At 42.5% G+C, this 72,089-nt stretch overlaps 3 protein-coding genes across 3 annotated transcripts in view; 2 read left to right on the top strand and 1 right to left on the bottom strand.

The window, feature by feature from the left end:
• The window catches only part of nuf2 (UF2 component of NDC80 kinetochore complex), a gene marked incomplete at its 3' end in the record, with an annotated part of 23,163 nt that extends 521 nt beyond the window's left edge, over positions 1 to 22,642 (bottom strand). Inside the window, exons 1-8 of the mRNA XM_038985650.1 lie at positions 22,535 to 22,642; positions 22,114 to 22,241; positions 21,882 to 21,956; positions 17,768 to 17,844; positions 14,066 to 14,127; positions 8,932 to 9,029; positions 706 to 779; positions 16 to 109 (exon numbers count right to left, since the gene is read on the bottom strand). Of these exons, the coding sequence (XP_038841578.1) occupies positions 16 to 109; positions 706 to 779; positions 8,932 to 9,029; positions 14,066 to 14,127; positions 17,768 to 17,844; positions 21,882 to 21,956; positions 22,114 to 22,236 (603 nt within the window). The remainder of the gene's footprint in view (positions 1 to 15; positions 110 to 705; positions 780 to 8,931; positions 9,030 to 14,065; positions 14,128 to 17,767; positions 17,845 to 21,881; positions 21,957 to 22,113; positions 22,242 to 22,534) is intronic.
• A 4,369-nt stretch (positions 22,643 to 27,011) lies between these two features.
• On the top strand, positions 27,012 to 52,664 carry cnbpb (CCHC-type zinc finger, nucleic acid binding protein b). Its single transcript, XM_038985652.1, has 6 exons — positions 27,012 to 27,101; positions 35,802 to 35,923; positions 38,846 to 38,911; positions 44,822 to 44,892; positions 51,435 to 51,562; positions 51,930 to 52,664. Exons 2-6 carry the CDS (start codon positions 35,821 to 35,823, stop codon positions 52,045 to 52,047), a joined length of 486 nt encoding a protein of 161 aa, XP_038841580.1. The 5' UTR covers positions 27,012 to 27,101; positions 35,802 to 35,820; the 3' UTR covers positions 52,048 to 52,664.
• Positions 52,665 to 57,025: 4,361 nt separating this feature from the next.
• isy1 (ISY1 splicing factor homolog) lies at positions 57,026 to 69,204 on the top strand. Its single transcript, XM_038985649.1, has 6 exons — positions 57,026 to 57,164; positions 61,487 to 61,509; positions 64,063 to 64,114; positions 64,264 to 64,372; positions 64,470 to 64,582; positions 69,019 to 69,204. Exons 1-6 carry the CDS (start codon positions 57,162 to 57,164, stop codon positions 69,202 to 69,204), a joined length of 486 nt encoding a protein of 161 aa, XP_038841577.1. The 5' UTR covers positions 57,026 to 57,161.
• Positions 69,205 to 72,089: the final 2,885 nt, after the last annotated feature.

Below are 72,089 nucleotides of genomic sequence, written 5' to 3' on the forward strand. Positions count from 1 at the left end.
CTGCACAGTACCTACCACTTCCTGGTATTGGTGCATGGTGTTGGTCTGCAGGTCAGAGAGAGCAGAGTCCAATTCCCTCGCTTCAGCCTGCTGCTCTGGGGGGATGGTACTGGAGAGAGGAGGGGAGAGGGGTCAGAGGTCAGAGGTACTACAGATCGTTTCATCTTCCAGGGCTGCATCTCAATAGTGTAATGCACTACAGACCGTTTCATCTTCCAGGGCTGCATCTCAATAGTCTAATGCACTACAGACCGTTTCATCTTCCAGGGCTGCATCTCAATAGTCTAATGCACTACAGACTGTTTCATCTTCCAGGGCTGCATCTCAATAGTCTAATGCACTACAGACCGTTTCATCTTCCAGGGCTGCATCTCAATAGTCTAATGCACTACAGACCGTTTCATCTTCCAGGGCTGCATCTCAATAGTCTAATGCACTACAGACCGTTTCATCTTCCAGGGCTGCATCTCAATAGTCTAATGCACTACAGACCGTTTCATCTTCCAGGGCTGCATCTCAATAGTCTAATGCACTACAGACCGTTTCATCTTCCAGGGCTGCATCTCAATAGTCTAATGCACTACAGACCGTTTCATCTTCCAGGGCTGCATCTCAATAGTCTAATGCACTACAGACCGTTTCATCTTCCAGGGCTGCATCTCAATAGTCTTGTGGCATCATCTCCTTCACTCGTTCAACACTTACGTCAGCTTGTCCATTTTCTTCTGAGCGTCTTTAGTTCCTCGTGAGTAAGCCTGAAGCTTGTCCATGTCTTCTCTCTGAAACAACGAGAACAGACTACTGTTACCGTACCCTACACACTACCGTACAATTCACACTACCGTACCCTACACACTACCGTACAATTCACACTACCGTACCCTACACACTACCGTACAATTCACACTACCGTACCCTACACTACCGTACAATTCACACTACCGTACCCTACACACTACCGTACAATTCACACTACCGTACCCTACACACTACCGTACAATTCACACTACCGTACCCTACACTACCGCACCCTACCGTACCCTTCACACTACCGTACCATACCCTACCGTACCCTTCACACTACCGTACCCTACACTACCCTACCCTTCACACTACCGTACCCTACACTACCGTACCCTTCACACTACCGTACCCTACCGTACCCTACACACTACCGTACCCTTCACACTACCGTACCCTACACACTACCGTACCCTACACACTACCGTACCCTACACACTACCCTACCGTACCCTACACACTACCGTACCCTACACACTACCCTACCGTACCCTTCACACTACCGTACCCTACACACTACCGTACCCTACACACTACCGTACCCTACACACTACCGTACCCTACACACTACCGTACCCTACACACTACCGTACCCTACACACTACCGTACCCTTCACACTACCGTACCCTACACACTACCGTACCCTACCGTACCCTTCACACTACCGTACCCTTCACACTACCGTACCCTTCACACTACCGTACCCTTCACACTACACTACCCTTCACACTACACTACCCTTCACACTACCGTACCCTTCACACTACCGTACCCTTCACACTACCGTACCCTTCACACTACCGTACCCTACCGTACCCTTCACACTACCGTACCCTTCACACTACCGTACCCTTCACACTACTGTACCCTTCACACTACCGTACCCTTCACACTACCGTACCCTACTGTACCCTTCACACTACCGCACCCTTCACACTACCGCACCCTTCACACTACCCGACCGTACCCTTCACACTACCGTACCCTACACACTACCGTACCCTTCACACTACCGTACCCTTCACACTACTGTACCCTTCACACTACCGTACCCTTCACACTACCGTACCCTTCACACTACCGTACCCTTCACACTACCGTACCCTACTGTACCCTTCACACTACACTACCGTACCCTTCACACTACTGTACCCTACACTACCGTACCCTACACACTACCGTACCATACACCGTCACACTACCGTACCCTACACACTACCGTACCCTACACACTACCGTACCCTACACACTACCGTACCCTACACACTACCGTACCCTACACACTACCGTACCCTACACACTACCGTACCCTACACACTACCGTACCCTTCACACTACCGTACCCTACACACTACCGTACCCTACACACTACCGTACCCTACACTACCGTACCCTTCACACTACCGTACCCTTCACACTACCGCACCCTTCACACTACCGCACCCTTCACACTACCGCACCCTTCACACTACCGTACCCTACACACTACCGTACCCTACCCTTCACACTACCGTACCCTACACTACCCTACCCTTCACACTACCGTACCCTACACACTACCGTACCCTACACTATCCTACCCTTCACACTACCGTACCATACACCTTCACACTACCGTACCCTACACACTACCGTACCCTTCACACTACCGTACCCTTCACACTACCGTACCCTTCACACTACCGTACCCTTCACACTACCGTACCCTTCACACTACCGTACCCTTCACACTACCGTACCATACACCTTCACACTACCGTACACTTCAGACTACCACACCCTACCATACAGTACCCTACCGTACCCTTCAAACTACCGTAGCATACACTACCGTAGCATACACTACCGTACTAGAGGTCAGCCGATTAATTAGGGCTGATTTCAAGTTTTCATAACAATTGGTAATCAGACTTTTTGGACGCTGATTATGGTCGATTACATTGCAATCCACGAGGAAACTGCATGGCAGGCTGACCACCTGTTACGCGAGTGCAGCGTCAAAAGGACCTTGTGGCTGCAAGGAGCCAAGGTAAGTTGCTAGCTAGCATTAAACTTATCTTATAAAAAACAATCAATCTTCACATATTCACTAGTTAACTACACATGGTTGATGATATTACTAGTTAACTACACATGGTTGATGATATCACTAGTTAACTACACATGGTTGATGATATTACTAGGTTAACTACACATGGTTGATGATGTTACTAGGTTAACTACACATGGTTGATGATATTACTAGGTTAACTACACATGGTTGATGATGTTACTAGGTTAACTACACATGGTTGGTGATATTACTAGGTTAACTACACATGGTTGGTGATATTACTAGGTTAACTACACATGGTTGGTGATATTACTAGGTTAACTACACATGGTTGATGATATCACTAGGTTAACTACACATGGTTGATGATATCACTAGGTTAACTACACATGGTTGATGATATTACTAGTTAACTACACATGGTTGATGATATTACTAGTTAACAACACATGGTTGATGATATTACTAGGTTAACTACACATGGTTGATGATATTACTAGTTAACTACACATGGTTGATGATATTACTAGGTTAACTACACATGGTTGATGATATTACTAGTTAACTACACATGGTTGATGATATTACTAGTTAACTACACATGGTTGATGATATTACTAGGTTAACTACACATTGTTGATGATATTACTAGGTTAACTACACATGGTTGATGATATTACTAGTTAACTACACATGGTTGATGATATTACTAGTTAACTACACATGGTTGATGATATCACTAGTTAACTACACATGGTTGATGATATTACTAGGTTAACTACACATGGTTGATGATATTACTAGGTTAACTACACATGGTTGATGATATTACTAGGTTAACCTCTAACACCTCCCAAACCCGGATCCCCCCCATCAAAAAAGCTGACTAGCATAGCCTAGCCTAAAGCCACAGGGATATCATATAATAAAATGTTCATGAAATCACAAGTCCAAGACACCAAATGAAAGATACACATCTTGTGAATCCAGCCACCATTTCTGATTTTTAAAATGTTTTACAGGGAAGACACAATATGTAAATCTATTAGCTAACCACGTTAGCAAAAGACACCACTTTTTTACTCCACCATTTTTTACTCCATCAGTAGCTATCACAAATTCGACCAAATAAAGATATAAATAGCCACTAACCAAGAAACAACTTCATCAGATGACAGTCTGATAACATATTTATTGTATAGCATATGTTTTGTTAGAAAAATGTGCATATTTCAGGTATAAATCATAGTTTACCATTGCAGCCACCATCACAACTCTCACCAAAGCGACTAGAATAACTACAGAGACCATCGTGTATTACCTAATTACTCATCATAAAACATTTCTTAAAAATACACAGCGTACATCAGATGAAAGACACAGATCTTGTGAATCCAGCCAATATTTCAGATTTTCTAAGTGTTTTACAGCGAAAACACAATATAGCGTTATATTAGCTTACCACAATAGCAAACATCACAACAGCATTGATTCAAGGCAAAAATAGCGATAACGTATAAACCACCAAAATATATTAATTTTTTCACTAACCTTCTCAGAATTCTTCAGATGACAGTCCTATAACATCATATTACACAATTCATATAGAGTTTGTTCGAAAATGTGCATATTTAGCGCCACAAATCGTGGTTATACAATGAGAAAAGTAGCAAAGCTGCCCAGAAAATGTCAGGAGAAATCTTTGAAGAGGCACCTATTCTAATCAGTAACTATTCCAAAACTTGACTAAAAAATACAGGTTGGACAGCAATTGAAAGACAAATTAGTTCTTAATGCAATCGCTGGCATACATTTTTAAAATTAACGTTACTTCAAAATACAGCGTGCGATAAAGCGAGGCTGCACTGCAATTAATGGCAGCTTATGCATGACATTTTTCAACAGAACAACGAATTATCAGCATAAATAGTTCTTACTTTTTGATGAACTCTCATCAGAATCTTGGGAAAGGTGTCCTTTGTCCAAAAGAATCGTTGCTAGGTTGTATAACGTCCTCTTCAACGCTGCAATTAGCAGTAAACATTCGCATGCGAGAGAGAGATACCCAACCCCCTAGAACGCCAGGAAATGAAATACCCGAAAATCGCAATATACTGACATAAACTGATATAACTCGGTTTAAAATAACAACATTATGATGTCTTTAACACCTATATCGAATAAAAACAGAGCCGGATATATCTAAGAGCTAAAACAGGAGCTTCTAGCACGACATGCCAAGATCCTCCCTGCGTCAGAGCGAAGAGTCAAAAGAGGGGACACCTCGTTTCCAAGCAATTTATAAACTTTCAGATCTGCCTAGAGACTCCATTTCAAGTCCCTCTATTCGCTGACACCCAGGGGAAGGCGTATGCAGTGCATCTCAACCAATAGAGGACAGGCAAATTAATAAACTGTTCTGGGAACAGCGAGCAGATTTCAGCATTTTCAAATCCTCATAGGAAAATTGCTCTAAGTCCAGTTCTGTTTCACTCACAGACATAATTCAAACGGTTTTAGAAACTAGAGAGTGTTTTCTATCCAATAGTAATAATAATATGCATATTGTACGAGCAAGAATTGAGTACGAGGCAGTTTAATTTGGGCACTATTTATTCCAATGGGGAAACAGCGCCCCCATATTGACAAGAAGTTAACAAGCTTGTCCCGCGTTGCATATCATCAATGTGGTGCCTGTTAATTAATCATCGAATCACAGCCTACTTCAACTTCGTCAAACGAGTGATTTAACAAAAGCACATTCGCGAAAAATGCACAATCGTTGCACAAATGTACTTAACCATAAACATCAATGCCTTCTTTAAAATCAATACACAGAAGTATACATTTTTTAACCTGCATATGTAGTTAACCTCTCTGCGAGTAAGGCTAGTTTCCTGAATTTCTGCCTGTCTGACGTGCCCAAAGTAAACAGCCTGTTACTCAGGCCCAGAAGCTAGGATATGCATGTAATAGAAAACACTCTGAAGTTTCTAAAACTGTTAAAATAATGTCTGTGAGTATAACAGAACTGATATAGCAGGCGAAAACCCGAGGAAAATCAATCCAGGAAAAGAAAATGGAGCTCAGAATGACTTCCAATGCAATGCTATTGAAAGATCTAATTTCCACCTCCCAGATTGCAGTTCCTATGGCTTCCAGTAGATGTCAGTCTTTATACAAGGTTTTAGGCTTGTTCTTTTTTTAAATGAAGAAGTATTTGTAGTCGTTCCAAGTCTTTTTGCGCGCGTGAACGTGGGCACGCTCTTCGTTCTTTTCCTTTGCAATAGAACATAGAAAAAACCGTCTGAAATATTATCGTTTATTTAGATATTAGACAACCTGAGGATTAATAAAAAACATTGTTTGACTCGTTTGGACGACCTTTGCTGGTAACTTTTTGGAATCCTTTGTATGCATGTTGAAGGATTGGATTATTGAATTCAATGGCGCCAACTAAACAGCGTTTTTGGGATATAAAGAAGGACTTTATCGAACAAAACGAACATTCATTGTGTAGCTGGGACCCCTGGGATTGCAAACAGAGGAAGATCTTCAAAGGTAAGTGATTTATTTTATCGCTATTTTGTGTCACCTGTGCTGGTTTGAAAAGGATGTTGTTGTGGGGCTCAGTCCTCAAACAATCGAATGCTATGCTTTCGCCGTAAAGCCTTTTTGAAATCTGACAACGCAGTTCGATTACCAAGATTCTAAGCTAAAGAATCATGTATGACACTTGAATTTGGCGCGCTCCGAGTTCACCGGATGCTGTCGAATTTGATCCCGCTAGCGGTTTTAAAAGAAATGCATGTTAGCAGGCAATATTAACTAGGGAAATTGTGTCCCATCTCTTGCATTCAGTGCAAGCAGAGTCAGGGTGTATGCAGCAGTTTGGGCAGCATGGCTCGTTACGAACTGTTGAAAGGCCATTTATTCCTAACAAAGACCGTAAATAATTTGCCAGAATTTTAAATAATTATGACATAACATTGAGGGTTGTCCAATGTAACAGCAATATTTAGACCTAGGTTGCCACCTGTTCGATAAAATACCGAACAGTTCTGTATTTCACTGAAAGAATAAACGTTTTGTTTTCGTAATGATAGTTTCCGGATTTAACCATATTAATGACCAATGGCTCGTATTTCTGTGTGTTATTATGTTATAATTAAGTATATGATTTGATAGAGCAGTCTGACTGAGCGATGGTAGGCACCAGCAGGCTCGTAAGCATTCATTCAAACAGCACTTTCCTGCGTTTTGCCAGAAGCTCTTCGCTGTGCTTCAAGCCTATCAACTCCCGAGATTAGGCTGGTGTAACCGATGTGAAATGGCTAGCTAGTTAGCGGGGTGTGCGCTAATAGCGTTTCAAACGTCACTCGCTCTGAGACTTGGAGTAGTTATTCCCCTTGCTCTGCATGGGTAACGCTGCTTCGAGGGTGGCTGTTGTCATTGTGTTCCTGGTTCGAGCCCAGGTAGGAACGAGGAGAGGGATGGAAGCTATACTGTTACACTGGCAATACTAAAGTGCCTATAAGAACATCCAATAGTCAAAGGTTAATGAAATACAAATGGTATAGAGAGAAATAGTCCTATAATTCCTATAATAACTACAACCTAAAACTTCCTACCTGGGAATATTGAAGACTCATGTTAAAAGGAACCACCAGCTTTCATATGTTCTCATGTTCTGAGCAAGGGACTTAAACGTTAGCTTTCTTACATGGCACATATTGCACTTTTACTTTCTTCTCCAACACTTTGTTTTTGCATTATTTAAACCAAATTGAACATGTTTCATTATTTATTTGAGGCTAAATTGATTTATTGATGTATTATATTAAGTTAAAATAAGTGTTCATTCAGTATTGTCATTATTACAAATTAAAAAATTAATAATAATTTTTAAAAAAAATCGAGCGATTAATCGGTATGGGCTTTTTTTGGCACTCCAATAATCGGTATCAGCGTTGAAAAATCATAATCGGTCGACCTCTATACTGTACCCTACCCTTCGCACTACCGTACCCTACACTACCCTTCACACTACTGTACCCTACCCTTCACACTACTGTACCCTTCACACTACTGTACCCTACACTACCCTTCACACTACTGTACCCTACCCTTCACACTACTGTACCCTTCACACTACTGTACCCTACACACTACTGTACCCTACACACTACTGTACCCTACCCTTCGCACTACCGTACCCTACACTACCCTTCACACTACTGTACCCTACCCTTCACACTACTGTACCCTACCCTTCACACTACTGTACCCTACCCTTCACACTACTGTACCCTTCACACCACCGAACCCTTCAAACTACCGTACCCTACACACTACCGTACCCTACCCTTCACACTACTGTACCATACTAATCACCAAGTACAGACACTACTGTTACAGTACCATACTAATGAAGCACACAATGAAACACTTAGTGGTGTTTAGTCTTACAACACAATGCAGCTAGTCTGGTACAATGCTTTTTAGTGCAACCATCCAACATTCTGTTGTTACACCATATAGCCTACCCTCACAGCACAGAAAGTCTCGTCTCTGACAACATGCTCTGCAGTGGTAACTGAGCAGCAGGGGATAATGTGTCTCAGTGGTAACTGAGCAGCAGGGGATAATGTGTCTCAGTGGTAACTGAGCAGCAGGGGATAATGTGTCTCAGTGGGAACTGAGCAGCAGGGGATAATGTGTCTCAGTGGTAACTGAGCAGCAGGGGATAATGTGTCTCAGTGGTAACTGAGCAGCAGGGGATAATGTGTCTCAGTGGTAACTGAGCAGAAGGGGATAATGTGTCTCAGTGGTAACTGAGCAGTAGGGGATAATGTGTCTCAGTGGTAACTGAGCAGCAGGGGATAATGTGTCTCAGTGGTAACTGAGCAGCAGGGGATAATGTGTCTCAGTGGTAACTGAGCAGCAGGGGATAATGTGTCTCAGTGGTAACTGAGCAGAAGGGGATAATGTGTCTCAGTGGTAACTGAGCAGCAGGGGATAATGTGTCTCAGTGGTAACCGAGCAGAAGGGGATAATGTGTCTCAGTCAGACTTACAAATCTCTCCTGGTGTCCCATAGTCATATCCAGCCTCTGCTTCCTGAAGTGAAGGTAGTTCATGATGCCACTCAGGATGGTCACCGTCCTCTTCACCTCTGTAAAGGAAGGATAGACAGGGAGATTGGAAGGTTACCTAAGAGTGATGGACCTGGATAGGAATTTAACATATCAGCTAACCACATCATATGAATTAGCCATCTGGTTTCGGACTGCACAGTCGATGACATGGCACACAACCATCGATTGACGCTTTCCCTTTCAAGAAGATTCGATACATGGTAGAGGTCGACCTCTAATACACGGGCGCTCGAATACGATACGTTTTAGTTTGAATCTATTCGGTTTAATTAAAGGAATGAATTGATGCAATGCACTAACATTTGTTGCAGAAACATTAATTTCCCATTGTAAATGTGCTGCTGATGGAGGTTGTGAGACAGCGTGTGACCCTCATTTGTGCTCTGTCACCCTCGACCCTCACTCCCCCAATCGGAGATATCTACTGCAGCCCTCATCCTCCACATACAACACCCGTTCTGCCAGTCATATTCTGTTAAAGGTCCCCAAAGCACACACATCCCTGGGTCGTTCCTCTTTTCAGTTAGCTGCAGCTAGCGACTGGAACGAGCTGCAACAAACACTCACACTGGACAGTTTTATCTCTTCATTCAAAGACACAATCATGGACACTCTTACTCAAATCAAATCAAATTTTATTTGTCACATACACATGGTTAGCAGATGTTAATGCGAGTGTAGCGAAATGCTTGTGCTTCTAGTTCTGACAATGCAGTAATAACCAACAAGTAATCTAACCTAACAATTCCACAACTACTACCTTATACACACAAGTGTAAGGGATAAAGAATATGTACATAAAGATATATGAATGAGTGATGGTACAGAACGGCATAGGCAAGATGCAGTAGATGGTATAGAGTACAGTATATACATATGAGATGAGTAATGTAGGGTATGTAAACATAAAGTGGCATAGTTTAAAGTGGCTAGTGATACATGTATTACATAAAGATGGCAAGATGCAGTAGATGATATAGAGTACAGTATATACATATACATATGAGATGAGTAATGTAGGGTATGTAAACATTATATTAAGTGGCATTGTTTAAACTGGCTAGTGATACATTTTTACATAAATTTCCATCAATTCCCATTATTAAAGTGGCTGGAGTTGAGTCAGTATGTTGGCACTGACAGTTGTGGCTGCTTTGCGTGATGTATTGTTGTCTCTACCTTCTTGCCCTTTGTGCTGTTGTCTGTGCCCAATAATGTTTGTACCATGTTTTGTGTTGCTACCATGCTGCGTTGCTACCATGTTGCGTTGCTACCATGCTGCGTTGCTACCATGCTGTGTTGCTACCATGCTGCGTTGCTACCATGCTGTGTTGCTACCATGTTGTGTTGCTACCATGTTGTGTTGCTACCATGCTGTGTTGCTACCATGCTATGTTGTCGTCTTAGGTCTCTCTTGTTGTGATGCGTGTTTTGTCCCTTATTTATATTGTATTTTTAATCAATGTCTACACAACTAGCAGCTTCATTAAATTGTACCCTCAAAACACCAGTCTCAACGTCAACAGTGAAGAGGCGACTCCAGGATGCTGGCCTTCTAGGCAGAGTTCCTTTGTCCAGTGCCTGTGTTCTTTTGCCCATTTTAATCTTTATTTTTATTGGCCAGTCTGAGATATGGCTTTTTCTTTGCAACTCTGCCTAGAAGGCCAGCATCCCGGAGTCGCCTCTTCACTGTTGACGTTGAGACTGGTGTTTTGCGGGTACTATTTAATGAAGCTGCCAGGTGAGGACTAGTGAGGCGTCGGTTTCTCAAACTAGTGTACTTGTCCTCTTGCTCAGTTGTGCACCGGGGCCTCCCACTCCTCTTTCTATTCTGGTTAGAGCCAGTTTGAGCTGTTCTGTGAAGGGAGTAGTACACAGCGTTGTACAAGGTCATCAGTTTCTTGGCAATTTCTCACATGTTAAAGTCATAATTTCTCAGAACAAGAACAGACTGATGAGTTTCAGAAGAAAGTTATTTGTTTCTGGCCATTTTGAGCCTGTAATCGAACCCACAAATGCTGATGCTCCAGATACTCAACTAGTCTAAAGAAGGACGGTTTTATTGCTTCTTTAAATCAGGACAACATAACTGCAAACGGGGTTTTCTAATGATCAATTAGCTAAGTTTATGATTTTAAAAGGCTAACACAACATGCCATTGGAACACAGGAGTGATGGTTGCTGATAATGGGCCTCTGTACGCCTATGTAGATATTCCATTAAAAACCAGTCGTTTCCAGCTACAATAGTCATTTACAACGTTAACAATGTCTACACTGTATTTCTGATCAATTTGATGTTATTTTAATGGACAACATTTTTTGCTTTTCTTGTTTTCAAAAACAAGGACATTTCTAATTGATCCCAAACTTTTGAACAGTAGTGTATATATATAAAAAAAAAACATAAATATCACATTTACCTAAGCATTCCGACATTTTACTCAGTACTTTGTTGAAGCACCTTTGGTAGTGATTACAGCCTTGAGTCTTCTTGGGTATGACGCTACAAGCTTGGCACACCTGTATTCGGGGAGTTTCTCTCATTCCGCTCTGCAGATCCTCTCAAGCTCTGTCAGGTTGGATGGGGAGCGTTGCTGCACAGCTTTTTTCAGGTCTCTACAGAGATGTTCGATCGGGTTCAAGTCCGGGCTCTGGCTGGGCCACTCGAGGACATTAAGAGACTGGTCCTGAAGCCACTCCTGCATTGTCTTGGCTGTGTGCTTCGGCTCGTTGTCCTGTTGGAAGGTGAACCTTCGCCCCCAGTCTGAGGTCCTGAGCGCTCTGGAGCAGGTTTTCATCAAGGATCTCTGTACTTTGCTCCGTTCATCTTTGCCTCGATCCTGACTAGTTTCCCAGTCCCTGAAAAACATCCCCGCAGCATGATGCTGCTACCACCATGCTTCACCGTAGGGATGGTGGCAGGTTTCCTCCAGACGAGATGCTTGGCATTCGGGTAAGAGTTCAATCTTGGTTTCATCAGACCAGAGAATCTTGTTTTTCATGGTCTGAGAGTCTTTAGGTGGGCAATCATGTGCCTTTTACTGAGGAGTGGCTTCCATCTAGCCACTCTACCATAGAGGTCTGATTGGTGGAGTGCTGCAGAGATGGTTGTTCTTCTGGAAGGTTCTCCCATCGCCACAGAGGAACTCTGGAGCTCTGTCAGAGTGACCATCGGGTTCTTGGTCACCTCCCTGACCAAGTCCCATCTCCCACGATTGCTCAGTTTGGCTGCGCAGCCCGCTCTAGGAAGAGTCTTCTTCCATTTAAGTTACTGTCTCGGAGCTCTATGGACAATTCCTTCGACCTCATTGCTTGCTTTTTGCTCTGACATGCATTTCCATTTTAGGAAGAGTCTTGGTGGTTCCAAACTTCTTCCATTTAAGAATGATGGAGGCCACTGTGTTCTTGGGGACCTTCAATGCTGCAGACATTTTTTGGTACCCTTCCCCAGATTTGTGCCTCGACACAATCCTGTCTCGGAGCTCTACGGACAATTCCTTCGACCTCATGTCTTAGTTTTTGCTCTAACATGCTGTGGATCTTTCCAAATCATGTCCAATCAATTGAATTTACCACAGGTGAATCAAGTTGTAGAAACATCTCAAGGATGATCAATAGAAACAGAATGCACCTGAGCTCAATTTAACTAGGCAAGTCAGTTAAAAACAAATGATTATTTACAATGCCAGCCTACCAAAAGGCCTCCCCAGAAAGGAGACAGGCTAAAAAGTTGGAGATACGGTTGCTAAAACTCACACAGATGTTTTTTTTCAGGTCAAGTTTAAGGAGCTCCTTTATGTGTGTGTGTATATATATATATGTATATAAACACACACACACACATATATATATACATATACACACATATATAGAAGGGGAAAAAATATTTATATCCAGGAGATTGGAAATTATGCAGACAATTACATTGATGAAAATACAATCTATTTGCAATGTTAAAGCTCCTCTACAAAAACAATATTTCAAAAATACCATGTATACTGATTGTTTCGAGCAATACTACCATGTATACCGATTGTTTCGAGCAATACTACCATGTATACCGATTGTTTAGAGCAATACTACCATGTATACCGATTGTTTAGAGCAATACTACCATGTATACCGATTGTTTAGAGCAATACTACCATGTATACCGATTGTTTAGAGCAATACTACCATGTATACCGATTGTTTGGAGCAATACTACCATGTATACTGATTGTTTAGAGCAATACTACCATGTATACCGATTGTTTAGAGCAATACTACCATGTATACCGATTGTTTGGAGCAATACTACCATGTATACTGATTGTTTGGAGCAATACTACCATGTATACTGATTGTTTGGAGCAATACTACCAAAGTATTGCTGGTGGTGAACCTGAACATTATATTCAGGTAAAACACCATTTTCAACGGCGCATTTGATAACAAAAATAACCTAGCAAATGACTTTGGTTGTCACTCAACTAATAAAGCCTAATCTTGCGCAAGCCATTTCACCAACATTTGAATGTTGAAGGTGACCTGCAGATGTGCCAGATCAGGCTCGTTGGTCAGCGGGCGAAGCGGCACAGTTTGACTGATATTGCCTGTTGTTGTTCGGCAAAATGACTTGTAGATCAATGACTGTCAATATAATGACATGCTTAGTTCAACACTGAAGGAGAGGACGCAGAGGTATTTTCCGGAAGGTAGAAAGAAAGCAATTGGAGCAAAACATTTTAGTGAAACGGAGATTCGTAACCTTGCATGCTACCGTCGGAGAGTTTGTGCTTCCGCGCTCATATCTGAAACATTTGAACCTGGGACCGATGCATATTAGTGAATCGGTACATCACTAATTGATGCAATTCAATGTAGTTGGGCAGGAACTTGACCAAGATGGACGTTCAGTTTCCGTCAGCAGCCAGGTGACATCCTCAACGTGAGACAAATATCTGCTAGGTCATATGGTGAAAATAACCCTTCCACTGCAATGTCTTGGCACCAGTCAGCTGAAGAAGACAGAAGTAGTGTAGATGCTCTTTCAGACAGCTCATACTCACTGGGAGCCAGCAGGTCATTCAGTGAGAAGTCATACACATAGCACATCCGCAGGAACTGACGCCTGGAACAGAAGACACATACAGGATGAAAAACAGTAGAACCGGCTCCGCACTGTTAAAACAGTAGAACCGGCTCCGCACTGTTAAAACAGTATAATTGATTCACACTGTGACAACAATAAAACAATTTAAAACAAATCAAGAAAAGTGCAAAAAATAGCCCACATGAACATATGTAGCCTAAGAAACAAGGTTGATGAAATCACTTGCTTGTAACAGATGACATTCATATACTCTTTCTGAAACTCACTTGGATAATACCTTTAATGATACAGTTGTAGCAATACACAGTGGTGACCTAAATATTGACTGGCTTTCATCAAGCTGCCCACTAAAGAAAAACCTTCAAACTGTAACCAGTGCCTACAACCTGGGATTTTTAAATTATGTTAAATCAATTTCTTCAGAGTGCGGCAATTGTAGGCTAAGGGTTAATGATTTTTTTAATTGGCAAGGTTAGCAGACTTAGGCATAACTTGCCAGCAACACATGCAAAACCTACACATCCAAGTATAACTGACCAAATTATGAAAGACAAGCACTGTAACTTTGAATTATGTAAATTGAGTGTGGAAGAGGGGGGGGATCTATCAACAATGACAACTTGGATGGAAAATTACTGCAGACGATATTGCCACTCCTATTTGCTCTCTCTTCAATCTACAAAAAAAGTGTGTACCATGAGACCTGGAGGGAAGCAAGTCATTCTTCCACCCAAGAATAGTAAAGCACCCTTTACTATTTATTTTACCTTTAGTTAACTAGGCAAGTCAGTTAAGAACAAATTCTTATTTTCAATGACGGCCTAGGAACAGTGGGTTAACTGCCTTGTTCAGGGGCAGAACGACAGATTTGTACCTTGTCAGCTCGGGGATTCGATCTTGCAACCTTTCAGTTACTAGTTCAACGCTCTAACCACTAGTCTACCCTGCCGCCCCCTAGCTCACATAGCAGACCAATCAGACTGTTACTAACCCTTAGTAAACTTTGTGTTTGACCAGATACAATGCTATTTTACAGTAAACAAATTGACAGACTTTCAGCACGCTTATAGGGATGGGCATTCAACATGCATGGTACTTACACAAATGACTGATGATTGGCTGAGAGAAATTGATGATAAAATTATTGTGGGGGCTGTCTTGTTAGACTTCAGTGCGGCTTTTGACATGATCGATGATAGTCTGCTGCTGGAAAAACGTACATGTTATGGCTTTACACCCCCAACTACATTGTGGATAAAGAGTTCTGTCTTACAGAATATAGAGGGTGTTCTTTAATGGAAGCCTCTTCAACAAAATCCAGGTAGAATAAGGCATTCCCCAGGGCAGCTGTCTAGGCCCCTTACTTTTTTTCAATATTTACTAATGACCTACCACTGGCTATGAGTAACGCCTGTGTGTCTTTGTATGCGGATGACTCAACACTATACAGGTCAGCTACTACAGCAAGTGAAGTCACTGCAACACTTAAAGAGATTCAGTCAGTTTCAGAATGGGTGGCAAGAAATAAGTTAGTACTAAATATTTCAAACACTAAAAGCATTGTATGTGGGACAAATCATTCACTAAATATTGTAATGAATAATGTGGAAATTGAGGAGACTAAACTGCTTGGAGTAACCCTGGATTGTAAACTGTTATGGTAAAAACATATTGATGCAACAGTAGCTAAGATGGGGAGAAATCTGTCCATAATAAAGCGATGCTCTACCTTAACAACACTATCAACAAGGCTGGTCCTACAGGCCCTAGTTTCTACCTTCTTAACAACACTATCAACAAGGCAGGTCCTACAGGCCCTAGTTTCCACCTTAACAACACTATCAACAAGGCAGGTCCTACAGGCCCTAGTTTCTACCTTCTTAACAACACTATCAACAAGGCAGGTCCTACAGACCCTAGTTTCTAACTTCTTAACAGCACTATCAACAAGGCAGGTCCTGCAGGCCCTAGTTTGTCGCACCTGTACTACTACTTATTTACAATGACGGCCTTCCCCCGGCCAAACTCTAACGACGCTGGGCCAATTGTGCCCCGCCCTATAGGACTCCCAATCATGGCCGATTGTGATACAGCCTGGAATCGAACCATGGTCTGTAATGATGCCTCTAGCACTGAGATGCCTTACACCGCTGAGCCACTCGGGAGCCCTAAAACTCATGCAAGCAGTAGTAACTCATACAAGCAGTAGTAACTCATACAAGCAGTAGTAACTCATACAAGCAGTAGTAACTCATACAAGCAGTAGTAACTCATACAAGAAGTAGAATATGGAGAAAAATAATACAAATACACCTTATGGAACAGCAAGGACTGTGAAGTCACACTCACAGGTACACAAAACACACCCAACAAACACCCTACACACCTGGATAGTGTGTAGTAGTAGACTAGTGGCCTGACCCTAACCCTGGGGACTTACTGTACTGTGAAATCTGTTGGGAAATGTATTTTCATGTTTAAAAATGTTACTATAATGTATATTATACTGCTTTAATTTTTACTGGACGCCAGGAAGAGTAGCTTCTGCCTTAGCAGCAGCTAGTGGGGATCCATAATAAATACAAATACATCTCCATGACCCCGAGCCATCCACAATAAATACAAATACATCTCCATGACCCCGAGCCATCCACAATAAATACAAAAACATCTCCATGACCCCGAGCCATCCACCGGGGATCCATAATAAATACAAATACATCTCCATGACCCCGAGCCATCCACCGGGGATCCATAGTAAATACATCTCCATGACCCTGAGCCATCCACCGGGGATCCATAATAAATACAAATACATCTCCATGACCCCGAGCCATCCACCGGGGATCCACAATAAATACAAATACATCTCCATGACCCCGAGCCATCCACCGGGGATCCATAATAAATACATCTCCATGACCCCGAGCCATCCACCGGGGATCCATAATAAATACATCTCCATGACCCCGAGCCATCCACCAGGGATCCATAATAAATACATCTCCATGACCCCGAGCCATCCACCAGGGATCCATAATAAATACATCTCCATGACCCCGAGCCATCCACCAGGGATCCATAATAAATACATCTCCATGACCCCGAGCCATCCACCAGGGATCCATAATAAATACATCTCCATGACCCCGAGCCATCCACCGGGGATCCACAATAAATACAAATACATCTCCATGACCCCGAGCCATCCACCGGGGATCCATAATAAACACATCTCCATGACCCCGAGCCATCCACCGGGGATCCATAGTAAATACAACTCCATGACCCCGAGCCATCCACAATAAATACAAATACATCTCCATGACCCCGAGCCATCCACAATAAATACAAATACATCTCCATGACCCCGAGCCATCCACCGGGGATCCACAATAAATACAAATACATCTCCATGACCCCGAGCCATCCACCAGGGATCCATAGTAAAAAACTGACTCCACACAGTTAGAACATTATGACAGATTCACACTTAAAACATTTCTAACAGTGTGGAATCAGTTTCACAGATCAGTTATAAGCAAATCCCAGGTAGACGACGACAATTGGCATCCTCAGGTAGACAACATCATTAACAGCAGCAATTCCCATCCTCAGGTAGACAACAATTCCCATCCTCAGGTAGACAACAACTCACATCCTCAGGTAGACACTCATGACAGCAGTGGGCCACTCATGGAGCTGGGGATGCTGGATGTTCTCAGAGAATGGGACCTGTAGGGAAACACATCAGATAGAAATAACAGGGCTCGGATTAATCACATACATACAGTACAGTACATGCAGTACATACAGTGCCTTTAGAAAGTATTCACAGGCCTAGACTTTCCACATTTGTGATATGGCCTGAATTTAAAATTGATTACATTTAGATTGTGTCCCTGGCCTATACAGAATACCTGAAAGTGTCAAAGTGGACTTACGTTTTTAGAAATTGTTACAAATTAATTAAAAATGAAACGCTGAAATGTCTTGAGTGAATAAGTATTCAACCTCTAAATAAGTTCAAGTCACATAATAAGTTGCGTGAACTCACTGTGACTACCTCATCTCTGTATCCCACACATAGAATTATCTGTAAGTTCCCTCAGTCAAGCACTGAATTTCAAACAGATTCAACCACAAAGACAAGGGAGGATTTCCAATGCCTTTCAAAGAATGGGTCAACATTTTTAATAAGCAAAAATTGAATATCCCCCAGTTGCCAGAGAGGAAGGAAACCGCTCAGGATTTCACCATGAGACCAATGGGGACTTTAAAATAGTTAGAGTTGAATTGCTGTGATAGGAGAAATCTGAGGATGGATCAACAACATTTTAGTTACTCCACAATACTAACCTAAATAACAGAGTGAAAAGAAGGAAGCCTGTACAGAATAAAAATATTCCAAAACATGCGTTATATTTGGGGCAAATCCAACACATTACTGAGTACCACTTCATATTTTCAAGCATGGTGATGGCTGCATCATGCTATGGGTATGCTTGTCATCAGTACGGACTAGGGAGTTTTTTTTTTTTTTTTAAGAAACAGAAAATAGCTAAGCACAGGCAAAATCCTAGAGGAAAACCTGGTTCGGTCTGCTTTCCAACGCTCACTGGGAGACAAATTCACCTTTCAGCAGGACAACAACCTAAAACACAAGGCCAAATATACACTGGAGTTGCTTTCCAAGAAGACATTGAATGTTCCCGAGTGGCCTAGTTACAGTTTTTACTTAAAATCTGCTTGGAAATCTAATGGCAAGACATGAAAATGGCAGTCTAGCAATGATCAACAAACAACTTGACAGCGCTTGAAGAATTTTATAAAGAATAAATGTGCAAATATTGTACAATCCAGGTGTGAAAAGCTCTAGAGACTTACCCAGAAAGCCTCACAGCTATAATCGCTGCTAAAGGTGCTTCTACAAAGTATTGACTCGTATCCTAACTGTAGGTAGTAGGTATTGACTCGTATCCTAACTGTAGGTAGTAGGTATTGACTCGTATCCTAACTGTAGGTAGTAGGTATTGACTCGTATCCTAACTGTAGGTAGTAGGTATTGACTCGTATCCTAACTGTAGGTAGTAGGTATTGACTCGTATCCTAACTGTAGGTAGTAGGTATTGACTCGTATCCTAACTGGAGGTAGTAGGTATTGACTCGTATCCTAACTGTAGGTAGTAGGTATTGACTCGTATCCTAACTGTAGGTAGTAGGTATTGACTCGTATCCTAACTGTAGGTAGTAGGTATTGACTCGTATCCTAACTGTAGGTAGTAGGTATTGACTCGTATCCTAACTGTAGGTAGTAGGTATTGACTCGTATCCTAACTGTAGGTAGTAGGTATTGACTCGTATCCTAACTGTAGGTAGTAGGTATTGACTCGTATCCTAACTGTAGGTAGTAGGTATTGACTCGTATCCTAACTGTAGGTAGTAGGTATTGACTCGTATCCTAACTGTAGGTAGTAGGTATTGACTCGTATCCTAACTGTAGGTAGTAGGTATTGACTCGTATCCTAACTGTAGGTAGTAGGTATTGACTCGTATCCTAACTGTAGGTAGTAGGTATTGACTCGTATCCTAACTGTAGGTAGTAGGTATTGACTCGTATCCTAACTGTAGGTAGTAGGTATTGACTCGTATCCTAACTGTAGGTAGTAGGTATTGACTCGTATCCTAACTGTAGGTAGTAGGTATTGACTCGTATCCTAACTGTAGGTAGTAGGTATTGACTCGTATCCTAACTGTAGGTAGTAGGTATTGACTCGTATCCTAACTGTAGGTAGTAGGTATTGACTCGTATCCTAACTGTAGGTAGTAGGTATTGACTCATATCCTAACTGTAGGTAGTAGGTATTGACTCATATCCTAACTGTAGGTAGTAGGTATTGACTCATATCCTAACTGTAGGTAGTAGGTTTTCATAACAATTGGAAATCGGTATTTTTGGGCGCCGATTTGCCGTTTTTATTTTTTACACCTTTATTTAATCTTTATTTAACGAGGCAAGTCAGTTAAGAACACATTCTTATTTTCAATGACGGCCTAGGAACCCCTGAACGAGGCAAAACGACAGATTTTTAACCTTGTCAGCTCGGGGGATCCAATCTTGCAACCTTACAGTTAACTAGTCCAATGCTCTAACACTGATTACATTGCACTCCACGAGGAGCCTGCCTGTGCCGCGAATGCAGTAAGCTAAGGTAAATTGCTAGCTAGCATTAAACTTATCTTATAAAAATCAATCAATCAATGACTGTCATTGCTCCAATGTGTACTTAAACATAAACATCAATGCCGTTCTTAAAATTAATACACAAGTATATATTTTTTAACCTACATATTTAGCTAAAAGAAATCCAGGTTAGCAGGCAATATTAACCAGGTGAAATTGTGTCATTTCTCTTGCGTTCATTGCACGCAGAGTCAGTGTATATGCAACATGTTGGGCCGCCTGGCTCTTTGCGAACTAATTTGCCAGAATTTTACGTAATTATGACAACATTGAAGGTTGTGCAATGTAACAGGAATATTTAGACTCATGGATGCCACCTGTTAGATAAAATACGGAACGGAATAAACGTTTTGTTTTCGAGGTAATAGTTTCCGGATTAGTCAAAGGTATAGGGTTTAGAGAGAAATAGTCGACGCGTTATAATTCCTGTAATAACTTGCGGCTGAACTTGAAAGGGGTTCCTTCGTTATTTTACCGTTCATGTCTTCCATAGAGAATGTCTTGATCTACTTCAAATAAGTTCTGTGTTTCGCGGAGGAGCAGACTGACAGGGGACCATGCAGACAAGCTCTGCTTTCTGCACTACAACCTAAAACTTGTTAACTGGGAATATTGAAGACCCATGAAAGCTGGTGGTTCGTTTTAACATATGTTCTCATGTTATTTCAGACTAAATTTATTTTATTTATGTATTATATTAAGTTAAAATAAAAGTGTTCATTGTTCATTCAGTATTGTTGCAATTGTCATTATTACAAAAATGTGTGTGTGTGTACATATAAAACTTTACTTTCCTTCTTTTTTAAATTTATTTGTATTTTTTAAATTGGCCGATTAACTTCTCTAGGGTAGGGGGCAGTATTCGGAATTTTGGATGAAATGCATGCCCAAATTAAACGGCCTGTTTCTCGGGCCCAGAAGATATGATATGCATATAACTGGTAGATTTTGATAGAAAACACTCTAAAGTGGCTTTCGACCTTCGTCTCTCCCGAGCCCGTAGTTTTAGCGATGAACCCACAAATCGAACCCACAAATGCTGATGCTCCAGATACCAGATTCTCAACTAGTCTAAAGAAGGAGTTTTATTGCTTCTTTAAATCAGAACCGTTTTCAGCGGTGCTAACATAGTTGCAAAAGGATTTTCTAATGATCAATTAGCCTTTTAAAATGCTAAACTTGGATTAGCTAACACAACGTGCCATTGGAACACAGGAGTGATGGTTGCTGATAATGGGCCTCTGTAAATATTCCATTTAAAACCAGACGTTTCTAGCTACAATAGTAATTTACAACATTAACAACGTGTACAGTGTTTTAATGGACAAAATAACGCTTTTCTTTCAAAAACAAGAACATTTCTAAGTGACCCCAACATTTTGAACAGTAGTGTATTGTATTGATTAAAAGTAATGTGTGCGTTTAAATATGTACAACCATATATTTACAAGCATTTCGCTACATCCACAATAAGCTAAACATGTGTATGTGACCAATAAAAATGTATTTGTAGTGTAAGTGTACATACCATGTAATGACACTCAGGCTTGAAGCGGTACAGGAGTTGCAGTATCCTCATGTACAGTCTCTGTACTGCATCTGGCTACAATGGGGACAACAACATTGTATTACACTACCAACATTGGCAGCTGCAAATAAATTATCACTTTCATATGAGTCATATACACAATACAACCTCTGTGTGTGTTATTGGAGAACTCATGCAGTCATATTCATGCTAATTTAAAAACGTGTATTACCTTTGGGCTCGGGGCAAGGTCGTTCTTAGTGAAATGTTTAGCCTCCTGCCCGGTAAGGACCTCAGTGCGGAAAAAGGTTACGATGGCGTCCACTTTATACACTGGGAAAGTGTTCTCCGTCATTGTTACTAGGAAAAACATTTTTTAAACTGAATCAACAAGCAATTCAAATTCAGATCAATGTTTTTACTTGGGTATTTGGCTACGGTACACTACCATTATTCATATCAGTACATTTTAACTTATCTGCTTTAACGTTAACTAGCTAACGTTAACTATTCACTATTTAACGTTAGCCCAGGTAGCTAACTTGGCTACCTTGCTTACTTTGTCCTACACATAATCGTTATAAATGTCTAAAGCTAGATTATTCAAACAGTGATTCTTAGTATAACGTCTTTGCAATGAGTAGTTTGATTACCTGAAATTGTGTTGTTGACTACGGAGCAAACAAGTAGCTAACTATTTCACGTCTGGTATTTCGATTTTTGGCGCTTTCGAGGTAACTTCCGTGTTTTTCGTATTCTTCAGTTGATTATTGGTGCGCGACAGCGCCACCGCAAGGTTTGGGGTCGTCACTGGTTTAAACAGCCACAAAGTCATAAACCACACCCATTTCTACAGTTGCTCTTCTTAAATCTAATTTTCAACCTAACCTTAACCACACTGCAAACACTTGGTGGCAGGTAGCCTAGTGGTTAGAGCATTGGGCCAGTAACCAAAAGGTTGCTGGATAAAAATCTGTTGTTCTGCCCCTGAACAAGGCAGTTAACCCACTGTACCCTGGTAGGCTCTCATTGTAAATAAGAATTTGTTCTTAACTGACTTGCCTAGTTAAAATAAATTAGCCTAACCTTAAATGATGATCAAAAACCATTTCAGTTTTCATGTATTTTTAAGACTTTTGGAAAGTTAACGATAACAAACTCATTTAGAACACGCAGTCCCAATCTACATCCGGTTAGCTAGCTTCCGCAGAGAACTCCACATGTCAAGTGCATGTTACAAGCAGAAAAGTAAACAAAGTCTACTTATAAAGACGGAAAAGCTGGGTTACATGTAGCGTAGTCAGTGTATGGAGAAGTCAGGGCTAGCCAGCCAGACACTTCAGAGGACGTGGGCTACTTGGCCTGTGCCACGTTGGGTATGTTTTTACATTCTGGAATGTTCAGTTGAACGGAAACGGTGCTGTACTGAATGACGAGTTGGAAAACGGGGAGGGGTTGGGTTGTGAAACGCTGTACGCATAGACAATGTAGCCTAGTGGTTAGAGCGTTGGGCCAGTAACCGAAAGGTTCCCATCTAGCAAAGAGGAGTCGGCCCAGAAGCGGCCCTCTTCCGTGGGACCGGAACTGATTGAATCGGCAAGGAATTGGGTGTCGGACTTGGCCCGGAATCAAAATGAATGACTGCCCAGAATCGGCCCAAGTACATCGGCCGTTTCCGCCACCCGGAATTCAGCCGACTTTGGCGGCATCTTAAAGAATCCCCCCAGAAGCGGCCCGATGAAAATGTAAATAAATGTATACAAAATTACCCGATTTAGTCATTTTAAATATGACTATTATACATTTTATACCCATCCACAAAAAACATTTTGTGTTGGCACCATTCACCTAGTGACCATGTCAGCATGTATGTGCCTAGCCCGCCACAGGAGTCGCTATAGCACGATAGGACAAGGACATGGGGCCGACCAAACCCTCCCCTAACTCGGACGACGCTGGGCCAATTGTGCGTTGCCTCATGGGTCTCCCGGTCGTGGCCGGCACGGGTCTCGAACCAGCATCTGTAGCAACGCAGTTTTCACTGAGACACAGTGTGTTAGACCGCTACGCCACTCGGGAGGTTCCAACCACAAAGTTTTGAATGCTTATCAATTGCCTTGCACAAAGTATCAAAATACAAAAATACTGAGAAAATATGGAATAAATAAATAATGAAATGTAAATTATATAAAGCCAATTGCCTTGCACAAAGTATCAAAATACAAAAATACTGAGAAAATATGGAATAAATAAATAATGAAATGTAAATTATATAAAGCAGCCCGTGTAATCATCTGGCAGAGAGTAGCCCAAATCGTCCCGAGCCCCAAGTAATACATTTGGGCCAGATAATTCACACAGGAATCAGCCCGAGCTTAATCCCCGCATCCTAGCCATAAGTAATACTGCCGATGGCGGCCCAGACTCGGGCCACATGACGTCGGCCGAGTGTGACTGTCAGCCAAGTATAGCCAGAAACTCAAACAGGAAGTAGCCGTGCTAAGGACTATTCAACGTTGGTCTGACCAATCGGAATCCCCGCTTCAAGAGTGTTTTTATCACGCGGACAGGGATATGTTCCGGGTAGCTTCTGAGAATAATATCAATGAACATACTGATACGGTGACTGGGTTTACCAGGAAGTGTATCGGTGATGTTGTACCCAATATGACTATTAAAACCTACCCTAACCAGAAACTATGGATAAATGGCGGCATTCATGCAAAACTGAAAGCACGAACCACCACATTTAACCATTGCAAGGGGACTGGGTATATGGCAGAACACAAACAGTGTAGTTGTTCCCTCCGCAAGGCAATCAAACAGGCAAAACGTCAGTATAGAGACAAAGTGGAGTCGCAATTCAACGGCTCAGACACGAGACGTATGTGGCAGGGTCTACAGACAATCATAGACTACAAAAGGAAAACCAGCCACATTGCAGACACAGACGTCTTGCTTCCGGACAAGCTAAACACCTTCTTCGCCCACTTTGAGGATAACGCAGTGCCACCGACGCGGCCAGCTACCAAGGACTGTGGGCTCTCCTTCTCCGTGGCCCAGACTGCATCCCAAGCCGCGTCCACAGAGCATGCGCAGACCAGCTGGCTGGTGTGTTTATGGATATATTCAATCTCTCCTTCAAATCAAACCAATGCAAGTATGCTCCCTCTAATTCTCTTTCTCTCCCTCCCCTCCCAGAGGACCATTATAGGACCACGCCTCAGGACAACCTGACCTGATGACTCCTTGCTGTCCCCAGTCCACGTGGTCATGCTGCTGCTCCAGTTTCAACTGTTCTGCCTGCGGCTATGGATCCCTGACCTGTTCACCGGACGCGCTACCTTGTCCCGGACCTGCTGTTTTTCGACTCTCTACCGCACCTGCTGTCTCTAAATCTGAATGCTCGGCTATGAAAAGCCAACTGACATTTACTCCTGAGGTGCTGACCTGTTGCAACCTCTACAACCACTGTGATTATTTCTTATTATCTATAAACGTTTGAACATCTTGGCCATGTACTGTTATAATCTCCACTCGGCACAGCCAGAAGAGGACTTGCCATCCCTCAGAGCCTGGTTCCTCTCTAGGCTTCTTCCTAGGTTCCTGCCTTTCAAGGGAGTTTTTCCTAGCCACCGTACTTCTACATCTGCATTGCCTGCTTTTTGGGGTTTTAGGCTGGGTTTCTGTAGAGCACTTTGTGACATCGGCTGATGTAAAAAGGGCTTCATAATTACATTTGATTGATTGACTATAGCTCAGCAGTCAACACCATAGTACCCTCCAAGCTCATCATTAAGCTTGAGGCCTTGGATCAGAACCCCGCCCTGTGCAACTGGGTCCTGGACTTCCTGACGGGCCGCCCCCAGGTGGTGAAGGTAGGAAACAACACCTCCACTTTGCTGATCCTCAACACTGGGGCCCCACAAGGGTACGTGCATCCTGTCGGGTTGTATCGCCGCCTGGTACGGCAACTGCACCGCCCACAACCGCAAGGCTCTCCAGAGGGTGGTACGGTCTGCACAACACATCACCGGGGGCAAACTACCTGCCCTCCAGGGGCACCTACACCACCCTATGTCACAGGAAGGCCAAAAAGATCATCAAGGACAACAGCCATCCGAGCCACTGCCTGTTCACCCCGCTATCATCCAGAAGGCGAGGTCAGTACAGGTGCATCAAAGCTGGGACAGAGAGACTGAAAAACAGCTTCTATCTCAAGGCCATCAAACTGTTAAACAGCCATCACAAACACAGAGATGCTGCTGCCTACATACAGACTTGAAATCATTGGCCACTTTAATAAATGGATCACTAGTCACTTTAATAATGCCACTTTAATAATGTTTACATATCTTGCATTACTCATCTCATGTATATACTGTATTTTATACCATCTATTGCATCTTGCCTATGCTACTCGGTCATCCATACATATATATGTATATATTCTTATTCCATCCCTTTACTTAGATTTGTGTGTATTAGGTAGTTGTTGTGGAATTGTGAGATTACTTGTTAGATATTACTGCACTGTCGGAACTAGAAGCACAAGCATTTCGCTACACTCGCAATAACATCTGCTAACCATGTGTATGTGACCAATAAATGTTGATTTGAAATGTTAGGCTTTCCTGAGAAAAGGACGACCAAATAGGCCTACCAATAAATATGTATCTATTAGCTAAAGCTAAACTATGCCCTAGCACCATAGAAAGTCTATCAAAGGTTTGATATTTCAGCACTATAGACAGCGATCGGTAGTCTACTTTGTGAGTGGCTGTCTGGCTAACACACGTAAAGGTGTGTGTGTGTGTGTGGGGGGGGCCTTGAGCAAGGCACTTAACCCTAATTGCAGGGAGAAAGCTATTTGTACCAGAAGCATGCCAGCTCCTGGAGTCTGGGTACATGTCCTGACTCTACTCTTTCAGAGCACCTCTCATTTTCTCCTCACTCCACTGATTGTTTCATCCCTTTTCTTTTTTACTGTACATGGCGTAACGGTTTAACAAGGCTCCTTCCAACAGATACATGCAGTATAAACACAAAGGCCTAGGATGGGGAGCTGACTTAATGTAACGGTCTGTTTGAAAACCAGAGCAGAGCCGTGTGCAAAAGCAGCGCCCATGTGGAGGGGAGAAGAACAGGACCGAAGTAGAGGACCGTGTGCAACCCGCGTGTGGCGCAGAGGAGACTGACAACAACCAGGCGCAGTCTGAGGTGAGTGGCTGTAATAAAGGACAAAAATATAACCTGTGGAAGATATGTTTAAATACTTCACATGTGTCATAAAGATTCGCAGTCTGTCTAAAGTACGACCGAAATGTAAATAAATGCAAGACGAGCTGTTGTGATTCCTTGGCTAGCTAGCTAACGTTAACGTTAAATACATTTTCTTACAACGCACTTTGGTCTACTGCGCGTGGGAAAGGTGCAGAATTTAATTATTTATTTTTCCAGATCGAGACTTTGTCTCGAAAGAAATCAGCAAATGTATTGAAGTCACAATTTGAAATGATTTAATAAAACGCATATGGTCTTTGTTTTGGTGTTGTTTACCTAGTTAGCTACCGTAGATAGATGCAGTGGTATCAAAGACGATACACAGTTTCTAAACACCATGCAACATCGCGAGACTTCCGGGAACGCTTGACAAGCAGGCCGGGATTTGAGAAGTCTTAAGGAAGAATTGTTCACTTCTCAACATTTCCCCAAATATAAAGGCACAACCTAGATTCGAGCCAATGTCTTATGTAGTTGAACATGTTAATAATCCAACCGCGTGAAAGTGACAAACTGACACGTTTTCATTTTAATTAAAAACAACTTTATATACGAGAGCCTTTGATTTGACGGTTTGCACATGCGTAGTTCGGCGTGAGATGACCGATGACGTGTACTGAGAATGAGTGTAGCTAGCCAATGTCGCATGACATCGCCTATTTTTTAAATTATTTATTGCAACAATAATAACAATATTACACATCAATACAGGGACATTCCTGTGAATAAAATGAAATAACATAACACAAGTCGAACCCCCCGCCCCCCAAAAATAATAATTCGGGACATCATTAATATGTAACAAGGCAATGAGACATTATTAACAGACATTCAGAGACACGACTTCAAATTTTTCCAACTTTTTAAGTTTCACAAGTTTGAGGGATTTATAAAATTGTAACAGTTCAATGAAAAAAACTACAAAATAAGGAATTTTTCCACCCCATTTACATTTGTGAATATAATATTTGGCCAAGAGAATAATAATGTTAATTGTTATGATCAGGATTACAAGGATAAGCATAATGCCATTTAACATCATCAAAGATAAACATAGGTAATTCTGGAGATTTCATACACAACCATTCATGATTTTCAATCCATAGTTTATACTAGAATGGTGGCATGAAGAAAAAAAAATGCTCTATAGATTCTGAATCAGAGGAACCAAAAGCACAAGGCATTTAGTCAAAATTGAATCTTTTGTGCAAGAAATCATTAACAGTCGCTTTTGACCATAGCATGAGTTGGTCCCTTCCATAGGAATATACAGAATTATAATCACCAAAAATAACTTCATTAACTGCCAATCGTATCCACTTATTGTTGCTTTTTTTTTATTCAAAAAATTCAAGTTATTAATTTGTAAACTAGGAAAAGTGGGAACAACCTCATAAAATAACAATGTGTTCTTAATAAGTCCATGTAAAGGAAGTGGAATTGCTTTGCAAACCTTCATATATTCTCTCTGAGTAATATTAACCTGACATTTACCAATGAACTCAAATGGCAAAAACTCCCCAGTGTTGTCTACCAAATCACATATAAAATGAATACTCTTGTCAAACCAAAGGCCTTTGAAAATGGATTTCCTATTAATTTTAATAACTATATTATTCCAAATCAATGTTTTGTGGAGGGGGGGGGGGGAATTGTGCTTGAATATAATTTTCCAGAAAAATAACATCTGCTGGTGAAACTTACACAATTTCACAGGTAATTTTAGAGGGTCAAAATCAAATTTCATTAGGAATTCAAGTCCACCAAGTTTATTAAACAAACTGTTAGGGATATCATACCACATAGAGGTAGGATTAGACAGACATCAATTCAACCATTTAATTCTAAAAGCACCCACTAACAACGCAAAATCAATAGCCTGTAAACCTCCACGATCATAGTCTTTCACTAATTGTGATGTCCGAATATAATTCGTTTTTATTCCTCCAAACAAATCTAAATAACAGAATTGACTTTTTTTTTATGTTATTAGAAGAAAGAAAAAGGGACTGACTTGGGTAAATTATTCTAGATAAACCATCTGTCTTGGACAAAATTGAGATATCAATGAAACTCTCATGGAATTAATCCTATTATCGATGTTTAAAGATTCTCTATCTGAAATGTTTTTAGTGATAACAATCCCTAAATATTTAACTTCCTTTTTAAGAGGTATGGAGGCAATGTTGACGGAGTATGACATCGCCTAGTACAGTGGTTCTCAACTGATTTTGCCTGGGGACCCAATATTATGGACTATTGATTCCATTTTGTAATGTCATATTGCAGCTGTCTTCTTGGGCACGCTTCACATCAAATTTTATTTGTCACATACACAGTTAGCAGATGTTAATGCGAGTGTAGTGAAATGCTTGTGCTTCTAGTTCCGACGGTGCAGTAATATCGAACCAGTAATCTAACAATTTCACAACAACAACAACCTAATACACACATCTAAAAGGGGTGAATGAGAATATGTCCATATAAGTATATGGATGAGTGATAGCCGAGCAGCATAGGCAAGTTGCAATATATAAAATAACTATATACATGTGGTATGAGTAATGTGAGATATGTAAACATGATTAAAGTGGCATTATTTAGAGTTGCATTGTATAAAGTGACTAGTGATCAATTTATTAAAGTGGCCAGTGATTGGGTCTCAATGCAGGCAGCAGCCTCTCTGAGTTAGTGGTGGCTGTTTAGCAGGCTGATGGCCTTGAGATAGAAACTGTTTTTCAGTCTCTCGGTCCCAGCTTTGATGCACCTGTACTGACATCGCCTTCTGCATGGTAGAGGTGTGAACAGGCAGTGGCTCTGGTGGTTTTTTGTCCTTGATAATCTTTTTGGCCTTCCTGTGACATCGGGTGCTGTAGGTGTCCTGGAGGGCCGGTAGTTTTCCCCCGGTGATGGACCCACCGATCCTGTAGAGGTTAACAGGGTTTTTCAGTGTGTCGCCGTGCGCTTTGTTGATCAGATTCTGAATCTCGAAATCAGCATTGGGAAATATGTCAATCCTCCCGTTAGAAACATGATTTGCCCAAACAGTAAGCTTCATCTTGAAGGAATCTACTTTGTCCATCTGTTCAAATGGATTGTGCCCCGGTCCCTTTCTTTGGCACATTGAGCAAATTCAGATGATCAAAAATAACCGCCAGGTAGACAACCTTCCTCACAATCAAAATGTTCAGTCAGAGGTGACTTGTTTTCCGAAAGAAACCTGGCAATCTCAGCTTGAAGCACCTAACACCATCTGTGGATTCATCAAGCTGCAGTGTGTAATGTCCATTTGCAGTGATGCGCTCTGATGTCTGGCGCGTTGTCCTCCGACAAGTCCTGGATTCTCCTCATCAAGGATAAGGGTATGATGGTTTTAACTTTGTTGGTGGCTGACTCTCCCAAGATTTCAGTGCACATATCCATTCGCAGCAGGGAGTATGAGATCCTCTGAGCTGGTGTGGGCTTTTTTGCACTTAGCAGTGCGCTGGGCCACAAGGTGTGATGCGCAAAGGGCCTTTTCTTGTACCTTGCAGTCGTTATTCAATGAATCTTGTGATGCATCCAGATATTGACGTTTTATTTGAAAGTCAGCTGTCTTATCTTTGTGGCTTGGATGCCTGGTGTCCAGATGCCTTTTCCTTTTGGAGGGTTTCATGCTCTCATTGGCTAACAGCTCATTCCATAGGATGCACAGCGGTCTACACTCACCATGCCTGTCTTCTATATATGTAAAACCATATTTGATGAAGTCGGGGTGGTATTTTCTCTTCCTGACAGGGACCGGGTTGTCTGCCTTGTTGACATTGGAAGCAGCAGTAGATAGAGGAAGCTGCACCTTTTAAACCGGGTCCATGATTTTAATCTGACAGCCGACATGTGCAATGTTGCAGAACGACATTTTTACTGGATCAGTGTGTGTGTTGAGAAATCTGACATTTCATTGGATCAGTGTTTGTGTGTGTGGGGCGAGAACGTTATTGTATTGGTCAGTGAGTATGTGCCAACCCTCTGAAACTGAAACATCACTGCGGACGCTCTACACGTGTAAAGTTAGCAACAATAAGTGGTGCGGCGGTATCCTTTCAAAATAAAAGTTTAGGTGCGGCGGTATCCTTTCAAAATAAAAGTTTAGGTGCTGATTCTTTTTTATATATTCCTACGACCCCTTAAAATCCTCCCGCGACCCCCAAGTTGAGAATCACTGGCCTAGTATGATTGGGGATTTACAGTGCATTTGGAAAGTATTCAGACTCCTTGAATTCTTCTACATTTTGTTCTGTTACAGCCTTATTTAAAAAATGTCTAATCTATACACAATACCCCATAATGACAAAGCAAAAACATGTTTTTAGACATGTTTGCTAATTTCTTCAAAATAAAAATGGAAATATCACATTTACATCAGTATTCAGACCCTTTACTCAGTACTTTGTTGAAGCACCTTTGGCAGCGATTACAGCCTCCAGTCTTCTTGGGTATGAGGCTACAAGCTTGGCACACCTGTATTTGGGGAGTTTCTCTCATTCTTCTCTGCAGATCCTCTCAAACTCTGTCAGGTTGGATGGGGAGCGTTGCTGCACAGCTATTTTCAGGTCTCTCCAGAGTAGAGGTCGACCGATTATGATTTTTCAACGCTGATACCGGTTATTGGAGGACCAAAAAATGGCAATACCGATTAATTGGACGATTTTTATATATATATATTTGTAATAATGACAATTACAACAATACTGAATGAACACTTATTTTAACTTAATATAATACATAAATAAAATCAATTTAGTCTCAAATAAATAATGAAACATGTTCAATTTGGTTTAAATAATACAAAACACAGTGTTGGAGAAGAAAGTAAAAGTGCAATATGTGCCATGTAAGAAAGCTAACGTTTAAGTCCCTTGCTCAGAACATGAGAACATATGAAAGCTGGTGGTTCCTTTTAACATGAGTCTTCAATATTCCCAGTTAAGAAGTTTTAGGTTGTAGTTATTATAGGAATTATGACGCGTCAACTATTTCTCTATACCATTTGTATTCCATATACCTTTGACTATTGGATGTTCTTAACTGTGTTCTTGGGGACCTTCAATGTTACAGAAAGGTTTTGGTACACTTCCCCAGATCTGTGCCTCGACACAATCCTGTCTCGAAGCTCTACGGTCAAATCCTTCGACCTCATGGCTTGGTTTTTGCTCTGACATGCACTGTCAACTGTTGGACCTTATATAGACAGGTGTGTGCCTTTCCAAATCATGTCCAATCAATTGAATTTACCACAGGTGGACTCCAATAAAGTTGTAGAAACATCTCAAGGATGATCAATGGAAACAAGATGCACCTGAGCTCAATTTAAAGTCTCATAGCGAAGGGTCTGAATACTTATGGAAATAAAGTATTTCTGTTTTCTTTCACTTTGTCATTATGGGGTATTGTGTGTAGATTGAGGAAAAACATTTTATTGAATACATTCTAGAATAAGGCTGTAATGTAATAATGTGGAAAAGGGGAAGGGGTCTGAAAGTTAGGACACACCTACTCATTCAAAAGTTTCTTTATTTTTACTATTTTCTACTTTGTAGAATAATAGTGAAGACATCAAAACTATGAAATGACACATATGGAATCATGTAGTAACCAAAAATATATATTTTATATTTGAGATTCTTCAAACAGCCACCCTTTGCCTTGATGACAGCTTTGCACACTCTTGGCATTCTCTCAACCAGATTCTCAAATCATATCATAAATTATTTTAAGGCATTCAATATTATTTTTCCAGTCTTCTCGTTGTCGGAGTGGACACATTTTCTGCAGTGTGTACAACCTATGCTACACTTGTGAGAAACACGTTTTGGTTTATTTCATTCCGTTCACGAGTTTTGTCAATTTAGTCAATGTCTTTTGTTTGGAGCGTTCCTGTCAATGTTGAGTAAGGACTCGCACGCATAGAAGTAGTCCTATAGGCTACCTGGCCTGAGTTACACATAGAAGTAGACCTATAGGCTACCTGGCCTGAGTTACACATAGAAGTAGTCCTATAGGCTACCTGGCCTGATTTACACATAGAAGTAGTCCTATAGGCTACCTGGCCTGAGTTACACATAGAAGTAGGTCTATAGGCTACCTGGCCTGAGTTACACATAGAAGTAGGTCTATAGGCTACCTGGCCTGAGTTACACATAGAAGTAGACCTATAGGCTACCTGGCCTGAGTTACACATAGAAGTAGTCCTATAGGCTACCTGGCCTGAGTTACACATAGAAGTAGTCCTATAGGCTACCTGGCCTGAGTTACACATAGAAGTAGTCCTATAGGCTACCTGGCCTGAGTTACACATAGAAGTAGACCTATAGGCTACCTGGCCTGAGTTACACATAGAAGTAGTCCTATAGGCTACCTGGCCTGAGTTACACATAGAAGTAGACCTATAGGCTACCTGGCCTGAGTTACACATAGAAGTAGTCCTATAGGCTACCTGGCCTGAGTTACACATAGAAGTAGTCCTATAGGCTACCTGGCCTGAGTTACACATAGAAGTAGTCCTATAGGCTACCTGGCCTGAGTTACACATAGAAGTAGTCCTATAGGCTACCTGGCCTGAGTTACACATAGAAGTAGTCCTATAGGCTACCTGGCCTGAGTTACACATAGAAGTAGTCCTATAGGCTACCTGGCCTGAGTTACACATAGAAGTAGACCTATAGGCTACCTGGCCTGAGTTACACATAGAAGTAGACCTATAGGCTACCTGGCCTGAGTTACACATAGAAGTAGTCCTATAGGCTACCTGGCCTGAGTTACACATAGAAGTAGTCCTATAGGCTACCTGGCCTGAGTTACACATAGAAGTAGTCCTATAGGCTACCTGGCCTGAGTTACACATAGAAGTAGTCCTATAGGCTACCTGGCCTGAGTTACACATAGAAGTAGTCCTATAGGCTACCTGGCCTGAGTTACACATAGAAGTAGTCCTATAGGCTACCTGGCCTGAGTTACACATAGAAGTAGTCCTATAGGCTACCTGGCCTGAGTTACACATAGAAGTAGACCTATAGGCTACCTGGCCTGAGTTACACATAGAAGTAGTCCTATAGGCTACCTGGCCTGAGTTACACATAGAAGTAGACCTATAGGCTACCTGGCCTGAGTTACACATAGAAGTAGACCTATAGGCTACCTGGCCTGAGTTACACATAGAAGTAGTCCTATAGGCTACCTGGCCTGAGTTACACATAGAAGTAGACCTATAGGCTACCTGGCCTGAGTTACACATAGAAGTAGACCTATAGGCTACCTGGCCTGAGTTACACATAGAAGTAGTCCTATAGGCTACCTGGCCTGAGTTACACATAGAAGTAGTCCTATAGGCTACCTGGCCTGAGTTACACATGGAAGTAGTCCTATAGGCTACCTGGCCTGAGTTACACATAGAAGTAGACCTATAGGCTACCTGGCCTGCGCGCAGATGTAGGCATAAAAATGTGCCCATTTGGGGATCTGAAAGTATTTCTGATTGGCTTAACGACCCACCACTAATGACCTGTGGAGCTTCTCAAAGTAATGTTTTCTTCACCTCAAACAGCAAGCAAATGAAGTCTGTTTTTACATCCCATTGAGAATGATAATAGTTCCTCAATGTATTTGAAAAATCTTTCCAGCTCTCTCCCTTTCGATGACCACTCAGCGTGAAAGGGGAACAATGTCATGCTCAGATCCAGTGGAAACGTCATAAAATAGTCCTACCTGATTACTTCTTATCAGTGCTTGACTGAAATAGGTTCCGGTTCTCATTTTGGGTGCTGATATTGTTTATATTTACGTGCAGGAGCTCCACAATACTTTGGAGTTAATATTCTATCAGAGGAACAGGACCTCAAGCCAACAGGTGTGTCTGTCCCGAGCTCACTGGCGTGGGAAACTCTGAGGGCCCAGAATATTTTATACAATGTTGCAAGTTTGTAGCTACACATGGCCTGTCTGCAAATATGATTTATAGGATATTTAGTTTTACCAGGATATTTTCTACCTGCAGGCTGCGATGTTATTTTTGGGGAGGGCTTTATGTAGGCTATTTTTATGTAGTTGGCAACGGCAATAGAAGTTACCTTTTAGGTTTGTTTGTTTTCATTTAGATTTGGATAGAATTTTGATTAACCACATGACAATGATTTTGAGATATAAAAACGTTATAATAAATTAAACAGTTTCATGAAAATGTGCATATGAAAACCATAACTGGCAGGCAGATGGGTAGAAATGGTCAGATAAATTGGCATTCCACATGAGAAAGGTTGACGACTCCTAGAGTAATGGCAGAATCAGCGAAAGCCAGCGGGAGGAGAATGGTTGGGTCAGGTTAAGGGTTTTCTCTTCTCCTTATCTAGATCTCTGGCACCCTCTTGAGGCATCAAACCTTAAGCTTAAAGCATCAGACCAGCTCAATGCACATAGTTGATTTTATTCAAACACATAGGGTGTGTCTATATATGGAAAAATTACACATTGAAATATTTAGAGAAATCAATTGGTCGAAGAACAGATTACTTTTGGTCTACCAAGATTTTGTTTAATCAGGGAGCAGCCCTAGACTGTCTGGCTGTATTAGGGCTGACTGTATGTGTCTGTCTCTCTCCTCAGGTTGTAGGAGCTAGTGGAGATGAGTAGTAATGAGTGTTTTGGATGCGGACGTACTGGCCACTGGATCAAGAACTGTCCGAATGCCGGGCGGGGACGAGGCAAGGGCCGCGGGAGGGGGAAAGGTAAGGTACTGACTACATTACAGAGTAGTGTTCAATAGACAGGGAACGGAACTGACTACATTACAGGATATTTACAGGATATTTATCAATAGACGGGGAACGGAACTGACTACATTACAGGGTATTGATCAATAGACGGTGAAAGGTACTGACTACATTACAGGGTAGTGATCAATAGACGGGGAAAGGTACTGACTACATTAAAGGATAAATGAAAGGGCAAAGTTTAGTAAAAACACTTTGAAACTGTAAATTAACGTTCAGGTAGTATTCAACCTTCCCATGTAACTCAGTTTCAAAACATTTTCTCCTGTTTGGTGTTCCAGAGCATGGCCCTGGGCAGCACTAAGCCTGTGTGCTAACTTGGCCCTGAGCAGCACTGAGCCTGTGTGCTAACTTGGCCCTGGGCAGCACTAAGCCTGTGTGCTAACTTGGCCCTGGGCAGCACTGAGCCTGTGTGCTAACTTGGCCCTGGGCAGCACTGAGCCTGTGTGCTAACTTGGCCCTGGGCAGCACTGAGCCTGTGTGCTAACTTGGCCCTGGGCAGCACTGAGCCTGTGTGCTAACTTGGCCCTGGGCAGCACTGAGCCTGTGTGCTAACTTGGCCCTGGGCAGCACTGAGCCTGTGCTAACTTGGCCCTGGGCAGCACTAAGCCTGTGTGCTAACTTGGCCCTGGGCAGCACTGAGCCTGTGTGCTAACTTGGCCCTGGGCAGCACTGAGCCTTTGTGCTAACTTGGCCCTGGGCAGCACTGAGCCTTTGTGCTAACTTGGCCCTGGGCAGCACTGAGCCTGTGCTAACTTGGCCCTGGGCAGCACTGAGCCTGTGTGCTAACTTGGCCCTGGGCAGCACTAAGCCTGTGTGCTAACTTGGCCCTGGGCAGCACTGAGCCTGTGTGCCACCTCCCGGGTGGCACAGTGGTCTAGGGCACTGCATCGCAGTGCTAACTGCGCCACCAGAGTCTCTGGGTTCGCGCCCAGGCTGGGCTGGGTTCGCGCCCAGGCTCTGTCGCAGCCGGCCGCAACCGGGAGGTCCGTGGGGCGACGCACAATTGGCATAGCGTCGTCCGGGTTAGGGAGGGTTTGGCCGGTAGGGATATCCTTGTCTCAGTATGTAAAATGTAATAAAAATGTATGCACTCTACTGTAAGTCGCTCTGGATAAGAGCGTCTGCTAAATGACTAAAATGTAAAAATGTAAAAAAATGCTAACTTGGCCCTGGGCAGCACTAAGCCTGTGTGCTAACTTGGCCCTGGGCAGCACTAAGCCTGTGTGCTAACTTGGCCCTGGGCAGCACTGAGCCTGTGCTAACTTGGCCCTGGGCAGCACTGAGCCTGTGTGCTAACTTGGCCCTGGGCAGCACTGAGCCTGTGTGCTAACTTGGCCCTGGGCAGCACTGAGCCTGTGTGCTAACTTGGCCCTGGGCAGCACTGAGCCTGTGTGCTAACTTGGCCCTGGGCAGCACTGAGCCTGTGTGCTAACTTGGCCCTGGGCAGCACTGAGCCTGTGTGCTAACTTGGCCCTGGGCAGCACTGAGCCTGTGTGCTAACTTGGCCCTGGGCAGCACTGAGCCTGTGTGCTAACTTGGCCCTGGGCAGCACTGAGCCTGTGTGCTAACTTGGCCCTGTGCAGCATTGAGCCTGTGTGCTAACTTGGCCCTGGGCAGCACTGAGCCTGTGTGCTAACTTGGCCCTGGGCAGCACTGAGCCTGTGTGCTAACTTGGCCCTGGGCAGCACTGGGCCTGTGTGCTAACTTGGCCCTGGGCAGCACTGAGCCTGTGTGCTAACTTGGCCCTGGGCAGCACTGAGCCTGTGTGCTAACTTGGCCCTGGGCAGCACTGAGCCTGTGTGCTAACTTGGCCCTGGGCAGCACTGAGCCTGTGTGCTAACTTGGCCCTGGGCAGCACTGAGCCTGTGTGCTAACTTGGCCCTGGGCAGCATTGAGCCTGTGTGCTAACTTGGCCCTGGGCAGCACTGAGCCTGTGTGCTAACTTGGCCCTGGGCAGCACTGAGCCTGTGTGCTAACTTGGCCCTGGGCAGCACTGGGCCTGTGTGCTAACTTGGCCCTGGGCAGCACTGGGCCTGTGTGCTAACTTGGCCCTGGGCAGCACTGAGCCTGTGTGCTAACTTGGCCCTGGGCAGCACTGAGCCTGTGTGCTAACTTGGCCCTGGGCAGCACTGAGCCTGTGTGCTAACTTGGCCCTGGGCAGCACTGAGCCTGTGTGCTAACTTGGCCCTGGGCAGCACTGAGCCTGTGTGCTAACTTGGCCCTGGGCAGCACTGAGCCTGTGTGCTAACTTGGCCCTGGGCAGCACTGAGCCTGTGTGCTAACTTGGCCCTGGGCAGCACTGAGCCTGTGTGCTAACTTGGCCCTGGGCAGCACTGAGCCTGTGTGCTAACTTGGCCCTGGGCAGCACTGAGCCTGTGTGCTAACTTGGCCCTGGGCAGCACTGAGCCTGTGTGCTAACTTGGCCCTGGGCAGCACTGAGCCTGTGTGCTAACTTGGCCCTTGGCAGCACTGAGCCTGTGTGCTAACTTGGCCCTGGGCAGCATTGAGCCTGTGTGCTAACTTGGCCCTGGGCAGCACTGAGCCTGTGTGCTAACTTGGCCCTGGGCAGCACTGAGCCTTTGTGCTAACTTGGCCCTGGGCAGCACTGAGCCTGTGTGCTAACTTGGCCCTGGGCAGCATTGAGCCTGTGTGCTAACTTGGCCCTGGGCAGCACTGAGCCTGTGTGCTAACTTGGCCCTGGGCAGCACTGAGCCTGTGTGCTAACTTGGCCCTGGGCAGCATTGAGCCTGTGTGCTAACTTGGCCCTGGGCAGCACTGAGCCTGTGTGCTAACTTCTAAGTCGATTCCTATTGTCACATGTCTAGCAAAGCAATGATGTGATTTTCCAGTCATAATATTCTTCCTGTTCCTCAGATCTGTTCTGCTATCGCTGTGGAGAGCCTGGTCACGTCGCCAGGGACTGTGAGAGGACTGAGGATGGTGAGGACGTCTCCAGCTTAGAAAAATGTTGACCACACTTGTGTGTACATCACACCAATTTAGAAGTTTGACTATTAGTCTGATGTTGGGTTAGTGAGTGGGTTAGTTGGGTTAGTGAGTGGGTTATGTTGGGTTAGTGAGTGGGTTATGTTGGGTTAGTGAGTGGGTTATGTTGGGTTAGTGAGTGGGTTATGTTGGGTTAGTGAGTGGGTTATGTTGGGTTAGTGAGTGGGTTATGTTGGGTTAGTGAGTGGGTTATGTTGGGTTAGTGAGTGGGTTATGTTGGGTTAGTGAGTGGGTTATGTTGGGTTAGTGAGTGGGTTATGTTGGGTTAGTGAGTGGGTTATGTTGGGTTAGTTGGGTTAGTGAGTGGGTTATGTTGGGTTAGTGAGTGGGTTAGTGAGTGGGCTATGTTGGGTTAGTGAGTGGGTTAGTTGGGTTAGTGAGATGTTCCTGTATGTGTTAGTTATCTTCCAACGTTCTGTGTTTCTGCAACGTGCTATAACTGTTCTGTGTTTCTCCAGCGTGCTATAACTGTTCTGTGTGTCTGCAGCGTGCTATAACTGTTCTGTGTTTCTGCAGCGTGCTATAACTGTTCTGTGTGTTTCTGCAGCGTGCTATAACTGTTCTGTGTGTTTCTACAGCGTGCTATAACTGTTGTGTGTTTCTCCAGCGTGCTATAACTGTTCTGTGTGTTTCTACAGCGTGCTATAACTGTTCTGTGTTTCTGCAGCGTGCTATAACTGTTCTGTGTTTCTCCAGCGTGCTATAACTGTTCTGTGTGTCTGCAGCGTGCTATAACTGTTCTGTGTTTCTCCAGCGTGCTATAACTGTTCTGTGTGTCTGCAGCGTGCTATAACTGTTCTGTGTGTTTCTGCAGCGTGCTATAACTGTTCTGTGTTTCTGCAGCGTGCTATAACTGTTCTGTGTGTTTCTGCAGCGTGCTATAACTGTTCTGTGTGTTTCTGCAACGTGCTATAACTGTTCTGTGTTTCTGCAGCGTGCTATAACTGTTCTGTGTGTTTCTGCAGCGTGCTATAACTGTTCTGTGTTTCTGCAGCGTGCTATAACTGTTCTGTGTTTCTGCAGCGTGCTATAACTGTTCTGTGTGTTTCTGCAGCGTGCTATAACTGTTCTGTGTGTCTCCAGCGTGCTATAACTGTTCTGTGTTTCTGCAGCGTGCTATAACTGTTCTGTGTTTCTGCAGCGTGCTATAACTGTTCTGTGTGTTTCTCCAGCGTGCTATAACTGTTCTGTGTTTCTGCAACGTGCTATAACTGTTCTGTGTGTGTCTGCAGCGTGCTATAACTGTTCTGTGTTTCTGCAACGTGCTATAACTGTTCTGTGTTTCTGCAACGTGCTATAACTGTTCTGTGTGTTTCTACAACGTGCTATAACTGTTCTGTGTGTTTCTGCAGCGTGCTATAACTGTTCTGTGTGTTTCTACAGCGTGCTATAACTGTTCTGTGTTTCTGCAGCGTGCTATAACTGTTCTGTGTGTTTCTCCAGCGTGCTATAACTGTTCTGTGTGTCTGCAGCGTGCTATAACTGTTCTGTGTTTCTACAGCGTGCTATAACTGTTCTGTGTTTCTGCAACGTGCTATAACTGTTCTGTGTGTCTGCAGCGTGCTATAACTGTTCTGTGTGTTTCTGCAGCGTGCTATAACTGTTCTGTGTGTCTGCAACGTGCTATAACTGTTCTGTGTGTTTCTGCAGCGTGCTATAACTGTTCTGTGTTTCTGCAGCGTGCTATAACTGTTCTGTGTGTTTCTACAGCGTGCTATAACTGTTCTGTGTTTCTGCAACGTGCTATAACTGTTCTGTGTGTTTCTACAGCGTGCTATAACTGTTCTGTGTTTCTCCAGCGTGCTATAACTGTTCTGTGTGTTTCTGCAGCGTGCTATAACTGTTCTGTGTTTCTGCAGCGTGCTATAACTGTTCTGTGTTTCTCCAGCGTGCTATAACTGTTGTGTGTTTCTCCAGCGTGCTATAACTGTTCTGTGTGTTTCTCCAGCGTGCTATAACTGTTGTGTGTTTCTCCAGCGTGCTATAACTGTTCTGTGTGTTTCTGCAGCGTGCTATAACTGTTCTGTGTTTCTGCAGCGTGCTATAACTGTTCTGTGTGTCTCCAGCGTGCTATAACTGTTCTGTGTGTTTCTGCAGCGTGCTATAACTGTTCTGTGTGTTTCTGCAGCGTGCTATAACTGTTCTGTGTGTTTCTACAGCGTGCTATAACTGTTCTGTGTTTCTGCAGCGTGCTATAACTGTTCTGTGTGTCTGCAGCGTGCTATAACTGTTCTGTGTGTTTCTGCAACGTGCTATAACTGTTCTGTGTTTCTGCAGCGTGCTATAACTGTTCTGTGTTTCTGCAGCGTGCTATAACTGTTCTGTGTGTTTCTGCAGCGTGCTATAACTGTTCTGTGTTTCTGCAACGTGCTATAACTGTTCTGTGTGTTTCTGCAACGTGCTATAACTGTTCTGTGTGTTTCTGCAGCGTGCTATAACTGTTCTGTGTTTCTGCAGCGTGCTATAACTGTTCTGTGTGTTTCTGCAGCGTGCTATAACTGTTCTGTGTGTTTCTGCAGCGTGCTATAACTGTTCTGTGTGTTTCTGCAGCGTGCTATAACTGTTCTGTGTGTTTCTGCAGCGTGCTATAACTGTTCTGTGTGTCTGCAGCGTGCTATAACTGTTCTGTGTTTCTCCAGCGTGCTATAACTGTTCTGTGTGTTTCTGCAGCATGCTATAACTGTTCTGTGTGTTTCTCCAGCGTGCTATAACTGTTCTGTGTTTCTGCAGCGTGCTATAACTGTTCTGTGTGTTTCTCCAGCGTGCTATAACTGTTCTGTGTGTGTCTCCAGCGTGCTATAACTGTTCTGTGTGTTTCTGCAGCGTGCTATAACTGTTCTGTGTGTTTCTGCAGCGTGCTATAACTGTTCTGTGTGTTTCTCCAGCGTGCTATAACTGTTCTGTGTGTTTCTGCAGCGTGCTATAACTGTTCTGTGTTTCTGCAGCGTGCTATAACTGTTCTGTGTGTTTCTGCAGCGTGCTATAACTGTTCTGTGTGTTTCTGCAGCGTGCTATAACTGTTCTGTGTGTTTCTACAACGTGCTATAACTGTTCTGTGTGTTTCTGCAGCGTGCTATAACTGTTCTGTGTGTTTCTCCAGCGTGCTATAACTGTTCTGTGTTTCTGCAGCGTGCTATAACTGTTCTGTGTTTCTACAGCGTGCTATAACTGTTCTGTGTTTCTACAGCGTGCTATAACTGTTCTGTGTTTCTGCAGCGTGCTATAACTGTTCTGTGTTTCTACAGCGTGCTATAACTGTTCTGTGTGTTTCTGCAGCGTGCTATAACTGTTCTGTGTTTCTGCAGCGTGCTATAACTGTTCTGTGTTTCTCCAGCGTGCTATAACTGTTCTGTGTGTGTCTGCAGCGTGCTATAACTGTTCTGTGTGTTTCTGCAACGTGCTATAACTGTTCTGTGTTTCTGCAGCGTGCTATAACTGTTCTGTGTGTCTGCAGCGTGCTATAACTGTTCTGTGTTTCTGCAACGTGCTATAACTGTTCTGTGTGTTTCTACAGCGTGCTATAACTGTTCTGTGTGTTTCTGCAGCGTGCTATAACTGTTCTGTGTTTCTGCAGCGTGCTATAACTGTTCTGTGTGTTTCTGCAGCGTGCTATAACTGTTCTGTGTTTCTACAGCGTGCTATAACTGTTCTGTGTTTCTCCAGCGTGCTATAACTGTTCTGTGTGTTTCTGCAGCGTGCTATAACTGTTCTGTGTTTCTACAGCGTGCTATAACTGTTCTGTGTGTTTCTGCAGCGTGCTATAACTGTTCTGTGTTTCTGCAGCGTGCTATAACTGTTCTGTGTGTCTCCAGCGTGCTATAACTGTTCTGTGTTTCTCCAGCGTGCTATAACTGTTCTGTGTTTCTGCAGCGTGCTATAACTGTTCTGTGTTTCTCCAGCGTGCTATAACTGTTCTGTGTGTGTCTGCAGCGTGCTATAACTGTTCTGTGTTTCTGCAGCGTGCTATAACTGTTCTGTGTTTCTGCAGCGTGCTATAACTGTTCTGTGTTTCTGCAGCGTGCTATAACTGTTCTGTGTGTTTCTACAGCGTGCTATAACTGTTCTGTGTTTCTCCAGCGTGCTATAACTGTTCTGTGTGTTTCTGCAGCGTGCTATAACTGTTCTGTGTGTTTCTGCAGCGTGCTATAACTGTTCTGTGTGTTTCTGCAGCGTGCTATAACTGTTCTGTGTGTTTCTCCAGCGTGCTATAACTGTTCTGTGTTTCTGCAGCGTGCTATAACTGTTCTGTGTTTCTCCAGCGTGCTATAACTGTTCTGTGTGTTTCTGCAGCGTGCTATAACTGTTCTGTGTGTTTCTCCAGCGTGCTATAACTGTTCTGTGTTTCTGCAGCGTGCTATAACTGTTCTGTGTTTCTCCAGCGTGCTATAACTGTTCTGTGTGTTTCTACAGCGTGCTATAACTGTTCTGTGTTTCTACAGCGTGCTATAACTGTTCTGTGTTTCTCCAGCGTGCTATAACTGTTCTGTGTTTCTCCAGCGTGCTATAACTGTTCTGTGTTTCTACAGCGTGCTATAACTGTTCTGTGTTTCTGCAGCGTGCTATAACTGTTCTGTGTGTTTCTGCAGCGTGCTATAACTGTTCTGTGTTTCTACAGCGTGCTATAACTGTTCTGTGTTTCTGCAACGTGCTATAACTGTTCTGTGTGTTTCTGCAGCGTGCTATAACTGTTCTGTGTGTTTCTGCAGCGTGCTATAACTGTTCTGTGTTTCTCCAGCGTGCTATAACTGTTCTGTGTGTTTCTCCAGCGTGCTATAACTGTTCTGTGTGTTTCTGCAACGTGCTATAACTGTTCTGTGTTTCTGCAACGTGCTATAACTGTTCTGTGTTTCTGCAGCGTGCTATAACTGTTCTGTGTGTCTGCAACGTGCTATAACTGTTCTGTGTGTTTCTGCAGCGTGCTATAACTGTTCTGTGTTTCTGCAGCGTGCTATAACTGTTCTGTGTTTCTGCAGCGTGCTATAACTGTTCTGTGTGTTTCTACAGCGTGCTATAACTGTTCTGTGTTTCTCCAGCGTGCTATAACTGTTCTGTGTGTTTCTGCAGCGTGCTATAACTGTTCTGTGTGTTTCTGCAGCGTGCTATAACTGTTCTGTGTGTTTCTGCAGCGTGCTATAACTGTTCTGTGTGTTTCTCCAGCGTGCTATAACTGTTCTGTGTTTCTGCAGCGTGCTATAACTGTTCTGTGTTTCTCCAGCGTGCTATAACTGTTCTGTGTTTCTGCAGCGTGCTATAACTGTTCTGTGTTTCTACAGCGTGCTATAACTGTTCTGTGTTTCTACAGCGTGCTATAACTGTTCTGTGTGTTTCTCCAGCGTGCTATAACTGTTCTGTGTTTCTACAGCGTGCTATAACTGTTCTGTGTGTTTCTGCAGCGTGCTATAACTGTTCTGTGTGTTTCTGCAGCGTGCTATAACTGTTCTGTGTTTCTACAGCGTGCTATAACTGTTCTGTGTTTCTACAGCGTGCTATAACTGTTCTGTGTGTTTCTGCAGCGTGCTATAACTGTTCTGTGTTTCTGCAGCGTGCTATAACTGTTCTGTGTGTGTCTCCAGCGTGCTATAACTGTTCTGTGTGTTTCTGCAGCGTGCTATAACTGTTCTGTGTGTTTCTACAGCGTGCTATAACTGTTCTGTGTGTTTCTGCAGCGTGCTATAACTGTTCTGTGTGTGTCTCCAGCGTGCTATAACTGTTCTGTGTTTCTGCAGCGTGCTATAACTGTTCTGTGTTTCTGCAGCGTGCTATAACTGTTCTGTGTGTTTCTCCAGCGTGCTATAACTGTTCTGTGTTTCTCCAGCGTGCTATAACTGTTCTGTGTTTCTACAGCGTGCTATAACTGTGGTCGTGGAGGACACATCTCCAGAGACTGTAAGGAGCCCAAGAAGGAGAGGGAACAGGTGTGTTAGAACTGTTAATATGGTCAAATCCGGAAACTATCCTTTTGAAAACAAAACGTTTATTCTTTCAGTGAAATACGGAACTGTTCCGTATTTTATCGAACGAATGGCATCCATCAGTCTAAATATTCTGTTACATTGGACAACCCTCAATGTTATGTCATAATTATGTAAAATTCTGGCAAATTAATTACGGTCTTTGTTAGGAATAAATGGCCTTTCAAACAGTTCGCAACGAGCCAGGCGGCCCAAACTGCTGCATACACCCTGACTCTGCTTGCACTGAACGCAAGAGATGTGACACAATTTCCCCAGTTAATATTGCCTGCTAACATGCATTTAAAAAAAATAAAAAATATTCAGGTTTAAAAAAAATAATATTTTTATTATATTATATTATATATTATATTGTATTGATTTTAAAGAAGGCATTTGTCACGATCGTCTTGCTGAGAGAGAGTGGACCAAGGCGCAACGTGTGCAAAATACATTCTCTTTTATTTTAGAGAAAGGAAAAACCACGCAACGAACACTTTAACAAGCTGAAACAAAACAACAAACGATCGTGAAGCTATAGACGTAAGTGCACACACAAGCTACAAACGTACAACATAGACAATTACCCACAAAACCCAAATGCCTATGGCTGCCTTAAATATGGCTCTCAATCAGAGACAATAAACCACAGCTGCCTCTAATTGAGAACCAATCTAGGCAGCCATAGACATACAAACACCTAGACAAGACACTGACCCATAAACGTACAAACCCCTAGACAAACCAAAACACATACATTCCCCATGTCACACCCTGACCTAACTAAAATAATAATGAAAACAAAGATAACTAAGGCCAGGGTGTGACAGCATTGATGTTTATGGTTAGGTACATTTGTGCAACGATTGTGCTTTTTTCGCAAATGTGCTTTTGTTAAATCATTGCCCGTTTGGCAAAGTTGAAGTAGGCTGTGAGTCGATGATTAATTAACAGGCACCACATTGATTATATGCAACGCAGGACAAGCTAGATAACCTAGTAATATCATCCATGTGTAGTTAACTAGTAATATCATCCATGTGTAGTTAACCTAGTAATATCATCCATGTGTAGTTAACTAGTAATATCATCAACCATGAGTAGTTAACTAGTAATATCATCAACCATGTGTAGTTAACCTAGTAATATCAACCATGTGTAGTTAACCTAGTAATATCATCCATGTGTAGTTAACTAGTAATATCATCAACCATGTGTAGTTAACTAGTAATATCATCAACCATGTGTAGTTAACCTAGTAATATCATCAACCATGTGTAGTTAACCTAGTAATATCATCAACCATGTGTAGTTAACCTAGTAATATCATCAACCATGTGTAGTTAACTAGTAATATCATCAACCATGTGTAGTTAACCTAGTAATATCATCCATGTGTAGTTAACCTAGTAATATCATCAACCATGTGTAGTTAACCTAGTAATATCATCAACCATGTGTAGTTAACCTAGTAATATCATCAACCATGTGTAGTTAACTAGTAATATCATCAACCATGTGTAGTTAACCTAGTAATATCATCAACCATGTGTAGTTAACCTAGTAATATCATCAACCATGTGTAGTTAACTAGTAATATCATCAACCATGTGTAGTTAACCTAGTAATATCATCAACCATGTGTAGTTAACCTAGTAATATCATCAACCATGTGTAGTTAACCTAGTAATATCATCAACCATGTGTAGTTAACTAGTAATATCATCAACCATGTGTAGTTAACTAGTAATATCATCAACCATGTGTAGTTAACCTAGTAATATCATCAACCATGTGTAGTTAACCTAGTAATATCATCAACCATGTGTAGTTAACCTAGTAATATCATCAACCATGTGTAGTTAACCTAGTAATATCATCAACCATGTGTAGTTAACCTAGTAATATCATCAACCATGTGTAGTTAACTAGTAATATCATCAACCATGTGTAGTTAACCTAGTAATATCATCAACCATGTGTAGTTAACCTAGTAATATCATCAACCATGTGTAGTTAACTAGTAATATCATCAACCATGTGTAGTTAACTAGTAATATCATCAACCATGTGTAGTTAACTAGTAATATCATCAACCATGTGTAGTTAACCTAGTAATATCACCAACCATGTGTAGTTAACCTAGTAATATCATCAACCATGTGTAGTTAACTAGTAATATCACCAACCATGTGTAGTTAACCTAGTAATATCACCAACCATGTGTAGTTAACTAGTGATATCATCAACCATGTGTAGTTAACCTAGTAATATCATCAACCATGTGTAGTTAACCTAGTAATATCATCAACCATGTGTAGTTAACTAGTAATATCACCAACCATGTGTAGTTAACCTAGTAATATCACCAACCATGTGTTGTTAACCTAGTAATATCATCAACCATGTGTAGTTAACCTAGTAATATCACCAACCATGTGTAGTTAACCTAGTAATATCACCAACCATGTGTAGTTAACCTAGTAATATCACCAACCATGTGTAGTTAACCTAGTAATATCACCAACCATGTGTAGTTAACTAGTGATATCATCAACCATGTGTAGTTAACTAGTAATATCATCAACCATGTGTAGTTAACCTAGTAATATCATCAACCATGTGTAGTTAACCTAGTAATATCATCAACCATGTGTAGTTAACCTAGTAATATCATCAACCATGTGTAGTTAACCTAGTAATATCATCAACCATGTGTAGTTAACTAGTGAATATGTGAAGATTGATTGTTTTTTATAAGATAAGTTTAATGCTAGCTAGCAACTTACCTTGGCTCCTTGCAGCCACAAGGTCCTTTTGACGCTGCACTCGTGTAACAGGTGGTCAGCCTGCCATGCAGTTTCCTCGTGGATTGCAATGTAATCGACCATAATCAGCGTCCAAATAGTCCGATTACCGATTGTTATGACAACTTGAATGCCGATTAATCGGTTGACGTCTAGTTTAATGCTAGTGCCAGGTCATTGGTCAAAATAGACCTGTTTGTTGTTGGCATTTCCTGCCTAAATTTGTAATCAATTAAATCATTGACAAATCAGATGATTAAGCCATCTGATTTGACGAAAGATGGAATTGAATTTCTGCCCATAATATCATTTATTAGTTGTACGTTTTTTACCATTTTTCTTTATCATTGATCTTGGCTTCATAATACAGTTTCTTCTTTTTGTTGAGTTTAGTCACATAATCTGCAGTAAGTCAGCCAGTCAGATGTGCAGCCAGTCTTATTAGCCACTCTTTTGCCCCATCTCTTTCAAGTACACAGTTGATTAATTCCTCATCAATCCATGGAGCCTTAACAGTTCTAACAGTCAGTTTCTTAACAGGTGCATGTTTAGCAATAATTGGAAGAAACAATTTAATAAATTCATCAAGTGCAGCGTCTGGATGCTCCTTATTAATCACATCAGACCAACAAATACTTTAACATCATCTACAGAAGAGTCACAGCTACATATTTTGTATGATCTCTCATACACTATTTTAGGCCCCGTTTTTGGAACTTTGGCTTTCCATCTACTGCATAACGGGTACGGATACAGCTTTAGAACAAACTTTTACAGGATTAGAAAAAATGTGATTGACATATGTGGTGTATGATATGATATGATGATCTTGTTCCTGTAGTGTTCGTAAACACCCTGGTAGGTTGATTTAATAACCTGAACCAGATTACAGGCACTGGTTACAGTGAGAAGCTTCCTATTGAGCGGACAGCTTGATGAAAACCAGTCAATATTCAGGTCCCCAAGAAAGTAGACCTTATGCTGTTTCTCCTCTCAGTTCCAGACAGGACAGGTTATACTGTTACTCCTCTCAGTTCCAGACAGGGCAGGTTATGTTGTTACTCCTCTCAGTTCCAGACAGGACAGGTTATGCTGTTACTCCACTCCTTTCGGTTCCAGACAGGACAGGTTATGCTGTTACTCCTTTCGGTTCCAGACAGGACAGGTTATGCTGTTACTCCTTTCGGTTCCAGACAGGACAGGTTATACTGTTACTCCTTTCGGTTCCAGACAGGACAGGTTATGCTGTTACTCCTTTCGGTTCCAGTCAGGTTATACTGTTACTCCTCTCAGTTCCAGTCAGGACAGGTTATGCTGTTACTCCTCTCAGTTCCAGACAGGACAGGTTATGCTGTTACTCCTTTCGGTTCCAGACAGGACAGGTTATGCTGTTACTCCTCTCGGTTTCAGACAGGACAGGTTATGCTGTTACTCCTCTCAGTTCCAGACAGGACAGGTTATGCTGTTACTCCACTCATTTCGGTTCCAGACAGGACAGGTTATGCTGTTACTCCTTTCGGTTCCAGACAGGACAGGTTATGCTGTTACTCCTTTCGGTTCCAGACAGGACAGGTTATACTGTTACTCCTCTGCGTTTCAGACAGGACAGGTTATGCTGTTACTCCTCTCAGTTCCAGACAGGACAGGTTATGCTGTTACTCCACTCCTTTCGGTTCCAGACAGGACATGTTATGCTGTTACTCCTTTCGGTTCCAGACAGGACAGGTTATACTGTTACTCCTTTCGGTTCCAGACAGGACAGGTTATGCTGTTACTCCTTTCGGTTCCAGACAGGACAGGTTATGCTGTTACTCCTCTCGGTTCCAGACAGGACAGGTTATGCTGTTACTCCTTTCGGTTCCAGACAGGGCAGGTTATGCTGTTACTCCTCTCGGTTCCAGACAGGGCAGGTTATGCTGTTACTCCTTTCGGTTCCAGACAGGGCAGGTTATGCTGTTACTCCTTTCGGTTCCAGACAGGACAGGTTATGCTGTTACTCCACTCCTTTCGGTTCCAGACAGGGCAGGTTATACTGTTACTCCTCTCAGTTCTAGACAGGACAGGTTATACTGTTACTCCTCTCAGTTCCAGACAGGACAGGTTATACTGTTACTCCTCTCGGTTCCAGACAGGACAGGTTATGCTGTTACTCCACTCCTTTCGGTTCCAGACAGGACAGGTTATGCTGTTACTCCTCTCGGTTCCAGACAGGACAGGTTATGCTGTTACTCCTTTCGGTTCCAGACAGGACAGGTTATACTGTTACTCCTTTCGGTTCCAGACAGGACAGGTTATGCTGTTACTCCTTTCGGTTCCAGACAGGACAGGTTATGCTGTTACTCCACTCCTTTCGGTTCCAGACAGGGCAGGTTATACTGTTACTCCTCTCAGTTCTAGACAGGACAGGTTATACTGTTACTCCTCTCAGTTCCAGACAGGACAGGTTATGCTGTTACTCCTCTCCTTTCGGTTCCAGACAGGACAGGTTATGTTGTTACTCCTCTCGGTTCCAGACAGGACAGGTTATGCTGTTACTCCTTTCGGTTCCAGACAGGACAGGTTATGCTGTTACTCCTCTCAGTTCCAGACAGGACAGGTTATGCTGTTACTCCTCTCCTTTCGGTTCCAGACAGGACAGGTTATGTTGTTACTCCTCTCGGTTCCAGACAGGACAGGTTATGTTGTTACTCCTCTCGGTTCCAGACAGGACAGGTTATGTTGTTACTCCTTTCGGTTCCAGACAGGACAGGTTATACTGTTACTCCTTTCGGTTCCAGACAGGACAGGTTATACTGTTACTCCTCTCAGTTCCAGACAGGGCAGGTTATGCTGTTTCTCCTCTCAGTTCCAGACAGGGCAGGTTATGCTGTTACTCCACTCCTTTCGGTTCCAGACAGGACAGGTTATGCTGTTACTCCTTTCGGTTCCAGTCAGGACAGGTTATGCTGTTTCTCCTCTCCGTTCCAGTCAGGACAGGTTATGCTGTTTCTCCTCTCCGTTCCAGACAGAACAGGTTATGCTGTTACTCCTCTCAGTTCCAGACAGGACAGGTTACGCTGTTTCTCCTCTCCGTTCCAGACAGGACAGGTTATGCTGTTTCTCCTCTCAGTTCCAGACAGGACAGGTTATGCTGTTACTCCTTTCGGTTCCAGACAGGACAGGTTATACTGTTACTCCTCTCAGTTCCAGACAGGACAGGTTATGCTGTTTCTCCTCTCCGTTCCAGACAGGACAGGTTATGCTGTTTCTCCTCTCAGTTCCAGACAGGACAGGTTATACTGTTACTCCTCTCAGTTCCAGACAGGACAGGTCGCAGGGAAGATTGAAAAACAACAACAAACAGCAGGGCTCTAGACAGCAACAGGCCCTGGAGAGTCCGCTGTCCCAGCCGTAATGGTTAACCGCGTTGCAGGCTGCGTTCAGGCCCTCAAGAAAACCCTGCTAGGTTGATAAGCAGCTAGCTAGCAGCTAGGCTATCTGCTATGCCAAACAGCTCCTCAGACCGCTCCTTGGTCGGCAGGATGACTGGACATATAGTAGTGGTCCCAGCCACTGATGCTGACTGCGTCTGTATTCCGTCCACATTTTCCACAATGCAGATTTTATAGGCCCCTAATATAATGCAGGTGTGTTATCACTGTGGCATGGCCGGTGATTATATTCTTAATTGTTATGTTATATTATAATGTTATATTGCAGGTCTGTTATAACTGTGGCAAGGCCGGCCATGTGGCCCGGGACTGTGACCATGCCAACGAGCAGAAGTGCTACTCCTGTGGAGGCTTCGGACACATCCAGAAGGGCTGTGACAAGGTCAAGTGTTACAGGTGAGTTATCGAAGATGTACATCATTACTAGGACACATCCAGAAGGGCTGTGAGCACATGTTGTTTTTTTACAAGGTATACTGGCCAGTGTATCGTTCTCTGTGGTATGTTTGAGTTGGGGCAGCCATGAACAGCTTTATAAATGGACATCAAGAATCGTGTGTGTGTGCTGACCAGCAGGCAGGACTTCTGTGTCAGGTACAAATCAGTTGGAAAGGAGATGTTTAGGCCTGATACCAAAAGATGAGACGTTGTAGCATTCTTGTTTAAATATCAGGACATAAAACGTTGTCCCGAATAACAAGTGACTGAAAACACTCTCCCTTCTCTTAGCTAAACCTCATCTCTCTCCTCTGTCTCCCACCAGGTGTGGTGAGATCGGCCATGTTGCCGTCCAGTGCAGCAAGGCCAGCGAAGTCAACTGCTACAACTGCGGAAAGTCTGGTCACCTGGCTAAAGAATGCACCATCGACGCCACGGCCTAGCTAGCCACGACCTAGCGCTCTGCTGCCTTCCTACGCCCCTCCCTTTTCACATGGATGGTTGTATTATTTTGTCTGAATCGTCCCCTCTGGCCCACGGCAGGCTACGGAGGATAGTCCCACACCAGTCTGCTGGAAAAGCAGGACAGGGGGTGAAACATCCACTTTCTGCATTTAATCAAACATGTTTGTTTAGTTTGGTAGAGGTTAATGTATAATGCTTGTTAAAGAACCCCCTTTCCAAGCCACTGGTGACCAGGGATGAATGATGAGTGGATGCCCTTCCTACCAGGTCTGGGAAACCAGCACTTAGTGAGAGTGAGTGGGTAGGAAGTCTGAGCTTCCCGTAAAGATTGACTTTGTTTTAGTTTTCTTGAACAAAACGGAGTCTACCTGCAAGAGAGTGACTGACGTGCGACAGCAGCCCCGGTCAGCGGTCACTATGGTTACGGTTCAGTCCGACGGCAGCAGGCAGACAGGGAGATAACCCGCCCAAACACTGTATGAATACTGTGAGAGAAATTACAAGATTATGTTATAATACTTTTATTGCATCAAATGGCTGTTTTAAACAGAATAGAGGGTTCTTAGAACTCTATTGTGTCTGTGTGAACTGAAAGTGGGCCTCTGGGAGATTTAACACTGACAGGAGATTTACCATGTCTTTTGGGTGATAAAACCTAAAGAGACCGCATTCCATAGCATGAGTTAATGTTTCTGTTCTATATGGTACCAGGGAGAGATGACCCCAGAGCCAGACCTGGTCTCTACACAATGAGTACTGTTTTTACAGCAGATACTGTCTGCTGTGATTAACAAGTATCTTTCATACTAATCTTAACCTTGTGACCCAATCCATACATTTGTTGTTTGTCATGTAGACTGAAAAGGGTGTATCTTGGCTGTAAAATACTTTTGTCTCGGGGGCTCTCAACGAATCATCTAAGGGTGATTTGTCGACCAGCCATCATTATCGTAGAGCACTCAATCGATTCACTTTGTGTGTGTTGTATTGACCTGCTCCCTTATTAATAAGTGAATAAAGATTTAGTATAATGGACTTGTGATAAGTTTCTCTCCTCATTTGATTGTAAAGAAATTAACCAACACAATAGACAGTCACAGCAAATTCATAAAATAAATGATTATCAATTCATAAAAGGTGCATTTCTTTGGACAGTGTCAGTTGCTGAAGGTCCAGGTCACTGCAGAAAGTGTTTTGATCCCATGATTGGAGCAAGGTGACGTATTATAACCATGGAGAACGATTCAACTTCAACAAGGAACGAGTACATAACAAAATCTAAATGTTTTTTTTGTACAATATATCACTTAGATCACTTAGACTACTGTAAAAAATATACACTGCTCAAAAAAATAAAGGGAACACTTAAACAACACAATGTAACTCCAAGTCAATCACAATTCTGTGAAATCAAACGGTCCACTTAGGAAGCAACACCGATTGACAATAAATTTCACATGCTGTTGTGCAAATGGAATAGACAAAAGGTGGAAATTATAGGCAATTAGCAAGACACCCCCAATAAAGGAGTGGTTCTGCAGGTGGTGACCACAGACCACTTCTCAGTTCCTATGCTTCCTGGCTGATGTTTTGGTCACTTTTGAATGCTGGCGGTGCTTTCACTCTAGTGGTAGCATGAGACGGAGTCTACAACCCACACAAGTGGCTCAGGTAGTGCAGCTCATCCAGGATGGCACATCAATGCGAGCTGTGGCAAGGAGTGGTTTGCTGTGTCTGTCAGCGTAGTGTCCAGAGCATGGAGGCACTACCAGGAGACAGGCCAGTACATCAGGAGACGTGGAGGAGGCCGTAGGAGGGCAACAACCCAGCAGCAGGACCGCTACCTCCGCCTTTGTGCAAGGAGGAGCACTGCCAGAGCCCTGCAAAATGACCTCCAGCAGGCCACAAATGTGCATTTGTGGCCTGCTAATTCTTATTCAATGACGGCCTAGGAACAGCGGGTTAACTGCCTTGTTCAGGGGCAGAACGACAGATTTTTACCTTGTCAGCTCGGCGATTCGATCTTGCAACCTTTCGGTTACTAGTCCAACACTCTAACCACTAGGCTACCTGACAGCCTGAGTAACCTGGCACTCCACACCTCACCACTATCTCTCTCTCCTGACAGCCTGAGTAACCTGGCACTCCACACCTCACCACTATCTCTCTCTCCTGACAGCCTGAGTAACCTGGCACTCCACACCTCACCACTATCTCTCTCTCCAGACAGCCTGAGTAACCTGGCACTCCACACCTCACCACTGGAGTTCCCGAAGCAGAGGAAGAAAAAGGATTAGGGTTAGGAATGGGGGATAAAGGGTTAGGATCGAGGGATAAAGGGTTAGGATTGGGGGATAAAGGGTTAGGATTGGGGGATAAAGGGTTAGGATTGGGGATAAAGGGTTAGGATTGGGGATAAAGGGTTAGGATTGGGGATAAACGGTTAGGATTGGGGGATAAAGGGTTAGGATTGGGGGATAAAGGGTTAGGATCGAGGGATAAAGGGTTAGGATTGGGGGATGAAGGGTTAGGATTGGGGATAAACAGTTAGGATTGGGGGATAAAGGGTTAGGATTGGGGATAAACAGTTAGGATTTGGGGATAAACAGTTAGGATTGGGGGATAAAGGGTTAGGATTGGGGATAAAGGGTTAGGATTGGGGATAAAGGGTTAGGATCGGTGGATACACGGTTATGATTGGGGCTAAACAGTTAGGATTGGGGATAAACAGTTAGGATTGGGGGATAAAGGGTTAGGATTGGGAAAGAGGCTCATTCCACGGGATAATCCAGACCTACGGCGCACTCGGTGGGAGTTGACCCACCCTGTGTGGTCAAGAGAAGATCCACACGTAAAGTCTACCCTGCGTTAGTGAAGCTTGTAGGAGCATCTGGGAGGCGGCCTGTACTAGTCACCTCCACAAGCTGGAGCAGCTAGAACAGTCATGAAATAACTGCTGAGGTGGCTTGTGTTATCATTCCCTAAACTTAATATGCTGTTCGTATAATGTCCTCCTGTACCAACGTGTGTGTTTCTACCCAGCTCGGCCCAGTGTATGGTGGTAAGGATGCAGAGCTCACAGCAGCAGCACATTGACAGCCAAAGGGAGATAGTGGACCTACAGGAAGGGCTGAGACAGGTCAGAACAGCTGAGATGGACCGGGTCACAGCACAGATGCCGGTGTAGAGAGAAAAACAGAAAAAACGTGACATGGCCTGATCTTATGTACTTTTGCATTTCATTTATAAAACATGAGACTAATAAAGCATATGGATAGAACATGCTGTCATTGGTACTTAGTCTGTCTCTCTTCATTAAAATGTTTTTACAATATCCTGTATAAAACAAATGGCTGTTGTTCCCATAGTGTATACAACTAACTGTAAGCATTAAGGATATTAATTATTTAACAAGACAGTTACTAAATACTGTAGGTCTGGAGGGTAGTAGGTATTTATTTTACAGTATAGTGGGGTTAAGACAACGCCTAAATATATTAAAGACCCCTCACACCGCGGGGTTAGGACAACCCCTTTATATTAAAGACCCCTCTCCTAAACACAGACACACACAAAGGTTATAATGTTATTTATTCAAACGGCAAAATGTAAAAAAATATATAAAAAAGGGTGAACAATATCTGCAACCTGTCCTTGTGGAGAGCTGACATAACGTTCAGATTACTTTCAGAACCTGTAGGGGAGCAAAGGAACATGATTCAATGTTTTATAGTCAATGCTTAATTTTTTATTTATTTCACCTTTATTTAACCAGGTAGGTCAGTTGAGAACAAGTTCTCATTTACAACTGTGACCTGGACAAGATAAAGCAAAGCAGTGTGACACAAACAACAACACAGAGTTACACATAAACAAACGTTCAGTCAATAACACAATAGAAAAAATCTATGTACAGTGTGTGCAAATGTAGAAGAGTAGGGAGGTAGGCAATAAATAGGCCATAGAGGCGAAATATAAACTATTTAGCATTAACAATGGAGTGATGGATGTGTAGATGATGATGTGCAAGTAGAGATACTGGGTGCAAAAGAGCAGGAGGGTAAGTAATAATATGGGGGTGAGGTAGTTGGGAGTGCTATTTACAGATTGGCTGTGTACAGGTACAGTGATCTGTAAACTGCTCTAACAGCTGATGCTTAATGAACACCATGACAAACATAACAGTTATCTACGCTATTTCAGCTGTGTGAATAGTAAACAAGCACCATCAGGACAATTCTTAGACGTGATGGCTACGCAATATTCACAGTTTTGTGTAGCATTCTTACAATATACCCACAATATATCGTGAATGTAGGCAGTTGAGGTAAAAATGCACTGAAAGAATGAAACAAACAGTTACAACAGTCAGTCATACAAAAATAAAGAAACAGCTTACACCATGAGATTCAGTTCGATTGTCTATGAAGGCTTTTCAACAAATCTGGACTATTTGATCATAAAAAAAATGTGTTACGTAAAAGCTAAAACAAAAATCAGAATTGCTACACGTTTGAGTGCCTTTGCGCCAACTTTCAACTTTGACCCCAGAATGCAACGTTCTACTTCCTGTTGGTTTCGCAGCGTGCACCGCAGAGTTTCTAAATTCAGAGGCGCAACATCACGAGACTTCCGGGAACGCTTGCGAAACAGACAAGGTCGGAGTTTGAGAAGTCATTGAGAACAGTGAAAAATACTTCCTTAATTGTTAATTTTCGCGAAATCTAAAGGCATAACCTAGATTCGAGACAATGTCTCAAGTAGTTGAACATGTTATCACTCCAATCCCGTGAAAGTGACAAACTGACAGTGAAGTGCCTTTGAATATACGGCCTGCACATGCGCAGTTTGGCGCGAGATGACCGTTAGATCCGATGACTAGTTTCTGCGCATGAGCTTATCTAGCCAACGTCGCCATGACATCGCCTACACGTGTGATTGGGGATTTCTATTGGAGAAGCAGTTTTAGCCTATCTTCATACGGTATTGTCTTTGGTGCATCCGCTTTCAACTTGTGAAAAACATCTAGCAAACGTTTTAGAAGAGGTGTTCAAAGACTGAAGTAACTACTTTAGCTAGATAATCAATATATATGGTAAGTAATAAACGTACTTCATTTATTTAGTCAGAGATAAGTCATAATTTTAAGTTAATGTAGCTAACAATCTTGCTATTAGCTAGCTGGCTAACTTTAGCTGCTAGCCCTAGAAGCTAGCTTGTTATCACAAATGTTTTAAATGTTCCTCGACTAAATAGCTAATTGTTTGAGTTAATTTCCCATGAGCCACGTGATACTACTGACGTTCATAGCTGTAAGAAACGCACAACTAACTTTTAACTTAGGGTAAATCCATCACTTTTTGACAGCATCTCTTTTGATTCAAACAACTTACCATACATGTTTGCATATGGGAGATGTGGTCAGAACGTAACGTTTTGGACCTGGTTGCCAAAACATTCAGGAGGTTTAGGTGCTCAAAGTTGACCCTTATTGCAATCATTTACATTTTAGTCATTTAGCAGACGTACTAGAGGGACTTACAGTAGCAATTAGGGTAAAGTGCCTTGCTCAAGGGCACATCAACAGATTTGACACTTAGACTGCTCCGGGATTCCAGCTAGTCAAACAGTTCAGATTTAAAGTGGGCTTTTTGTTGTTTTGAAATAGATATTGCCTCCCTAAATAGCAGGAAGGCAGAGTGTACAGTCAACTTGCCGGTTCTTGATTATGGTGACACCATTTAACAGATTGCAGCAGCTACTACTCTTAAACCTTTGGATGCTGTCTAAGATAGCGCCATTTGTTTTATATCACTGGTGACAGTTTTAATACTCACCACTGCATCCTGTATCAAAAGGTTGGCTGGCCCTCATTAAAGTCCTGTAGATCAATTCATTATTCCATTTTTGTTTCCAAAGCCCTACTACACAAGCTTCCAACTTACCTAACTGTTGCTAACATATAAAAGAATGAGATACCAAACCCACTAGCAGGATTGGTTAACTCTTGAGGTCCCTCTGGTCTCTACCAATTTAGGTAAATCCTCTTTCAGCTTATTTGCTCAAAATTGTTGGAAAAACCTACAAAATTCCTTGCATCTTGATCCCATAGTCCCCCTAGGACAGTTTAGGACTCTGTTGTTGAGTGAATTCACTGAGGATCCCATAGTCCCCCTAGTACAGTTTAGGACTCTGTTGTTGAGTGAATTCACTGAGGATCCCATAGTCCCCCTAGGACAGCTTAGGACTCTGTTGTTGAGTGAATTCACTGAGGATCCCATAGTCCCCCTAGGACAGTTTAGGACTCTGTTGTTGAGTGAATTCACTGAGGATCCCATAGTCCCCCTAGGACAGTTTAGGACTCTGTTGTTGAGTGAATTCACTGAGGATTCCATAGTCCCCCTAGTACAGCTTAGGACTCTGTTGTTGAGTGAATTCACTGAGGATCCCATAGTCCCCCTAGTACAGCTTAGGACTCTGTTGTTGAGTGAATTCACTGAGGATCCCATAGTCCCCCTAGGACAGCTTAGGACTCTGTTGTTGAGTGAATTCACTGAGGATCCCATAGTCCCCCTAGGACAGTTTAGGACTCTGTTGTTGAGTGAATTCACTGAGGATCCCATAGTCCCCCTAGTACAGCTTAGGACTCTGTTGAGTGAATTCACTGAGGATCCCATAGTCCCCCTAGGACAGCTTAGGACTCTGTTGTTGAGTGAATTCACTGAGGATCCCATAGTCCCCCTAGGACAGTTTAGGACTCTGTTGTTGAGTGAATTCACTGAGGATCCCATAGTCCCCCTAGGACAGTTTAGGACTCTGTTGTTGAGTGAATTCACTGAGGATCCCATAGTCCCCCTAGGACAGCTTAGGACTCTGTTGTTGAGTGAATTCACTGAGGATCCCTTAGTCCCCCTAGGACAGCTTAGGACTCTGTTGTTGAGTGAATTCACTGAGGATCCCATAGTCCCCCTAGGACAGCTTAGGACTCTGTTGTTGAGTGAATTCACTGAGGATCCCTTAGTCCCCCTAGGACAGTTTAGGACTCTGTTGTTGAGTGAATTCACTGAGGATCCCTTAGTCCCCCTAGGACAGTTTAGGACTCTGTTGTTGAGTGAATTCACTGAGGATCCCTTAGTCCCCCTAGGACAGTTTAGGACTCTGTTGTTGAGTGAATTCACTGAGGGTCCCATAGTCCCCCTAGTACAGCTTAAGACTCTGTTGTTGAGTGAATTCACTGAGGATTGCAGTTGTTTTAATTGTAGTGGTATATTTGTAGTGTTGAGGTTGTGCCTTGTTATTTTTATTCTTGTCTTAATTGTTCATGTTGTGACAAAATGTTTGTACTCAGTACACCATTGGGAATGTGACCCTGGTCTCAGTTGGGCTACCCTGAATAAATACAAGTTCATAATAAATTGGAGACTTGTCTGGGGTAAATGGAGGAAGAAGAAGAGAAAAGTCGGACAACCAGAATATACATTTCAGTTGTTCGAATGGACAAGTAAAAAACATCACTATCAAACTACTACTCCGATCAGAATTGGATCAGACAGTGGCGCTGCCCCAGCACACAGCAGGGCAAGGCATAGTTTACTTTCTGACTAAATTACCTATATTCCTATTTACTATAGCCCATTTCAATTAATATGTTATATTTACACAAAGCAAGGGAACAATGTAGACAGAGCTAGTCTCACCAAAGCAGTGCAAAATATCCAGTCAGAAGATGTTGTTTCTCTCTCTTGACTGTTGGATGATCTTGGTTATTTTTCTAGAGGACACTCCAGTGTCTGTCTGATTGTTGTGTCAGTCCATATCTTTGACCTGGTCTATTAAACCACTCAGTGGATATGAATATGACCTGGTCTATTAAACCACTCAGTGGATATGAATATGACCTGGTCTATTAAACCACTCAGTGGATATGACCTGGTCTATTAAACCACTCAGTGGATATGACCTGGTCTATTAAACCACTCAGTGGATATGACCTGGTCTATTAAACCACTCAGTGGATATGACCTGGTCTATTAAACCACTCAGTGGATATGACCTGGTCTATTAAACCACTCAGTGGATATTACCTGGTGTGACCTGGTATGACCAGCTCTTTAGTACCACAGATAGACCTAGACTACCACACGTGTCTTTAGTACCACAGATAGACCTAGACTACTACACATCTCTTTAGTACCACAGATAGACCTAGACTACCACAGATAGACCTAGACTACTACACATCTCTTTAGTACCACAGATAGACCTAGACTACCACAGATAGACCTAGACTACTACACATCTCTTTAGTACCACAGATAGCCAGATAGACCTAGACTACTACATGTGTCTTTAGTACCACAGATAGACCTAGACTACCACAGATAGACCTAGACTACCACAGATAGACCTAGACTACCACAGATAGACCTAGACTACCACAGATAGACCTAGACTACTACACATCTCTTTAGTACCACAGATAGACCTAGACTACCACAGATAGACCTAGACTACCACAGATAGACCTAGACTACCACAGATAAACCTAGACTACTACATGTCTCTTTAGTACCACAGATGGACCTAGACTACTACAGATAGACCTAGACTACCACAGATAGACCTAGACTACCACAGATAGACCTAGACTACTACAGATAGACCTAGACTACCACAGATAGACCTAGACTACCACAGATAGACCTAGACTACTACAGATATACCTAGACTACTACATGTCTCTTTAGTACCACAGATGGACCTAGACTACTACAGATAGACCTAGACTACCACAGATAGACCTAGACTACTACACAGGTCTTTCATGCCACAGCTCCATCAGGGGAATAGGCTATAAAAGATTTGATCCACTAAATATATTTTTTATCAATGTTATGATTCCTCTGGTCTCTCCTGTAGCATGCCAGCTAAATGCGTAGCAGTCTTTTTTTTTATTGTACAATACATTTTTTAGCTGGCCGCTAGGGGGCGTTAACATCGTCTATGGCGGTGGTCACCAACCAAGCGCAGACAATTATTTCAGATCCCTCCTATGTACTTTACTAGTTTGCAGTCACCCTTTTGGCCGATGGTGTTATGGACTCTTTTCCGCACAAGTAAAACGTCTTTCGTACATGGGCAAGTTAAAACGTCTTTCGTACATGGGCAAGTTAAAACGTCTTTCGTACATGGGCAAGTTAAAACGTCTTTCATACATGGGCAAGTTAAAACGTCTTTCGTACATGGGCAAGTTAAAAACCCTGTTATCTTTTGTTTTGGCATTTAGGTGCAAAAATTCACTCTGAGTGCTTTTAAAATGGGCAAATATGAAAAGGTTTTGTTGAAATAGAAAGGGGTGCTGTCAAAAAGGGATTGGGTTCAAATGGATTGACCATTTTATTGTTTTCTTTCTAATAGGCTCGTAATGCGGAGAAGGCCATGTAAGTATATGCTTGCCTTTATATTTTGATTATATTTGAGCCATAGGCCTACTGTCAAATTAATGTGAGAGAATACTGATGCTATTTCTGTTTATAGTCCATGTGGTGTCTCTGTCATGTAGCCACTGAACATGTCACTCACTATGTTATGCTCTGGTGTCTAACTGACACCGGCTGTCGACTAATCAGCTGGTTACAGACTCATTTTCAGCCAGCTACAATTTCCACTTCATATTAACTAGGCTACTTTTCATTTAAAAGTTTCAATTCGCTAGTCTGTCGTCCTTTCCTGCTTGAATGAATGGTATGTATCTCCTAGTGATCTATTGATAGGACAGGCACCTGTCCTAAAAGCCAGCGATGATGGAAATACAGCAGAGGAAGAGGCGAAGCGACAGGTTTCACTCTCGCCAAGATCTGTCCAAAATAAGCCCTATGCATTTCTATGGACTTAATTTGGTCTCCTGCCTTCCCGCCTTTGAGACAACAACTCCCGTTGTTAGGGTGGAGACGTGAGCATCTCATCATTACATACAGATCTCTAGTTGCAGTTGAATTTCTTTACACCAAAGAGGGAGAGAAAGCATGATGCTCGTGAATTTGCATGTCGATAATCCTCTTAGACTAATTATTGTTTTCTGACACTCATTTATTTTATTTTGTGTGTTTCACATAGCCAGCCACTCAAAGTCGTGGCAACAGTAGGCTATTTACTGTGTGTTGATTGACAACTGAACAGCAAGTGCTGACTAGTTGATTTAAAAGGTGTTAAACTGACTGAATAAAGTCTCTATGGGGCGGCAGGGTAGCCTAGTGGTTAGAGCGTTGGGACAGTAACCGAAAGGTTGCAAGATCGAATCCCCGAGCTGACAAGGTAAAAATCTGTCGTTCTGCCCCTGAACAAGGCAGATAACCCACTGTTCCTAGGCCGTCATTGTAAATAAGAATTAGTTCTTAACTGACTTGCCTAGTTAAATAAAATAAAAAAATATCCCTTTGCCATTCATAAATCATGCCATGTGGTTGTACAGTGCATTTGGAAAGTATTCAGACCCCTTGACCTTTTCCACATTTTGTTACGTTACAGCCTTATTCTGAAATGGATGAAATAAATAACATCATCAATCTACACACAATACCCCATAATGACAAAGTGAAAACAGGTTTTTAGAAAATTTTGCAAAGGTATTAAAAATAAAAAACTGATATCTTATTAACATAAGTATTCAGACCCTTTGCTATGAGACTCGAAATTGAGCAAAGGTGCATCCTGTTTCCAATGATCCTTGAGATGTTTCTACAACTTGATTGGAGTCACTTGTGGTAAATTCAGTTGATTGGACATGATTTGGAAAGGCACACACCTGTCTATATAAGGTCCAACAGTTGACAGTGCATGTCAGAGCAAAAACCAAGCCAAGGGTTCGAAGGAATTGTCCGTAGAGCTCCGAGACAGGATTGTGTTGAGGCACAGATCTGGGGAAGGGCACCAAAACATTTCTGCAGCATTAAAGGTCCCCACGATTACAATGGCCTCCATCATTCTTAAATGGAAAAAGTTTGGAACCACCAAGACTCTTCCTAGAGCTGGCCGCCCAGCCAAACTGAGCAATCGGGGTGAAGGGCCTTGGTCAGGGAGGGGACCAAGAACCTGATGGTCACTGACAGCGCTCCAGAGTTCTTCTGTGGAGATGGGAGAACCTTCCAGAAGGACAACCATCTCTGCAGCACTCCACCCATCAGGCCTTTATGATAGAGTGGTCAGACGGAAGCCACTCCTCAGTAAAAGGCACATGACAGCCCACTTGGAGTTTGACCAAAAGGCACCTAAAGGACTCTCAGACCATGAGAAGCCAGATTCTCTTGTCTGATAGTCACTGTAACTCTACCTACATGCACATGTTACCTCGACTAACCGGTACTTCCTGTATATAGCCACGCTATTGATATTTTCTTGCTGCTCTTTAATTATTTGTTCCTGTTATTTAAAAAAAAAAAAAAAAAAAGGGGGGGGGGCGTTAGGATGCACCAGAGGGGGGCGTTAGGATGCACCAGAGGGGGGCGTTAGGATGCACCAGAGGGGGGCGTTAGGATGCACCGGAGGGGGGCGTTAGGATGCACCGGAGGGGGGCGTTAGGATGCACCGGAGGGGGGCGTTAGGATGCACCGGAGGGGGGCGTTAGGATGCACCGGAGGGGGGCGTTAGGATGCACCGGAGGGGGGCGTTAGGATGCACCGGAGGGGGGCGTTAGGATGCACCGGAGGGGGGCGTTAGGATGCACCGGAGGGGGGCGTTAGGATGCACCGGAGGGGGGCGTTAGGATGCACCGGAGGGGGGCGTTAGGATGCACCGGAGGGGGGCGTTAGGATGCACCGGAGGGGGGCGTTAGGATGCACCGGAGGGGGGCGTTAGGATGCACCGGAGCTGAACCCAAGGTGGCCAAGTCCCCCGGGCCGGGAGCCCCTGGCTGTCTACTCTATGTACTGGTCATGAATGTTTTATTAATCAGTGTGTATTTGTATTAACTTGTGAAATACACCTCGTCTCCCCAGGACGGCCTTGGCCCGGTTCAGAAATGCTCAGCTGGAGGAGGGCAAAGTCAGGGTGAGGAAGATGATGATGATGATGATGTCCTAATGTCCTTTAGGGGAATGATTTGTTCTATTTATTGTCCCAGAGTTCACTGAACACCATAAAGTCATGTCGTCGTGGCTCTTGTGTTGTGATCCTGACGTGTGTGTTGACTGTTGCAGGAGAGGAGACCGTTCCTGGCCTCAGAATGTACTGAGCTGCCTAAAGCAGAGAAGTGGAGACGACAGATTATCAGTGAGATCTCCAAGAAAGTTGCTCAGATTCAAAACGGTGAGTTGTCCTACATGTGACACTGAACCGTGAATAAATGTTTATGAATGAAGAGCATAACCACATCCATGTGTTTGCCTGTTGTTCTCTCTGATAGCTGGTCTGGGAGAGTTTAAGATCCGGGACCTGAACGATGAGATCAATAAGCTGCTGAGAGAGAAAGGTCACTGGGAGGTCAGGATCAAGGAGCTGGGAGGACCTGACTATGGGGTAATAGAGTTGGGAGATTTCAACCTTTATCCTATCGTGGTTATGTGCCCCCCCCCTCCATCCAGGATGGAACGGTTTCTATCACCTTCCATTAAATACATTCTCACATCATCACATTTAAACCTGTCAGTCCATCATGTTACATTCACTAACAACACAGAGGACGTTAATACATTCACCAACAACACAGGGGACGTTAATACATTCACTAACAACACAGAGGACGTTAATACATTCACTAACAACACAGAGGACGTTAATACATTCACCAACAACACAGGGGACGTTAATACATTCACTAACAACACAGGGGACGTTAATACATTCACTAACAACACAGAGGACGTTAATACATTCACCAACAACACAGATGACGTTAATACATTCACCAACAACACAGATGACGTTAATACATTCACCAACAACACAGGGGACGTTAATACATTCACCAACAACACAGGGGACGTTAATACATTCACCAACAACACAGAGGACGTTAATACATTCACCAACAACACAGGGGACGTTAATACATTCACTAACAACACAGGGGACGTTAATACATTCACTAACAACACAGGGGACGTTAATACATTCACTAACAACACAGGGGACGTTAATACATTCACCAACAACACAGAGGACGTTAATACATTCACTAACAACACAGAGGACGTTAGTACATTCACTAACAACACAGAGGACGTTAATACATTCACTAACAACACAGGGGACGTTAATACATTCACTAACAACACAGAGGACGTTAATACATTCACTAACACAGGGGACGTTAATACATTCACCAACAACACAGAGGACGTTAATACATTCGCTAACAACACAGAGGACGTTAATACATTCGCTAACAACACAGAGGACGTTAATACATTCACTAACACAGAGGACGTTAATACATTCACCAACACAGAGGACGTTAATACATTCACCAACACAGAGGACGTTAATACATTCACCAACAACACAGAGGACGTTAATACATTCACCAACAACACAGAGGACGTTAATACATTCACCAACAACACAGAGGACGTTAATACATTCACCAACAACAGAGGACGTTAATACATTCACTAACAACACAGGACGTTAATACATTCACTAACAACACAGGGGACGTTAATACATTCACCAACAACACAGAGGACGTTAATACATTCACTAACACAGAGGACGTTAATACATTCACTAACAACACAGGGGACGTTAATACATTCACTAACAACACAGGGGACGTTAATACATTCACTAACAACACAGGGGACGTTAATACATTCACTAACAACACAGGGGACGTTAATACATTCACTAACAACACAGAGGACGTTAATACATTCACTAACAACACAGAGGACGTTAATACATTCACTAACAACACAGAGGACGTTAATACATTCACTAACAACACAGAGGACGTTAATACATTCACCAACAACACAGGGGACGTTAATACATTCACCAACAACACAGGGGACGTTAATACATTCACCAACAACACAGGGGACGTTAATACATTCACTAACAACACAGGGGACGTTAATACATTCACTAACAACACAGGGGACGTTAATACATTCACCAACAACTACACTATTTAGATACAGTTGAAGTCAGAAGTTTACATACACTTAGGTTGGAGTCATTAAAACTCGTTTTTCAACCACTCCACAAATGTATTGTTAACACACTATAGTTTTGGCAAGTCGGGTAGGACATCTACTTTGTGCATGACACAAGTCATTTTTCCAACAATTGTTTGCAGGCAGATTATTTCCCTTTCACTGTATTACAATTCCAGTGGGTCAGAGGTTTACATACACTAAGTTGACTGTGCCTTTAAACAGCTTGGAAAATTCCAGAAAATGATGTCATGGCTTTAGAAGCTTCTGATAGGCTAATTGACATAATTTGAGTCAATTGGAGGTGTACCTGTGGATGGATTTCAAGACCTACCTTCAAACTCAGTGCCTCTTTGCTTGACATCATGGGAAAATAAAAATAAAATCAGCCAAGACCTCCACAAGTTTGGTTCATCCTTGGGAGCAATTTCCAAACACCTGAAGGTACCACGTTCATCTGTACAAACAATAGTACGCAATTATAAACACCATGGGACCACGCAGCCGTCATACCGCTCAGGAAGGAGACGCGTTCTGTCTCCTAGAGATGAATGTACTTTGGCGCGAAAAGTGCAAATCAGTCCCAGAACAACAGCAAAGGACCTTGTGAAGATGCTGGAGGAAACAGGTACAAAAGTATCTATATCCACAGTAAAACGAGTCCTATATCGACATAACCTGGAAGGCCGCTCAGCAAGGAAGAAGCCACTGCTTCAAAACCGCCATAAAAAGCCAGACTACAGTTTGCAACTGTACATAGGGACAAAGATTGTACTTTTTGGAGAAATGTCCTCTGGTTTGATGAAACAAAAATATGTTTTTGGCCATAATGACAATTGTTATGTTTGGAGGAAAAAGGTGGAGGCTTGCAAGCCCAAGAACACCATCCCAACCGTGAAGCACGGGGGTGGCAGCATCATGTTGTGGGGGTGCTTTGCTACAGGAGGGACTAGTGCACTTCACAAAATATCTTGGATAGGCACAGAGTTGAAAAACTACAAACCTCAGATTTCCCACTTCCTGGTTGGATTTTTTCTCAGGTTTTTGCCTGCCATATGAGTTCTGTTATACTCAGACATCATTCAAACAGTTTTAGAAACTTCAGAGTGTTTTCTATTCAAATATATTAATAATATGCATATCTTAGCTTCTGGGCCTGAGTAGCAGGCAGTTTACTCTGGGCACCTTATTCATCCAAGCTACTCAATACTGCCATAAGATGTTAAGCATGTCCCAGTTTAGGTCACCTAGCAGGACAAATTCAGACTTGGTGTAAGGGGCCAGGAGAGAGGTTAGGGCAGGTAGGGTACAGGCCAGTGCTGATGGTGGATGATAATGCCCAGCAACAGTCAACAAAGAGCTATTTGAAAACGTAATGCTTAAAATCAGCAAATCAAATAGTTTGTGGGCAGACTTGGTGGAGACAACTGAGCACTGAAGGTGTTTCTTGGTATAGATTGCCACTCCACCACCTTTGGAAGATCTTGCCAATGTTTTTTATAACTAGATAGGTTAACATCAATGTACAGAACACTCTTTTTTTAGCCATGTCTCAATAAGAACCAACACATCTGAACTGGAGCTGTGAACCCACACATTTAATTGATACATTTTTAGGTAATAATCTTCTAGTCTTAATGTGTAGAAAACCCAGGCTTTTAAAAGAGCAAAAATCCATGAAGCAGAAATCGGAGCACAAGTCAGAATTGGGGTTAACAACCATTGATGGGCCAGGGTGTACATGCACATTTCCAGATATCATCAACAGTAACACAATCAAGGCACGGCAGAGGACAGGGAGAGCTCTGCAGTGCTGATTTATGACATTTGAATGTGCATTAGATGGCAACAAGATCATATTGTACAGTAATTTCATCAGGTAACATGAATACATAGCCGGTGAGAGGTGGTTAGAATAGGATGGGAGGCAAGAGTCTGTGTAACCAATAGAGAGTCAGTCGCGAGTATGGGAACAAACATAGTCTGTCCCACGGCTGGGTAAACAAGCAAGTTCATAGTCAATAAAGTGTGCAGGAGTCATGAGACAAATACCTTAAAGGACAAGAAATAAAATACCTTGGGGCCGTTGTAATGTCAGAGTCACTCGCCCCAACAAGATAACTTGAGTAGCTCAGAGTCCAGTAGTTAAATAAAAAGGTCTATACTAGTTAATTAAAGCGTTTCTGAGTCACATAATAAGCTTCACAAGTTAATTAGCCTACCTAAAATTCAGATCAGTCCAAAGTCTGCTGTGTCTGTGTGTGTGTGTGTGTGTGTGTGTGTGTTGGAGGTGAGCGAAAGCTTGGGAGAGACAGAAGGGGGGAGTGTGGCAGGGGTACCTGTACCAGACGGGGAGACAGGCCAGGGAGAGAGGGGGCAGTGTGACGGGGGTACCTGTACCAGACAGGGAGAGAGGGGGGAGTGTGGTGGGGGTACCTGTACCAGAGGGGGAGAGGGGGGAGTGTGGTGGGGGTACCTGTACCAGACGGGAGACAGGCCAGGGCAGACGGTGAACAGATCGCCAGGTGTAATCCAAGCAGCAGGCAACGGGAGGTTTCACACCCTAGTGGGAGAAGTTTTTGTCGTGAAGCTGAGTAGGAGAAGTCGTGTTCAACCAGGTGGTGGAGCAGATCAAAGTGAAAAGCTGAACGAAACACACGAAGACAACCAAGACACTGGTAAAATGGCTAAAAGCCAAATCAAACAGCGAGTCAAGTCATTACCTGGTCACTGATGTAATGTTAATGAAGTGACTCTCAGTGTTAGTCTTGTTGTGAATAATGTTGTATCTACCAGAGAGTGGGACCAAAGATGCTGGACCACGAAGGGAAGGAGGTCCCAGGAAACAGAGGATATAAATACTTTGGAGCAGCGAAAGACCTGCCTGGAGTCAGAGAGCTGTTTGAGAAAGAACGTAGGTCTACTGACAACTTATACTTTAGGTTCATACCATGTTTGATACCACTATTGGATGTGTACTGATAACCCCCCCCCCCCTAAAATGTAGGTACAACGAAGTAAATCAGTTAAAAGCGATCAAACTAAGGAACAAGGGGTTATAAAGTTTAAGGATACACACTGAAGGAAACTAACTAAGTGTATAAATGTAGGATACAACTGAAGGAAACTACAGTTAAAATGAGTACAACTGAGTACGTAAGGATACAAACTGAAGGAAACAAACGTTATAAATGTAGGTTACATAAACTGAAGGAACTAACAGTTATAAATGTAGCATCAACTGAAGGAACTAAAACTAAGTTATAAATGTGGATACCAACGAAGGACAACGATACCGTTTAAATGTGGTAAAACTGAAGGAATAACAGTTATAAAGTAGGATACTAACAATGAAGGAAACTAACAGTTATACATGTAGTTACAAACTGACGAGGGAAACACTCAGTACTAACCATGAGACAAAACTGCAACAGACCTACTAAACGTTATAAATGTAGGATACACCTGGCTACTGTTACTAAATGCTACGGATACTTCCCAGAAATGAGAAACAACATCATAACATGGTATACAACTGAAGGCTTACTAAGTTAACTGATCATGGAAACACACATTAAAACTGTGGTCATAAGGACTAACTTATAATGCATAAAACTGAACTACAGTATAAGCTAGTAAACTAAGAACTAACTTAAACAATTGGGTTACATACTCTACATAACTACTATGTAGTAAAACTGAAGGAAAACTAACAGTTATAAATGTATAGGATAAAACTGAAGGAACAACTAACAGTTAATAAATGTAGGATACAAACTGCAGGAAAACTACACTACAGTTATAAATGTAGGTTACAAAACGAAGGAAACTAACAGTTTATAAGATAGGATACAAACTGAAGGAAACAACACTACAGTTATAATGTATGTTAACAAACTGAAGGAAACTAACTAGTTATAAATAAGTAGGGTTACAAACTGAAGGAAACTACAGTTATAATTGTAGTTACAAACTGAAGGAAAACTACACTACAGTATAAATGTCGATACAAACTGAAGGAAACTACCAGATTAAATGTAGGTACAAACTGAAGGAAACTAACAGGTATAAATGTAGGATACGAAACTGAAGGAAACTAACACTAACGTTATAATGTAGGATACAAACTGAAGGAAACTTAACACTAATGTTATAAATGTAGGTTACCAAACTTGAAGGAAACTAACGACTACAGTTATATAAGTAGGTTATCAAACTGAAGGAAACTAACAGTTATAAATGGGTTTACAAACTGAAGGAAACAACACTACAGTTATAAAATGTAGGATACAAACTGAAGGAAACTAACAGTTATAAATTAGGTTACCAAATGAAGGAAACTAACATACAGTTATAATTTAGGTGTTAACACTGAAGGAAACTAACAGTTTATAACATGTAGATACAAACTGACGGAGGAATAACAGTTATAAATGTAGGTACAAACTGAAGGAAACAACATGAAGTTATAAATGTAGGTTACAAACTGAAGGAACACTAACACTAAGTTATACATGTAGGTTACAAACTGAAGGAAACTAACATACAGTTATAAATTGTAGGTACAAATCTGAAGGAAACTAACACTAACAGTTATAAATGTCAGGATGGACAAACTGAATGGAAACTAACAGTTATAAATGTAGGTTACAAACTGAAGGAAACTAAACAGTTAAATGTAGGATACAAATGAGGAAAACTACAGTTATACATGTAGTTACAAACTTGAAGGAAACTAACACTATCGTTTATAAATGAGGATACAAACTGAAGGAACTAACAGTTAAAATGTAGTTACAAATGAAGAAACAACACTACAGTTATAAATTTAGGTTACAAACTGAAGGGACACCTAACAGTTTATAAATGTAGTGATACAAACTGACGGAAACTAACAGTTATATAATGTGGATACAAACTGAAGGAATAACACGTTATAAATGTAGATACAAACTGAAGGAAACTAACACTACAGTTATAATGTAGGATACAAAATGAAGGAAACTAACACTACGTTAAGTAGGTTACAAACTGAAGGAAACTAACACACGTATAATGTAGGTTACAAACTGAAGGAAACTAACACTACAGTTATAAATGGTAGGTTACAAACTGAAAGGCAACTAAACTTACAGTTATAAAACTGTAGGTACCAAACTGAAGGAAACTAACACTACAGTTATAATGTAGGATACGAACGTGAAGGAACTAACAGTTAGAAAATTTAGGATACAACTGAAGGAAATCTAACAGTTATAAATGTAGGTTACAAACGTAAGGAAATAACACCATTACATCGTTAATAAATGTAGTACAAAACTGAATGAACTAACAGTTTTGATAAATTTAGGTTACAACTGAAGCGAAACTAACAGGTTATAAATGTAGGTTACAACATGAGGAAAACTAACAGTACAGTTATAAATGTAGGTAAAAACTGAAGGAAACTAACAGTTATAAATGTAGGTATCAAACTGGAAGGAAACTAACAGTTATAATGTAGGTGTACAAACTGAAGGAAACTAACATCTACAGTTATAAATGTAGGATTCAAACTGAAGAAAACTACAGTTATAAATGTAGTTACAACTGAAGGAAACTACAGCTACAGTTATAAATGTAGGATACAAACGAAGAAGCTAACAGTTATAATGTAGGTTACAAACTGAAGAACTAACACTACAGTTATAAATGTAGGAATACAACTGAAGGAAAACTAACGATTTATAAATGTAGGTTACAAACTGAAGGAAATAACAGTTATTAATTAGGTTCAAAACTGAAGGGAAATAACAGTTTATAAATAGGTCAAAATGAAGAAAATACACCGTACAAGTTATAAATGTAGGATACAAACTGAAGGAAAT

Source organism: Salvelinus namaycush, unplaced genomic scaffold (genome assembly GCF_016432855.1).
Source record: "Salvelinus namaycush isolate Seneca unplaced genomic scaffold, SaNama_1.0 Scaffold361, whole genome shotgun sequence".
Classification (NCBI taxonomy): domain Eukaryota; kingdom Metazoa; phylum Chordata; class Actinopteri; order Salmoniformes; family Salmonidae; genus Salvelinus; species Salvelinus namaycush.

Excerpts from the sequence above, each read along its gene's own strand:
- cnbpb (XM_038985652.1), top strand. The coding sequence starts at position 35,821 with ATGAGTAGTAATGAGTGTTTTGGATGCGGACGTACTGGCCACTGGATC. Across the intron at positions 38,912-44,821 it reads CTGTGAGAGGACTGAGGATG|CGTGCTATAACTGTGGTCGT; the intron begins GTGAGGACGTCT and ends GTGTTTCTACAG. Across the intron at positions 51,563-51,929 it reads GACAAGGTCAAGTGTTACAG|GTGTGGTGAGATCGGCCATG; the intron begins GTGAGTTATCGA and ends GTCTCCCACCAG.
- isy1 (XM_038985649.1), top strand. Across the intron at positions 64,115-64,263 it reads TGGAGGAGGGCAAAGTCAGG|GAGAGGAGACCGTTCCTGGC; the intron begins GTGAGGAAGATG and ends TGACTGTTGCAG. Across the intron at positions 64,583-69,018 it reads TGGGAGGACCTGACTATGGG|AGAGTGGGACCAAAGATGCT; the intron begins GTAATAGAGTTG and ends TGTATCTACCAG.